Here is a 63,870-nt window from a genome sequence, read left to right as displayed (position 1 = left end):
TGGCCCCGTTTTTGTTCTAAACGTCTTGAAGTCATTCAAATTATCGCACAAACACTTCAACTTCACACCTCGCTCCGTAATTTTTGATGAACCGCGAACGACTCCAATTTCCCGGCGGGGCCTTTTTGCCCTAGCGACGGGTGAGTTGGTCGACCATCCACTGCGATTCGTACTTGCCACGAGGGTCGTAAGAAAAGATATAAAAAAGTGACTCATAAATCGGCAATGCGTCGATGAGTGAGTGATGGCTGCGAGCGCGGCGGTCAAAATTCCTATACCCTGCACAAGGGGGGGGGGGGGGGCAAAACGGTACAAAACACGATCCCCAGGAACAAGAACCGAACAATGAAATAAAAGAAAACGGAACAATAACATGTTGGTTTTTGCATAATTAGAGGATACTTTAACAAAAAGTTTGTTGCCATCTTACTTTCTAAGTATAGTACCACGAAAAAAAACCTAGTTGAAATAAAATGTCACCTTTTTTAACATCAAGGTGCACAATTTTTGCCACAGTTGAACTGAAATGCTCTCATATGCTGCCTCTTTTACATATTTAAGACACGCCCACAAAATGGAGAAATATCTGGTGTTTAAATTGTTGAATGTCTTATCTCATAAACGTTTATTTCAGAGCATTAAAAACATGAAAAATAAATGTCAATTATAGGTTTTCCAAGTTTTATTTTCTGCACCCCATTATTTGAAACGCCAAATTCCATGCTTTTACAACTACGTGCACAATTTGGCCAAAAATGAACCTATGCCGCTCCATGCATCACTTACTGCAGTTGTTGATCTTCGATGATCCAACTGAGCACGAAAGAGTAAAGCTCAATTTAAAAACAATTGTAACTTTGCGAATGATAACATGGTTGGGTTGTTCAGTTTATCCAAATTTGGTTTTCATATATTCGTATCACTTATTTTATTTAACTTAACTACTTTGACCCACAGTTGACAGGTCATATCCACTAAGGTCTTAGGTTTAATTAACTTTGTGAATGATAACATGGTTGGGTTTTTCCGTTTATCCAAACATGGATTTCATATTTGAATCACTTTATTTAACTTAACTACTTTGACCCAGTTGACACATGAAAACGGGTTAGAAAATATAGGTATAGCAACCTATAAACTGGTCAAAATATGGACAGTTTCCAGAGCTTGTAAGCCAGCTGTGTTTAAAAAGAAATAGATTTTCACTCGTGCGGCCGTAATCTTGACTTCAGGCGATATCTCACAAGGACAGGTGTTACGGACTAATCCATTGTTCCCTGCACTACCTGATGGTCCAACAATGCGATCGGCTTTTATTTGTAGTGATCGATACTACAAGTTAAGCTGGATTTGTAACAATGTAGATTACAAGCCTTACCGGAATACCTGCCTAAGTCATCGATTGTTGACCGCGTGTTGTTCGTTTTAAGTTTTCCAACATTTAAAACTTTTACTTTTCAACTCAGATAGAAAATTATGTAGGCACATGTAGTAGGGCAACTTGTCAAACTTGGAGATATTTAAGAAATGTGCAGTTTCTAACCAAACTTTATCGGGTAGAAACTTCGACTTTTAGGCCATGCAGTGCATGCATATTTCTCGATGTCGGGGACTTAAAAAAATTCCTCCGTTGACCGAAACCACTTCGCCTCATTTCGACTTCTCCCTGCTGCTTTCTTGAATGCCCACAGGAAGTTGACGTCATGTTTATAAAATCAGCTTAGTTTAAATATTTAGAAACCATCCCACTCATTTGGTGGAATTTGTATGCAATTTGTGTCTTGTAAATAGCATCATACATTTGTAAATGAAAGGAGAACTCTTTAAAACACTGTAACAGTGTCGATTTTTCAGCATGGAATTAACACTAGCGGAGTATTCAATCAATATATTGATGGGTTAGGCGAGATGACATGCGCCACGCTATAGTATCGGCGTGGTGAGTAATTTGAATAATCTATAATTTTGTAGGGATTACATGATGTTACAATGACAATGAAAATATCCCCAGGGTGCGTCATCATATGTCAGCGTTGTTTGGGGGTGGGGAACTGGTAGACTTACTCTTCAGCCCAAATCTCATGAATTCTGTACGAGCGTCTGGTTCAGTCTATATGTGTAGACTATTTTTGACAAATTTCATTGATGTACGTATGGAACTATATCATGGGATGCAGACCAGTAAGAAAAGTCCAGTAGGCATCAATGACAAAACCCCACTTAAAAAATTGGGGGAAATACTCAACTCTTAACAGGTGATCACCACATACATCAAATTAAATTTTGATTTTTCCTCTTACTTTCTGTTTAATTTTCTTGGGTAAACCGGTGATTTGTACTTGGGTGAGTTTTTGCCTCCAAAAGACGATCACCCATAGTCCTGACGTCCATCGCCATTTTGAAAAAAATGATCAGGCCGTTGCAAAACAGAGATAGTTTTTGGTCCAAATTCACTCGAAATTTCACAGAAATACAAGTGTAGAGGCCGGCTATAGACCCTTCGTTTCCACAAATTGCAAGCGCAGGGGCCACAAAACTCTCTATTTTAAATCGACAGTAAATCGTGATTTGTTCGGCGTATAGGCAGTTTTGAGCCTATTTAACTGTGTGCACGGCACCCTTACAGGGCAAATATAGACTCGATTCGAACTTAAAATTTGACCGTGGAGTTATAAACCGGATGCTTTGACCATTGACAATGACCACCGGCCGGGCATACAATTCTCGGATTATGCAAACTTCTCTAACAAAATGTATATGCTGAGGTACGAATTTATTGACTGAAATTCAGACTAATCCATTATTAAGTTGTTACATAATCAGTGGACGAGGAAATACTACACTATGACTAATTGGACGATAGTGTTTGGTATTTATGACTGCTGATCAATGACCATAATTATTTGAACAGTGCTGATGTGTTGGTTTAGTGAAACATTCCTTCAGTTGAACATTAGAATCTAAGAACACAGGGAAAAATCGGACAAAACACGCAATTCAATAGTAAACAGATGAACTTCCGTTCTTTTGACGCGTTAAGCTTCATTCCTTCAAGTAAAATTTAAAAATTGGTTTTGTTAAAATCCACTGACAACATCGAAAACACAATGTCATTGTCGACTTTCATTATGGACAAATAAATTCGAGATTTCAACTTTGGATTAAAAAAAAATGCAATTGAATTTTAGTCATATTGCAACTAGGCATGACAATAATGGACAGCATTAACTTGGCACAATGGAACTTAACGTATTTTTTAAATTTTCTTTTATGGAAAACAATTTCCCCTTTTCTAAACCTTTGTGAAACGAATTTTCCATTCAAAGCACTTCCTGGTCTTGCCTTGCACGTGCTATTTGCGCCAACAGAGATTACAGATGACTTTGAGAAAAAGGAATTTGTGTTTGGTCGTTGCTCACAAGCAAGCGAAAATGACAAAAGATTTCAGCCTTTACAATGCTTTTCGCACCTACAACAGAGAACCATATAAAACCACACTGTCCTCTATAACCACAGCCGAGCTTTTCAAGTTTTACTTTGAGTAGGAGGTGCGAAGTGAGTAAAATAACAAACACCGTTAAGTTACATCAACATGAAGCCTTTGTCACTAGCTGAATGGTCGGCGACTTTAATTAACCCACAAAGTGTCATAAATCACACAAACAAGAGGAGTATCGTACCGATTAGAGCGAAATGTCACAGACCCAAATTCTTTGCCCTCGTTCATGTAACCAGGTATGGTTTACTATCAAGTCACGACGTCATGAACTGTAGAAAAAAATTGGAGGGGTGCTGGTAAGTTCGATTTATAGAGGGGAGAATTAAACACTCTAAATTCTTAAAATATGAAATTGCTATAACTGCGATTGGAGAAGTATTAGAAGGGGCAGAAGGAGAAAAAATAAAACAGAGATTTGGGAATGGGATTTAGATCACCATGTGGCATGTGGCCGCGACAGCTTTAGGTCCACCCCGCCGCAATAATGGACGAGTCTAGCTGAGTTGCGTTCGGCATGTGTTTGATCAGTGAGGTGTTCATTCATTCGGTAAGCAGTTATCACTGATGAATACCGTGCTTTGCTCCAGCTCATTGCGTGCTCGGTCAACAGCTTTACTACTAATTTTCGCTGGTTGGAGCATGAACAGTTTCTGTTAAATGTGCAGTTTGATGTTTCAAAAGTGCTGGAGGATACTTTTGTTTTGACGCAAGAATTTAAGAAAAAGGTACGTGGTGTGTCTGTACAATTGATGAAAACCATTTTAAACTGACAGTTCTTGCTATATTCTGTGAATGTGATGATTTGTGTATGGTTTCATTTTCAGACTTTGAATAAGACTTTGTATTTTTTTAACTGAAGATTGGTGTATTTTGTTGATTGTTTGAGTATTCTGTAATTAACATTTTGTTTGTGTAAATTGTGATAGCCAGTATTGATGTCATTGTGCGTGAAAAAAATATCAACTTACGAAAAATACGACGACCATGCATGACGACCTTCAGTTCAAGTGCAAGTACTGTGCTTATGTCATTTCGTAAAGCACTCAATGATAAAACCCAAACCATCGTAAACTTGCAAGACAAAATCCGAAAGAAAAATTTGATCTTTTTAGAACAAAATGTATTAAAGTTTCCATTGGCATTCATGTTTGAAGTGCGTCACGGTCCTATTATATATCAAACAGAAGTTTGATTGTAAAGTATAGAAAGTACATGTACCAAAAATAAGTTACGTGAAAAAAATTGTCTACACGACCAAGACCAAACGCGATCCTACCTGTATCAAAGTAAACTTTGGGGGGCGGGGGGAATACGTCCTTTTTGGTACATAATGATTTATACATTAAAAAAGTCATGGAATCTAATATTACAAACGGGGTCAAAAACACGCCTGAAGCAACAGCAAACTCGCCAAAAAATGGTATCATGGGAAAACTTGCAACCCAAATTACCCCCTATTTGCGAAAAACAATGTTGGTAACTGGCCAATGTGTATCAACACCACCTCTCAGGCCCAAGATTAGTCAGATCATAGGCGTCTGGTTTTCATCTGTAAGCGCGGACTCCCTGCGCGCTTTTTTTTTTAATGCGCTGTGATTACTTTACAGTATTTTTTTTGGTTGGTGTGCAGTGCGTAAAAATCAGTGCACTCTTGTCAGTTTCAAGGAAATTAACCAGGATTTAGATAAGAAATGGTCCATGCATGGCGGGGCAATTTTGTGGGCGAATGACCTAAATCTAAATGTCTTTATTATTTTTATCATTTGTCCTCATCTAATTGTGAATGCTATTCATAGATGGATTGGAATTTCTGTGAAAATGTGAACAGTCATGAGTTTCCTTATTTTGAGAGCCCAGTTCAGTTCCCTCTTTCTGTTCGTGATATGTACCGTTGTTTTGAGATATACATGTTATAGCTTTGGAGCAAATTTCAACAAAAGGGTTCATCCAAACAGCATAATTTGAAAGAGACTTTAAACATTGAAGTGTTACGAGTAACGAATTTGAAATATGAAACACTATTGTAAGCTTTCGGTTGAAACCATGTTCCTTGCTTTATGATTGAACTTAGTTGAGAATTTCAGATCAGTATACATGACGAAACACTGCCGCTTTTTTACGATTTGAAATAATCGAATCTATTAATTAATTGTCATATTTAAAACGTTCAGTCGAAATTTTGTTGTTGGAAATCGTGAACTTCAAAAGTGTTGTAAACAAATCTATGCAGTTTTAGTTTTTGCCAGTTTTCGCAGTACAAAAGCAACCGTCGAAAATTGCAAGCTTACCGGCGGTGGGTCATTTGGTAAGCTATGGTCAACCCGAATAAACAGTACATGCTGATACATCATCCTTCGAGACTCGAGAGTTTATCATAGCTGGTCAATGCATTGATCGCATACTCGTGGCAGCGTGTTGTCCTGAGTTGTTGGATCGATGCATCGATTGTGTGTTGCCATGTCCAGTAATAATGCCACGACATGCCGCCATTAGATGACTTCGGTGTGGCGCTAATTGTTAGGGACTCATCAGACGCACCAGATGGCCGCATCTCATCTTAGAGGCCTCATCCTTTTATCCTTGTACCTTCTCTCTAGTTGAAAATGAACAGTCGAGGATGGGTTTCTCTTGAATGTATCAACAAATTTGACGTCTGACATCATACATGTGCACATCTTATTTCAGGTTATGTTAACCGGCCAGTCTTTACAAAAAATCAAGTTACATGTCAGGTAATTATATAATCGACAGAAGATATTGACTAGAACGGAGTTTGAAGTTTGAACCTGCGAACTCCCGATTGCAGTTCCGGTGTTTTAACAACGGAACTTTCCAGCCCTATGGCTATGTTGGCGATGCTCCAGTTTGACAATTTTGTTACAAGGGCTAGCAGAAGCCTTAAACCCGTATTGCAATGTAATTTAGCAAAAGATCGCGCCCAAAGGTTACTACGATGCTAGCAACAGAATGCTGCAAACCCGGGAAATAGCAAACGGGAATCGCACAGAGAGGATACGACTTTTTATACAGATCGTCAAGTACAAGTCATAATGTACATGTACAATGTTTGATTCGCTGAGAAGGGAATAACGACACTGACAGTCTCAAAGATATTATCAGAATCGTGAGGGACTAAAGATGCACGGACACATTATCAATTTTACTGAACTCTGTGTATAAATATATTTTTTTTTATAAATTAACTTCTTTTCAAGAACTTTTGATATCACCGCCTTGCCATGTCACGTCGGGTGTCGTGAAATAATCATCGCTCATGTTTTCTGTTGCTGAACTGCGTATCAAAAAGCGTCATCTACCGTTTATTCAAAACCTTTCCTCATTAAACATTTTGTCAATGTATACCATAAGCTATGATAATTGGCAACATGTTTTAAAACACAAATCTGTTTGGGCTGAAATTGGTTCCGGGTCGGACAAAGCATTAAGTGTTTAACCTTAGAAGTCATATCTTTAATATAATCCACGTTGCCAGGGGCTGAACATGCCTAATCGACATCGTCACTCAAAAACCACGGAATATTAAGCCTGGGATCAGCGGGTGGAGCCAGCCCCCTACCAGGCGGGGATTTTGCCTCCGGTGTACCCCCGTCCACGAGGAGAAAGCTGCGGTAGAGACTGGGGCGCTGCGGTGTTTTCTTGAAGGGCGGGGCTGGCTATACGTGTACATGTATATGAACAAACCACAATTTGTGCTCTATTTACGCAAGAATTGTAGGACCATTTGCTTTTTCTGCGTTTTTGTTTGTTGGAATCAAGGAAATTGCTCAAACTTTTAATTTATTTAGTAGGTTGCACAACAACTAACCTGTTGAAGTTTCAGCTCAGTGGACACTACTATACATTTTGTAAAAACAGAGAAAACCTATGCACAATATTGTGGGTCTTGTAATTGGAATCCGTTGGTAACACATGCACCGTCAAAACGTGTGCCCGCTGGCACTCTATAATTTTGAAACCACCTTCAATGTTTGTTTTCTAATTTCGTCTTAAAGTTACAATTTCAGACGGAATAATTTCACAGGGTATTTGGTACCAGTCCTATCTTCACTTTGAGCACGGTTTCTGTAATTAAATCAGTTAATTGCAAATGGCTAAACATCTCCATTCTTGTTGTGCCCAATTCTTGCTACGAATTGGTCCAGATGTGAACTTCGCAGCTTTTGAACAAAAAGTGCTCTCGTTGTTGAGAAGTACTACCAAATGTTTCACTAGAAACGACGAAAATTTGGGGCATCTAGGTTGAAGAGGTTCACTGAACTTCTATTGCCCGACGTTCTGCATGGTGTAACCATGCAGCTGAACTTGGTGGGTCCACGCTTTGTGCATCTTTGATTCTTCAAAAGACCTTTGCTCTTAAGACGATCCATCAAAATAAACTCACACTTTCTTCTCTCAGCGGGACTAACCCTTCTCACCCAAAAATGCAAAAATTGGCCGTAGCTTTTTGTTTTTATCCCACATTTTTTTAAACTTATCTGATCTTGGCATTATTTCTAAACTCATGGCATTTGTCAAAACTTTCTTTGCTGTAATTGATGGATTATGTTAGAGCATGATAAGGGTTGGAAAATGCTTTCAAAGGTTGGGCCTACGTTTGTTTTCAGACAATGGGGACTCTGTTTCGCCCAAGAAAAATATGACAGAAGAAAAAAACTGGTTTAATCATTAGGCCCGGAGTCATTAATACGTGTCAGTGAGACCCGACCGTGGAATGCAGAGAACGGTCTCCCGTGATATCGAGCCCAGTCTGCCCACGCCCGCCGGCTAGGCAAGTGTCATTCACACTCGTGCCGCGTACGCTTGAAATGACCCAAGTTTTAGGTAAAAACGGTGAAACTTTCCCCTTGAAAATTGGTTTGCCCTTGGGGGTGGTTCGGTCCCACAAGGGGTCCTAGCGATTACCTGGGTACGGCCTCAATTGGGTACGTGCTTTAATCGGTCGTTAATGCATTAGGCATACGCTGACTGAAATTTTTAAAGGTGTGCTTGTTCATAATAATAGCTTTGTTTTTTTTGATGGAAAGTCCTTGGCTTTTTGGTCTTGATTTCGACACGTGGCTTCAGGCAAAACTGTTTGGAATAGTTGGTTTTCAACACCTAGCCATTTTATAGAAAAGCATTTTCCTCCTAAAAAAAGTCCTAAGTCAGAAAAACAAATCTTGTTTGGAAAATGTGAACAGATGTCACGCAATTCTTCGTTTTGCTGGTCAGTCTTATAGCTAGATTGCCTCGGGGCCAGTTGGGGTCGAGGGTTTTGAAATACTTTCGTTCTAACCCAAACCCGATTTTAATGAAAAGCATTTGTCAATGTCATGTTCGAAAAAGTCCGTGAACTTGAGAGATATAGACAGATGCACATCGAACAATTTCACTTGGAAAAGCTCGTTGAAGGCCTGTCACATAATAGTCTATCATGTATTAAAAAACCCAATACATTTCGTGGACGGAAACATCAAGAATAAAATGAAATTTGATAAAATGATAAAAATTAAAAATACTAATGAATCAACTTTGATGGTACGTGGATGTAACATTGGGGAATAAAAAAAACCCCAGATTCAGATTTTTGTGAAAATCTTCTATGGATGTAAACACCTACAGATGTATCTAAAAACAACATGTCGATTTCTTTTGTTTTGGACGCGGAATCACAACACTATTTGGGTGCGCGTCTATCACTTTAAACAATAACCAGTTCTCACTTGTTAAACACATTTTCTATTGTCTGGCAAAAGGTACCGTGTGAAAAAATACCGCGGATTTATGTTATTCGATCAATTTATTTTCAATACGTCTGTTGTGTGTATGATTGAAGATGAATTGGATGGATGGATTTGGAATAATGAGGCTTGGATTTAGCGTAATCCGCGCGAGGTCAAGGGGGCTCTGTGGCACTTTTACTGGGGTCGGCGAGCACTTGTCCGCTTTATTAACCGGTACTTGCTGAGCACACAAAGAGAACTGTTTAGCAAAAGAGACATGGTGTGAGAGTGAGCCGTTCCCGAGATTTTAACAAGATTGTATCTGTTCTTTGTTTTTGCGAGAACCATAAACTGCTGCATCGCCATATCGCCGATATTGCGGGAAAAAATATCGACTCCAAAATAATCAGTATCGCCAGCGCTACTGCTGCTCTTCATTTTTTTTTGGGGGGGGGGGAGAATTAAAATAAAATGTTTTACTAAACCTCATGAATTTGTTTCATTCACATTCCAAGTCAGCAGATAGTGATAAAAGCAGTGCTAATAAAGTATTTTTTTTTTCCTAATTGTTTTTAATTGTTCATACTTCATATTCCCAAAATGGATCGTCAATCGCTTCCGTCATCGTTTTGAACCCTTTCTAGAAGGTTAAGTAAACTAAAAAATGCATTACTCATAATCCTAGCGCAGAGTGGTGCAAGCCGCAAAATCAGCCCCACTGAAACTTTTCCCGTTAACCATACCGTAACCGATACTGTAACGGATAGCGCTCCCAGTATGGGGTCCAGGCTAGGCCGACATACCAAGCCTTAATTAAAGAACTCAGAAAGACAAATAATCCATGTTCAAATGTCAATGGATTTGACAACCTATAGGGGTATGAGTTGCAGTTGAAACACTGTGGTTGTGATAATAATGGAGCCCTGTTCTGCACTACCTTAAAGGGAATATACATCATTTGCTTTTGCTGTAATTTTCAGAAATGGATGGAATTGGGGGGTTGGAAATATATAGCAAATATAGTTACACTGACTTTTTTGAGGTTTTGGGTTCGAAAATGCTATAAAAACCAAGAAAAACAATCATTTTCCTGTAGTCTGGTTCCCTGACTCCATATAAGAAGAAACAGAGCAGTTTACATACATTGGGGAATTGTAAGGTCAGGGAACCAGTCTAGCTGGCTTGTACCCGTTCATAGGTGTGTAATCGATTGCAAACAAGTGCGATGGTCAATTGGGGCCAGTATTTGAAAAAAAGGCCAGTTTTTTCCAACGCTGGTCGGCCGATCAGCGTTGGAAATTGATACAAAAATACCACTTTTCTTGAAAATGACAGTATACCAGGTGCCATGATTTTACAGGATGCTTTACACTGTCATTCACTAACAGTCCAGCAAGGTATTTTAAAATGATTTGGTAGTTTTATTTTTTGATGTTTGCAAATGTTGTATTTTCCCTTTAAAGGAAAACTATGTCACAATTCAAACACCAGTAGTTTAAATGGTCTGCTTTGTGCAATGTTTTTTGTAAAATGGGGTTTAGACATTGACCGTGGAAGTTACTATGGCAACAAACCCTTACCCTCCATGCACTGACTAGTAGCATATGGGTTTTCTTACTTAAATTTTTACCTAAATTTTCACTGGAAAATCATTTTCTAAAGGGAAAACTAGGCACTCCAATTCGACGCCTCATGCACAACAGTCGTCTTGAGTGTTTTGTTTCGCTACAAAATTTATGAGTTATTAGTGAATTAAAATTCAAAAATGAATATGGCCGCTGTGTTAATTGTCTATAGCTGGAGTCAGGAGTATGGCTGTACTAAAGGCTGTTATTACATGGCTAGTTCATTGATTACCTACAAGTTTTATTGATTAGTAACATTAGTCAGCTTGGTGAGTAATTAGCTCTTCTTGTGGTTAGCAAAGTAGGACCTGCATGATAGAACCATGCAATAAATAGATGTCAGATATTGAACTGCATATTTTATGAATCATATGCATATTCATGCAATACATTATTAAGAAATCAATGATGGATTCAATAGAGTATGTTTTTTTTTTATCTTAATTCAATTTGTGAATAAAATCCAAATCTGCAACATTAATGGCATTAAATTTTCTCTTGACTTCAAAATCCTTTCAACCTAAAATAGGCTTTTGATTCAGAAGTCTATACACCAAACCTTTCTCAAAACTGACAAGGAACGCAAAGAAATTGTACATTTAGTTTGCACACTTTGTAATGCAATTTCTGCATTTTGTTTATTCATTTACAGACAGGTTTGAGCAACAAGAGGGCAACTTTCCCGGCACAGAACGACCAACTCCATCATAGTCTGCAGTACATAACTGAGCATCCTTGAACAATGGCACTTTCGGCATCCGTACTGTGCATCAGTTTAATATGCAATCTCCTAACTGTAGCCTGGACGCAGGAGATAACCTACACCATACTAGAGGAACAGGAAGCTTATACTGTGGGTAACTTGGCAGCAGATCTCAACATCGAGACAACTCCGGTCACACGGTTTCAGTTTCTTACTGCGACTTGGGAGAATCAAACATATTTCCGTCTGAATGGATTAACTGGAGATATTTCAACCACAGGGAAGATTGACAGAGAAAGTGTTTGTGCCCTGAATGAGCTGACATGTCAGTACGAGCTGGAGGTTTTGGTTATGCCACAATCTGAGTATCGTTTTATCCGTATCCATGTGGTAATTGAGGACGTGAATGATCATCCACCAAGATTCAGCGAAGCCATCTTGCCTCTGGAAATTTCTGAGACTGTTGCGCTCGGGACTAAAATCCCATTGGAGACTGCTGAAGACCCAGATGTGCGCGAAAACTCTGTTCAAGAGTATTCCCTCTTGAATGATTATGATGGTACATTTGGGCTCTTTGTCCAGCGCTTTGTAGACAACACCATCTCGTTGCAACTTGAAGTGACTGCGGAGTTGGATCGCGAGACCCGCAGTAGGTACTTGCTGACCCTTTTGGCACATGACGGAGGGGACCCTCCCAAGACAGGCTCCGTCATTCTCAATGTGACAGTCCAGGACTCTAATGACAATGCGCCACAATTCCAACGTTCAAGCTACACGGTCAGCATTGAGGAGAATGCCGCCATCAGCACTGAGATCCTTCAGGTGGTGGCCATGGATCCTGACTGGGGAACTAATGGACAGATTGAGTACTCGTTCAGTAGCAGCGTGACCCAAGCTGCCAGGCAGGCACTTCAGATTGATGAAGTCACTGGGATGATAAGCATCAAAGGACTCCTGGATTATGAACAACAACAGAGCTTCCAACTTGTCATAAGAGCTGCAAACAGAGTGGCAAATCCAGTGCCTGATTACACAACCGTGACAATCAACATCATTGACATCAATGATAACTACCCATCACTGACAGTAACCCCTTTGGAAGCTGGGCCCAATGGTTGGGTGCATCTCTCAGAAGACACCTCAACTGGTACACTTGTTGCATTCGTCAAGGCATCTGATCCAGATGGTGGCAGCAGCGGGATGGTCCGTATCTCTTTATCAGACACCCTCTCTGATTTTGGTCTTCAAGAGGTCAGTGATGGACAGTACTTCCTGAGCACCCTCCGGACCTTAGACAGGGAAGCAGTGGACGTCTACAACATATCCATCCAGGCAATGGATCAAGGATCACCGCCAAAGACCACCATTCGTCATCTTGTGATAATTGTAGAAGACATCAATGACAATCCTCCTTTTTTCGCAACACCAATATACTACGCTAATATTGATGAGAACAATCGTCTCTCTTCACCTGTTGTGACTCTCTCAGCCAGTGATCCCGATGAAGGAATGAACAGTGAAATAACTTATCAACTGTGGACACAAAGAGATATGTTTGCCGTTGACGCTTCTACTGGAGTCATAACTGCTGAGGTTGTCCTGGATCGTGAGGCCCAGGCCTCGATCAGTCTCTTCGTCAGTGCTTGTGATCAAGGAGTCCCCACTCTTTGTAGCAATGCTACTGTCATCGTTGACGTACAAGACCAAAATGATCACCAACCTGTCTTCAAACAACCAGGCTATCAGTTCACCATCCCTGAGAATCAATTTGTGAACTCAGTTGTCGGCTTCACGAAAGCCACGGATGATGATGCCGGACTTAACGCCCAACTGACGTATGCCATCAGAGAAGCTGACTCAAATGGGGCAAGTGAATTCTTCCATATTGTTGCACAAACTGGGAAGATCCTTACCACTCAAGTCATCGATTTTGAGGAACACAAAGAGTTCCAGTTTACGGTGACTGTAACAGATCACGGCATAGCACCGCAGACATCAGAGGTGCTGGTTAGCATCACGGTAAGAGATGAGAATGACAATGCTCCAGAAGTCATCTCCCCAAACTCAGCCAATGATACTTTTTTCATCCCTCAGTCGGCAGGAGCTGGCTTCCTGGTGGTCCCCATTGAAGCTTCCGATCAAGACCAGGGTGTGAACTCCCAGCTCTCCTACAGCATCAGCTCCGGTGACAAACGTGGCATCTTTGGCATCAATACTGCTGGCCAGCTGCTTACAGCCCAAAAAATAGCTAGCTCCTGGGAAGGCGTTCATGCGGTGACCGTTCAGATCTCAGACGGCGGGACACCAATGCAGACCACTCCTTTAGAGCTCATCATAGTCATCACAGATTTGGATTTCAATACCTCCCTCCCAGCTAAGGTGTTCTTCGAACGATTCAACCTCACTGCTGCTGATTTTGGTCTTGCAGACCAGGATGACAGTGATCAGCAAGACAGTGATCCTCTGTCCTCCTGGCCCGTCATCACTGCCATTGTTCTTGGCTCAGTGTTCATCCTTCTTGTCCTTGTCTTCCTCCTTGTATACTTGAAGTGTCGCTCCAAGGCCAAACCCCAGCAGGTCTACACTGTTCCGCCTGACTTGCCTAGCAGTGAAAGCCACACCAGTGCTGACTACTTCTCCGAGGTTCACAGCATGACTCCCCAGCGAAAGCTGTCAACGGATACATGTTTGTCAGTCACAACATCCCTTGGCTCCGTCCAATCCAAGAACATCATGAAATGGCGGGCCCAAGCAGTTCAGGCCAATGGGACGTTGGATTCCAGACTAGGCAACCTTCAGATGACAACCTTTGGCAGTAACTCCGATGTCATGTCCGACACTTCGGCTAGAAGGACACCAGAAACAGATGCTGAGGTAACCTTTTATAGATTTTTTTTTTAAATGTCATTTGTGAGTAACCTTCTCTGTATGCAAGATTAAATTATATCATTCGGTAAAAGAATTTTTTCCCACAAGCTATTGCGAAGTTATGTAAGAGATGATTTTATAAAAAACAAAAAAACAAAAACACACACCCTATGTGCATCATCAACTCATGAACACACGCACACATGTGCACCCTTTGTGCTTTACAGTATAGCGGCGACAGCACAAAAACAACAGACTATTTGCAATGTATGAGCTGGAGATTGCTGGTGTAAGACATGCTAAAGATACTCAAATTTTAACCAGGTAATTACTTGTAACGCCAACTGCAGTGTTGATTGCGGCTTTGGATTATGATGTCTATGTCAAATGAAGCCTTAGTGTAAACAGCTAAATCCCGCTCACATCCAAAAGGTCAGGCACCTGCAACTATCATCTATGTGATGATAACCTTGCACAAAGGGACCTAGACTAAACACATTCACCCTTCTTGATTTTGGTTTCTCAGGTTCAGAGACTCCTGAACATTCTGCGGATGGAGACGGATGCGGTCAGCGATAATTCCCGGAGCAGCTACGACAGTGGACAGGGAGACCATGAAGAGCACGACTCCGCACAGAACGTCTTCCCGATTCAGCATTACGTCCGAGGAACACCGCGATCAGCATCCTGCCCAAAACTCTCTGGACTCAGCGGACAAGGTATACCGACATTATTTTTATTCAAATAACCCACATAAATCTTCTTCTTTTTTGCTGGACCCAAAGGTAAAGCTCCGAGAATGACTGAAGTCAGAGACTCACTGAGTATTTCATAAACTGAGACTTTTGTGACCAACTCGACGAGGCAAGCCAAGTCTTGTTTATTAATAAAAGTATATGATTTTTTTTTTTTATGTGGGCAATGTAAACATTGACTGCATGCGCAAGTCTTGGAACGTAAGTTGCAATGGCTATTAACCTATCGCGATAGAATCGCATCAACGCAGCTTGTGAAATTTTGTCAGATGACATGATATACAAATGGACGCGGAGCGCGCAAAATCTGAGACAACAAAACTTAACATTTAAAATTCCATAGGGTTGTCTATTTAGGGTGTGGCTAACTCGCAAATGGCAATAGGTCAATTGCTCATATCATATGGGCCCAATTGTACGGTGCTGCACGTCACTGAATTGTGTGCTATTAATTCCCTTTTTTATGCTGTCAGTGTTTGCATAGAAATGTCTGTGTGAGCCATTTCATAGCTGAATCCTCGGTTAAAAGGACTACTGCGTGTGTGTGAACGTGTTCAATACATTAATCATTTTCTGTTACTTGTACTCATTACTTTGAATCCAATATACATGTACTTGTCACATTATTGTACAGTATAGGGCCACATTTTCCATGGTCTAACGTTACTGTATGATCTTGTTTTAATCTACCCAGGACAAGCGTCATCCAGGGATCACTACATGGCCAGCCCCCACTGCACCCAAGAATGCGCCACACTCGGCCACTCGGATCAGTGTTGGAATCGCCATGAACGGCCCCATGAACGGCCCCATCGACCGCGCTCTGCCTCCGCAAGCATCATCCCCCAACAACCCATTCATAGGCCAATCGGCTTATACGCTGACAGATCGGGAGGTTACAACATTGACGCCCACTCACCTGGTGGTAATACATTGACCAAGTCTCACAACGACAAGACATCCCTTAGCGATTCCAGGAGAGGATCTAATGACAACTACACCAATGCAGCTGCTAGAAACCATTCCAGAAATGACTATTCCCCGGCTACCGATGGTCATCACAGCGGAAACTATGGGACAGTATCACGAGGGGCAACGGGAAAGCAACGAGCAAATGCCAACAGCTCGCATGGCTCCACGCTTCCCCAGGACCATGCGAGCAATAAGCATTACCGGAACAGCAACACGCCGTTGATTCTCTCGCCCATAACTGAAGACCCCATGGAAATCACCGACCCGAGAAGTGCTGCTCACAATGTCAATTCCTACGAAGATTTCAAGAATCGCTGTGGCATTAGCGACCAAGTCTACCCAATCAGTAATGTGGTGCGGCATAAGAACGGCGCAGTCTATGATCACTATGGACTCGGTGAACTTCAGTCAGATGCTGCAGATGTTGATTTTGGGTACCAGACCGATGTGACTTCAGGTTACTTTCCTCAACAGAGCATACAGACATGTCTATGAGATGTAAAAGCCTGCTCCCATTCTAAAAGTCTGGTGCCAAGATCTGCAGTAGTCTGGCGCCAAGATTGACAGTAGTCTGGTGCTGAGATAAAAACCAGCCAACACACTGTGAACATCACAAAGGTAGCGACTATAGCGTATGGCTTGCTTTGTGTAAAATGTTACCCTGTCCGTCCGCTGGGAGCGTGACCATAGCACCTAGTCTGATGTCCTGACTTGTGTAGCATGCTGGTGCTAATTAGTGCAAAACCAAGGATCGCCTTTTAGAAACTTTCTAAAACAATGGGAGTTACTTGTCAATTTCTGAAATACCCAAAGTGCCTGATAAAAAAAATGGCCCGTTAAACAATTAAAAACCCTAGGTAAAGACTTGCCAGGACAAATATTCATAAGTGTGTAAATATATATATATCCAACTGTTATTATATTTATGTTATGTAACAGCTTTTTATATTCATTGTAATTTTTTCCATATGTAAATGAAAGCTACAAAAATACAAGTGTACTTATTTAGGACTTGCATGTTAAAAGCTTTGCTGTTGTGAATGTTGCTTAACGAGAGTATTAAACTGTTTCAACGATATTTTCATGATCTCGAATTGAAAAATAATAGGTTCAAAATTTATGACAAATTTGTTGTGAACGGTATGTTGATAAATGATAACCAAATACGTTTTACAGATTGGCAAATTACTAAAAAAGGAAATTCCTTGACATGTTCTGTTTCTCATTACATGTATATGCAACATTGACTAGGTGTAATTAACATACATGGGTGTCATACATGGTTTTCCAGAAGTTTGTTTGTTTCTTGGAGATACCACATGTAAAATGTACACTGTTAGTGAACATAAACTTACGAGTGTAAGGATTATTCAGAATGATGCAATACATGTACAATGCATGTACGTGTCACACATTAGTAACAAACTACAATTTCAACAAAACTTGATGCCTTAGAAATTATTTGAAATTCACAAAAATCTATCAGCCTTGTCATTTATTTCTCCACAGATATGCACCCAAATAGTAGAATTAGTAGAACTGATTTCCTATATTGATTTTCACAGCATCCAATTAAATTTTCTCTGTACAATTTAATTAATTTAATACATGTTTCGCATATGCAGAGATATTTTAATTGATGCTTCGCTTGTCTGATACGCATATACTTAAAAATGTCTAAAAAGAATGGATGTTAATCTTAATACATTGTATCTCATCTGCACTAACAGAGCTGTCCATTTTCAAATAATTGCGTTTCACCGAATATTTGAATATTCGTAACTTGCCGATCAAGTTTACACATGCCAGCTGCAAATAAATTATACGCAAAGTGCATTGGATAAATTTAGATAACATCACAGATGTGTATGTGTATGGTTTTTTTTCTTACAAATTATGAATATTCGAACCGTTCAAAAGCTTTTCAAGTATTCCGTTGTTGATCAAATATTCGGTTTATTTGGGACAGCCCTATAGATCTTTATCATGCTGCCACCATTTCTGTCATGTTCCCTGTATCCAATTACAGTACTGAATGATAATGTTTTTGTGCAGAAAGGAACCAGACTATTTTTTCTTCCAGCCTCGCTTTGGTTACATTGATTTGAATGAGGAAAATCCAAATGGCTGCAACATGATAAATGGTCTATACCCTTACAAGTCTGAATCCATCAAAATCTCCTCCGCAGCTTTTGCTTGATTTTTCATAGATTCAGGAGTGCAGAGTACAATCATATTGGCTACGTTCTTGTGGGTCACTCTTGATACTCTCAAAAGCAGGAAAATGTTGCAATGGGTAACATCGGGTCACATCGCTCGAACGGTTGATGTTGTTATTAGGCATGCACAAAATGGCTACTACAATAGCAGAGGGTATTTCTTCGTAAACGAACAAAGTTTCAATGTGGAAATAAGTAAATACAGTTCCAGATTTTTGTTACTTTTCAAAAATTTTTAAAAATTGGCAATTTTTACTCTTCCATCATCTTGAAATCACATGATTTCGCCAGGTGCCAAGTATCTCTGATCGAGAGTACACTTTCCTTACCTGAGAGTCATACTCTTGCCATTCGTTCACTAGTAAGTGTACTCGTGTCAACACCAGTGACTCACTCGAACACAGCCTCTGGCCTTACCAATGGTTTGACATCCCCATCACTGTACATGAGCTTTATACTCCATGTTTTTCTTGATATCAGTACTTGTTTCAAGAATAAATTTAAATGGTATTATTAATCAAATCTCTCCAATGGTTGTCGTTATTAATCAGTGTAAATTACGAAAGCTCAGGAAAAGTCAAATTCCCCACAAATGTTTGACAAACATAACCAAGTAAATAACTTTGAAGACAGGGAGCCTAAACACTAGCAGTGGGATTAATTTCCGGACTGTTTAATATTTGATTTGAATTTCGCTATTCAGTTTTGATTTTGGAAGCCGAAATTCGAAACGGACCGTAACAAAAATAAGCATTCCATTTTTTGTGACAATGGATAAAGAAAACAACTGGAACATCGCCTAATTTGCTTCATGGTCTACGATTGTAACTGCATATATTCACTTGCTAGCAGCCTTCTTGGTTCACGAATAGCCTGCCTATTTGACTTATCAGAGAGTTGCTACCAATTCTTTTTACTATTACGGCTCGGGAGGGCATAGCATGCAGCATCTCACTTTTTCGTTTGCATGACTCCTATGTTCTACTCCTACCTACTGATGTATGACGTTGCTACGATTTGGACGACGTTCTCTTAGTATCGTCCTCTGTGTCGTCGATATCGTTGGCTACTTTGCGGGCGGGGATATCAGTGATGTCGGGGGTCGTGTGCAGGCAGTTGCGGATCTGGCTGATCAGACCGTCGGGATCAGACGTGGCAATCTTGGCGCCTGGGTAAAGCAAGGAATCCAAATTTAACAAAAATGCAAGAATAATTTATTGATATTACAAAGTGGGTCGTGTTGCTACTAGGCCAGATAAAATTACTCTTGTATTTCTTAGTTCACAATCATAAAACAAATATAGCCATAATTGGCCCTTTGTTTAATTCTTTGCAGTTAAAAAATTACAGGTGACACAGGTGTTAAGGTTGGGTGGACAAATAAAAAACACAGGTGAAATCTTATATGGCCTAATGCTGAGAAATACACAGTGTTGGTCGATAGGCAAATGACTTGTGCAATATTTGCAATGCCAAACCAAAATAATAAAAAACAAACAAAAACAATTCACAAAAACTTCAAATTCTTCACTGATGGTTGATGACAAAAAATTTAATGAAAAATTGCAGGCATATTTTGGGTTCAATAAAGTTTGGTATTTCAAACATGTAACAGGTTCCATTTTAATCGTTCCTATAGATCAATTCTTCTGCCATTAGGAAATTTAGCAGGTGTACTAAGCAAGTCATTTGCCTACCTGACGGGGACTTGTATGCATTCTAGTTATCGGCCGCCTATTTGCTAAAACCCCCGCACACGCTCAATAAGCTTGCGGAAGAACCCCGGCTCTTTTCCTTTTTCTTCATCGGACAGAGACTCATCAGATTGCGATTCTATGACAAAGACGAAAACAACAGAGTGGTGCTAATTCTTTTTATTTTTGAATTTTTTTCCTTCAAAAAGTGATTTTCAAGTAATCAACGGCTAAAAAAGAATCTTGATTGTTTGTGCAGTTAAACTGTTCATGTGCTTTAGATGTGACGTGCACCTACCGTCGCTAGTCTTGGTAGTTCCGTCAACCGTTCCTGACACTCCTGTTTCCTCCTCGGTGAATGCGACTAACAACGCCCGCTGTTTGTTCGTTAAATTCCTGTAATAAAAAATAAGACGCATCTACCTTAGTCAAATCTGGGCTCTTTATAAATGACGCAGTTTACAAAGTATTGTAATAACTGATTTTAAAGGTATAGTCCATCATTTGTAATTTGTGCATTTTGTCGTTTGAAGCAACAAAAGAGTTCAAAATCTAATGAAGGATACTGAGCAACTAACCTGATGAAGTTTCAGCTCAGCTTCAGCTGTGTATTTCGAGAAAAACAGCATTCTAGGATCTCGATTTCAAATCAAAAGTTGCTGAATCATGTTTTGAATTGGGCCTGAATTCAGCGTCCGAGACACGTTCTTACTGAGCCGAATGCAGCTACGCGATGTTGTGCACTGATCCGACGAATTATAGAGGGCGTGCGCGCGTGTGCGTCGTGTCAACGCTTGCGCGCGCTTCGCTGAATAAAAAACGAACTGCTAATGGAAATTTCCAACGGTGCGTCTTAAGAAGCACCGTTGGAAAGGTCTTCTTTCGTTGATTTCTTCAAAATGACAGCATGCCAGAAAGAATAATTTCACAGGGAGTTTAGTCCCCATGCTATCTTTCAACTAAGTATGTTTTTCAACAATAATTATGTCAGTCACTTTTTGGATAGCTGCAAATGATGGACTACAGCTTTAATGTTAGTGAACAGTTGGAAAATTATTTAATTTATCATACAATTATTATTTACTCACTTTCAGCGCTATAAGATGAAGCAAATTGAGTGGCTTTTAACTTATCATCTACAGTTTTGAACAATAACTGGATATATATTTTTTTATTTGTTCACTGGTTGAATTTTTACTGTATCGGTTGTGTTTAAATATACATGTAGTTACTGTTTGGAGATATATGCAACATAAACTGGAGATTGCTGTTGTTTAAACTGAAACCTATTTTAAAGATGGCATAAAGGAAAGCAGGCAATATTATTTTGTTGTAAATGAAAACAGATTTTCCAGTTATGGTTGTGAAAACACACCCTTGTTGCATTAATATTTTGAAACCATTCTGAACACTAGGGTAGTTTCATAACTCCACCCATTAAATATATACCGAGTGGTGTTCATTTTTTGAGAAGCCGTTTACTCACGTTGGTACTTGGATCTTGATGTGGACATAGTGGTCTCCATAGCCATAGCCGTTCACCCTACTGATGCCTTTACCTGGTAGCCGTATCCGTGTATGTGACTGAGTTCCCCCTGGAATCTGTACAAACACATTCAACACATTTTATGACTGTCGTTCGAGTTGTACTAAACCAAAATGTGTTACTCAAGTTGACCAACACACAATTTGGTTACAGACGGGCAAATGTTATGTACTACCTTTCCATTGAAGGGACGCTAAAGTCATTTCAAATGATTGCAACTGACGATCTTCTGCAACTTTAACAATATTCTGTTTAACAAACCTGTTTAATTGTTTAACCCCTACTATACTTTTAACACACCAATGGTCACTTGACCAATTTTGACCCAAGTAACATGTTTGCATAGGAGGGTTAATTAACTGATAACACACAAACAACTCACATAGGGAAGACTTCTGTATTTTCAAAATAAACTCATTTAAATTTCTTGGCCAAATGTGGCAATAAAAAGTTTGAGGTTGCAATTTAGCCGCAAAAAAATCCAGGTGGGATACTGTAAACACCCATTTTTTTGGGTGTGGCCTTAGTAGCGGACTCTAAGGACGTGAAATCTGCGATTTGCCGATATTATACTTACACTTAGGTGTATACTGTCGTAGATGCCTTTAATCTTGAGACTGCCGCCTAGCGCAGCTTGGGTGAAACTGATCGTCACGTCAGAGTGAACATCAGCGCCGTCCCTCCGGAAGGTCTGGCTGCGGGCCACACGGAAGGTAATGAAGAGCTCCCTGTTGCCGACCGGCATCCGGACTGTTTGCCCATCCTCAACACCTTACACAGATATACAAGACAAACAATTAAGCTATGTTGGCAATGCACTCATTAAATAAATTGGGGAGGAGGGGGGGGGGGGGGTTTCTTCCTCACCTCCTGGCATGCTGTGTACAAACCAATGTTTAACGGGTCAAAATCCAATGGGGGTCTTGACCAATATTGACCCAAGTATTAAGAAGGCTGACAATGGATGTTTTCATAGGAGGGTTAAAAAAATGGGGGGGGGGGGGGGGGTTTACTGGCGGTAAAAATTCTCATGATTAAATTTCAGCTCCGTCTGCACTTGGACTTTCGACTTGGATTTGCTTGACCATTCAAATTTGGCCTAGTTGACCCATATTATTAAAAGTACTTGACCTTCCTTCTACACAGATCGCGTTGTCATCAACATATGCAACATGAACATAACACAGACGTATTTGATTCCAACTGCTGTATTTACGGAGTTCTTCCTACCTGCTGGTACTGGGACAGTGACTTTCTTGCGTTGCATGGTCGTTCCCGCGCCCCTACACGTCATACACGGGACGGTGATAATGACGCGTGCGCCCCTGCACTGCCGGCACGTGGTCCGCATGACAAAGGGACCGGTGTTGATGGTTTCCTAGGCAAGAGAAATTCTGACAATTTAGTAAAGTAACGTTTTCTGCCATGCCCACTCTGAGTAAAAAAAATGATTTAACATATGGAAGTGTGAAATTGTTGTAGTGTGAAAGCGGTCTGAAAATGTAACTAACATATTGTCAAAACAATAATTCATTATATTAGAGCAACCCAATCAACATTGTGGGCCTACAATCGGACTTGTTGAGGTAATGCTGATATTTGCTCCTACCTGCCCTGTGCCGTTACACCGATGACACTTGGTTGTCTTGGTACCCGGCTCTGCCCGGTTCCCTTTACACCTCTCGCATGTATCCTCCATGCTGACCGTCACATCCTTGTTGACCCCCCGGGCTGCCTCGCTAAACGTTAAGTCCATCATCACCTGAAACATCACCAATCAATGCAACCGTTAGATTTCAGGGAACTGAAAACCTCGCACATCTTTCCAGATCCTCTCCAAGTCAACTGCACATTTAAACCTCACAAGCCTCATGAAAAGTCCTCAAACCTCTCCATCACCACAAGCATCAACATATTTCAATTCTACTACACAATCAAAACCTCACAAACTTCTTGAAACCTCCAAAAACCACTGCACAAATAACCAAACCTCTTCTCGTATACATCCCTACAACACAAAGAGGTTCATCAATAAAACATGAGACATATTTGAGGGTTGCCTCATTTCTGATTCTTGCCTCACTGTCATGTTTTATGAATTATCCCTGAGGGAACCACTGAGGTTCCGGAGGTTCATTGCAAAACCTCACACATCTTTCAGTTTTCTTCACTTCTTCACTTCTGATCAAAGGAGCTTCACCAAAGTAAACCACAAAGAAACCTGAGGATCCACAATAAATCCTCTCAAGCCCAAGAGGTTCCCTTAACTTCTGACGGTAACACAACTATTCTCACCTCATGACCCCTGTCGTAACCTCCAAAGATTGAATCCCCAAAAGGTGAATCCCCACCGACTCCCCCGCCACCGAAGCCAGCACTGCCAAAGATCTTCCTGAAGAGCTCCTCTGGATCCACATGTTGCCCATGCCATTGACCCTGCTGGAAGCCGCCGCTGCCACCGCCGAATCCTGCCGCGCCCATGGTGTCATACTCACGCCTCCTTGTCTGATCCCCTACGATCTACAAGCACACAGGAAAAAATCAGGAATTTATAAGCAAAAGCGAGTACTTGAGTACTTGCTTGAGGTTTATACTACTCACTGTTCTACTCATGGTTCAGGCATGCAACTGAAAATTTAGAAAAAAAAACGAGGAAACTTCAAACCACGCAAGACTTTTTTCAATTTCAAAGTATTTTTCAATTTGTAAGGGCATTCATGAGAAGTAAAAAAAAAGAGGAAATCAGCGGATCCGAGGAAAAGCTGAATGCCTGATGGTTATTCAACTATTCTGTTACTTGTGAGTAGCGGTTATTTGCAAATAGTGATTGAGTTAAGTAATTTCCTGTCATTTTCTGACACATCTGCTGTCTTTTGTCGTCAATCTCAACCAATGATTGTATTGTGTCCTTGAGCAAACCACTTTACTCTCATATTTGCTCCGTTCATCCAGGAGATGGCTACAGACGTTTTGACATGGACTGCTTCAACTTTTAAATTTGAAAAAATATGTGGGATAGTCAACAGTTTTAATTTTTGATTTTGCTCTTCGCCGACCTTCATATCAAAATGTGAAGTGCAAAACCAATATAACTCATTTCCCAATGCAAAATTTAAATTTACCAGATATTGTCACCCAGTACTTGTATATGTGGGTTTATTCCAGAAACATTGTCGAGAGTTGCACCACAATGAATTCAGTTCTAAAAAGTGTAAGATGTTGAAGAATTGAAATATTAATTCCAACTTGTTGCTGTTTACAAAAATGCTACACAACTCTAATTGCACTACCAGAACCAAAAAGAACCATGCACTGAATATTACAACAAATGCTGAATGATGCAATTTAAAGTAAAACAAACCTCATATGCTTCGGCAATATCTGCAAACTTCTTGGCTGCATCTTTGTTGTCCTTATTCCTGTCTGGATGATACTTTTTGGCCAGCTAAAAAGAAGATAAAACAAAACAATTGTCATATATTTTCCCAAGTACACAAGGTTGATGACTTAAGGGAACATTTTGGTTATTTTTAACCAAATATGCTAATAGTAACGTAAACTCATCATGGTAAAATACTTGGAGATGCTAAGCACTCTGAAGCAGATTTATGTTGTTTGACAGGGCTTCTAGCCAAAAAGTCTCAGAGAATTGGGGTCATATTCATGTCTATTGGCTTACCTCATAGTAGGCCTTCTTGATGTCTTTCTGGGAGGCATTTTTGGGGACTCCTAGTGTCTTATAAGGATCTGAGATGGCCAGGGCTGCTGGGCTGGTGTGGATCAATCTGCTGTAAGATACACCCAAATGGACTCCTGCCAAATAAAATATCAAATACACAATAAATAGTATGGTTGTTCATCAACTGGCAGGCGGCCCTATACTTTATAGTTGCCACATCGTTTAACCATTGCTCTGCAAATACCTCCAAAACACTTCACTGTTTGATTTTAAAACAGCCTATACTTAATGCATGAATCAACATGATCAGCCTCCATTGACCGTTGACATCGCCATCTTTGTCATATATTCTGTGCCAGTGTATCCTGTGCATGATGGGACCTATTTTCAATGAAATGCCCCAAAGATTACCACATGATCACAAAGATCGCAGTATCTCTGAAATAGTCTATGCACTCCAAGGAATTTACTCATTTTGTTGTTCAGCTTTGCATCCTCAAGCATGGATGCCTCAAGGGTATAAAAGAGTGAATCTTTTGCTGCGTAAGCTGGTAAGAGTCTAAGCAATCATTGAGAAACAATTGATAGGCGCATAACCAACATGACAAAATTTACGGATATCATTTATCTACGGGCCCAGTTGCTATATAAGGGAACAAAATCCACTTGTAAATAATTTGACCTACATGTACCAAACTAGTTGGCGACATTAAGAACATACAGGACTACAGGTATGTCATAGATAAAGGGCAGGGTTTTGAATTTTAGAGCGAAATTTGGGGGGAAAATGACGATGACAACAAAACGCAACGCAAAAATAAAGCTGGCGATCACCGCGTGATGTACTGTCAGCACACAAGTCATGCTGCATGGCACCAACCGGCCCGCAACCCGCATAGGAAAATCGTAATTTCTACCCCAAGAAACTGTTCAAAAAATACCAAAAAGGTGTCATTGAGACTGAGAGAAGTCTGCTTTAGGTTGACAATGTCATTTGAAGTAATAAAAAAAATTCTTGATTCTTATTTGATCGAAACAAAACAGGGGCTCTACACTACACGAACGCAAAATTTACACAACAAACAAATCAACTGAATTGAATTTTTGATTGAAATAATAATCAAATAATCGTCTGTGGCCTACTCTAATCTTAGTCTGTTAGTCTTATTACAATCGTTGACATGCACCCATACTACTCCTAGAACTATGAGGCTCCGCATGAGCGGAGCCTCATAGATCAAGAAGCCCGCAAAATTGCCTGCAGCACAAAACACTAATAAAGTACAAAAACGTCCATCAAAATGCAGCCATTTCACACAGAACCGCTGCACAGTTTGCCCCTATACTCCGTACTTTATCTCTTGACATACTCACGTATCTTGTGCGGAACTAACATGGGTGGATTCTGTCGGTTTTTAGGCCAAAATGATGAAAAATATGCCCTTTCCGCACTGAGCCAACCTGACACTTGAAACGTGCACGCATATGATCGAGCGATGATTTTCGGTTCGCTCGGAGCGCGCCGCGGGGGGTACGGTACATGCACTTGTACGCATGCACATACTATCATTTCGCTTGTACCGTACCCCCCGCGGCGCGCTCCGAGCGAACCGAAAATCATCGCTCGATCATATGCGTGCACGTTTTAAGTGTCAGGTTGGCTCAGTGCGGAAAGGGCATATTTTTCATAATTTTGGCCTAAAAACCGACAGAATCCACCCATGTTAGTTCTGCACAAGATACGTGAGTATGTCAAGAGATAAAGTACGGAGTATAGGGGCAAACTGTGCAGCGGTTCTGTGTGAAATGGCTGCATTTTGATGGACGTTTTTGTACTTTATTAGTGTTTTGTGCTGCAGGCAATTTTGCGGGCTTCTTGATCTATGAGGCTCCGCTCACGCGGAGCCTCATAGTTCTAGGAGTACACCCATACTATAAATAAAAAGGTATGATGTGTGAAGTGTCATTGTACCATAGAGCAAGGAACACTATGAGTTTAAAAATGTACGCAAACACACACAGCCCGGCCTGAGCACGGACTGACAACCCATGCCCTGTGCCGCGCCGCCGGCGGGCGGTCACCCTGCACTACGCCGCGCCATCGGCATAATTTGTTTTGGACTTTACCATCAATCGTTTTCCCAGTGTTCTTTCCCATCAAAAATGACGCTTTCCAGTCATCATTTCCAAGCGACCGGAAGCCCCTCTTGGACACCACGGTGCACCTCATGCATGGGAAGAATTGCTGGATTTTGCGTGAATTCTGTGGCAAAATTCGCAGTAACTTCGTCATGCTTGTCGCAGCCATGTTGCCTAGTAGTAGTCAGGTTGCCTTGCTAATTTAGTACACAATTTTATATAAAGGTCGTCTGGGAACAATCTGCTGTTAAACTTGTTCCAGTCAATCGCACTAATTTGTGAATTGTGTGTTCCGTGGTTTTTAAAGGTCGCCCCCTATTGACGAGACCCCGGCCTCCAGCTCCGCCCCCGAAAAAAAAAAAAATCAGTCGTTATAAACATTATTTACCAACCAGTTCCAAGTTCTTCCAAGTTCGAATAAAAATTAGGTTTTTTTATTAAGTTTTATCCCAACCCACATAACAAAAAAACTAGATGTCAATCTTCCTGTCCAGAACATCAATTTTGTATTTAAAACAAAAATATAATTTCAAAAGGGATTTAACTGGACTACTGCTAAATCCATATTTAACTAAAAGCCTCCCCTAATGTGAAAATAACAACAAAAGCAAAGAAAAGCACACCATGAAACTATTCCAAGATAATTAAAAATGCCTTTTAATAATAAAGTCTCTATGAGATATTTTATGTATGTCTACTTTGTCTAGTCTCAAATTAATCAACAAACATATTTAATAACTCCCCAAACCGGTAGACAATAAATAATAACCAAATTCAAATACATCCCCACTAATTTAAGTTTAAAAGAATAAAAAGCTTAGATCACATTTCTCAACCTCCAAAATATCATTCCCCCCCCCAGAAAAATTTGTTGTCATGCAGCAGTTGGTCTAACATTTATGAACAATTCACGCTGTGTAATGAATGATCACTATTTCAGAATGGCACCTGTCTACATAATTTTAAGAGCAATTTATTAAAAATGTTTCATAAACACAGTTTATATAATTACTGTATTTCCACATTGGTCCTTTTTTCCATTTTCATAATAAACTCTTTTGCACTTTTAGTTAAAATATAAAGACAACACAACTCATGTACCATTTTACTGTAATATATCATGATTTAGTTACTGTAATATATATCTCTATAGTGTTGAAATGAAATAAAATGGAAGACCGGTCCATTGGGTCCTGCCCTATGATGTTTTGATCAATCATGGCCCTGATTAAAATATACAACATACATGCACAAATTTGCAACATGCTGCGTAACATGCACAGTAGCATTTGAGTGGTGCACATGTTGTTGCCAAAATGCGCAGTGGGAGGGGCTTAATAGACCACAGGGGCAGATCTAAAAGGAAACAGGAGGGGGGGGGGGAAATATGGGGTGGGGATATGGGGTGGGGATATGGGGGGGGGGGTTTAGTGAAAGGCACACTCTATTGTGTCTACTTTGCAACATTGCATGCAGAGAGTTATCATGCAATGCAAATCTGTTGTAATCATGTGATCAACATCAAGCAACTTAAAGAAAGCATCCTGAAATGGGCAAATAGCTCCCTCTGTAGTTTACGCAAAGGAAAATAAAGGACAGTAGTGTGTCACTCAAACACTGAATTGGAAAATTATATGGGAGACTTAAAGCTGCAAAATTCAATATTGTTTTTAACTCTAATCAAAGTAATTGTATGGCAATTGTAGTTTAAGGAAAGACAGCATAAACATTTCATATAAGTATACAAAATAAAAACATGTTTCTCTGGAACTCATCTGGCAATAAAGTCACAAATTACAAATTTCATGAAACTATGTCTCAGCAAGTTGAATCAAGTAATACATTGGTTATTATAGGCATACAGGATCATTTGGGCAATTCCACGGTTACTCACGTTACATTTTCGTAATGTGAGTAACTGATTTTGTGCGTCTTGTTTATCATCTTGTTTATCATACATAACACATTTTTCTGGTTGTCATCTTTGGTGCTTAGGTAGGTCTAGGTCTACTCTATCTACCATGGGGATAACAGTTATTAAACCTTTTCAGTAAGGTAATTACAGCCCAAGGAAACTCAAAAGTACATCAAAAATGTAACTTGAGTAACCGTGGAATTGCACATTTGCTTTATCTCAAAAGTACACTACCAAATTATTATCAAAAAACTTACTCAGATTAAAGGTTGCACTGGTACTACACACCCCAAGAAATTATTCCATCTGGCTTGCTGTCATTTAGAAGAAATCAAGAAATGTAGGCGATTTCCAATGATCAGTCACTTGACTGGTTTTTGGAATACGGAGCGCTGGTGACAAAATTGTGTTTTGTGATTAAAAGGTTGTGCATGGTTTTTCACTGTTTCTCCGTACGTGTAATATCCACTGAGCTGAAACTATTTGAGGTTAGGTTTTGAACATTCTTCTTTGGACTTTGAGTGGTGTTATTATTGGAAATGTACAAAATGCATACTAAGCAAATGATCCTAAATGCGTTAAAAATTCAGGCACTCTTTGGAATAAGCGTCCACTGGGATAGAAAATCCCCATTACAGCATGCTACCTTTTACAGAGCATTTTCTTGAACAAGGGTATGGACATTGTTTAAGAAAGACAATATATGCCAATGCAATTAAAGATTGTGCCCTAAATCAAAAACAATTGTTCTTCATCATGCAATTGTCTCTAGTACTCTATATCTCTGTAGACTTCGCCTGGGGCCACAAAAATTAAAATTTAAAATTGGATAAAAGAAATCATGAAAATCAATGTAAAAATTTACAACCATTTCATTTTGTTATTTTGAGTCCTTATAGGTGTGCTTAGTCAGTTTCCCTTTGTGGTTGAAGAGCAAAAAAAATTCTAACATTTTTTTTTCTTTTTATACTTTTCATAAAAGTACTTCTTATCATTTCTTTTCAAACTTTTCATAGAAGGGTCTCAAGCACGGCTCGATCCCATCTCTGAACTTTGTGTTCTGACCAATCCCTAGGCTTGTTAGAGAAGAGCAGTCCAGGCGGCAATCGTACGGCCTAGGGGTTCCAGATGGAGGGTTGTGATTGGCTACCACATGGTCACCTTTAAGACTGAAGACGTCCACCATGACTTTGGCCATGTCGTTCTTGGTCATCTGCTCGTTGTGACACCAATGGAAGATGCCCTTTGCGGCGGACGGATTCTGGAGAAAAAAAATTAAACAAACATCACAATTTTTTTTTACGTCAGCTACATAAGAAAATTATTCTGCCTTGCCTGAAATATGTGAATGTAGGATAAGTAAAATCTTACATTAAATATACATGGACAATGCGTGCGTTCATTGGTGTATCTCGCTAGCATGGCGATTGCCACAGAATAGCGCATGCACAACGACCCTAGACTCGCAAACCAAGACATTTAGCTTTTCAACAGATTGTTCCCTGTACACATGTGAATGCGATGCGTCCTTGCAGAAAACTTAAGTTGATTGCGCGCACTGGAAGCACGGAGCAGGCAACCACTGTTTTATTGACTCATGAGCAACAGTAAATTTTATTATTACGATTTTACTATTAGCTGAGCGATGATATGCAGCCATTTTGTACCCCAGTATGCGCAAAAAGAGGATATATTTTTCCGGCCTAAGAAGGGATGGAATGCCGGAGTTTTTCCACCAAAACTGAAAACCCAAATCCAACTATAGTCCGAAGAGTGCCATCCTTTTTTTTTCACAACAAAAGAAATTGCCAAGTTGCCTAGACACACACCTTGAGATACAGATCTCCCATCTGTCGACAGACCAAGGCAATGTCCTGTACGTGGGTCGGGTAGCGGAGCTGGTAAGCGCACATGGGCGCCGGCTTGCTGGTATCCAGCAGAGCTTTGAAGAGGATGGTCACCGCACTCTCCTCAAGATACTCCACCTCACCGTACAGGACTGGAACTCGCAAGATGGCCGACGGGCACGCAGCTGAAAAAACAATTCATTCAAGTTGTAATCAGCAAAATGCTACTAACCAAAAGGCCTGAAATTGGAATGTGGGCATTTAAGCTGTAGTCCATCATTTGCAGCTATCCAAAAAGTAACTTACGTAATAATTGTTGAAAAACACACTTGGTAAAAATATAAAAGATAGTAAGGGAACTAAACTCCCTGTGAAATTATTCTTTATGGCATGCTGTCATTTTGAAGAAATCAACACAAAAAAGCCTTTCCAACGGTGCTTCTTAAGATGCACCGTTGGAAATTTCTGTTAGTAGTTCGTTTTTTTTTATTCAGCGAAGCGCGTGCAAGCGTTGACACGACGCACATGCGCGCACAGTTGCTATAATTCGTCGGTAGCTGCAATCGGCTCAGTGAGAACATGTTTCCGACGTTAAATTCAGGCCCAATTCAAAACATAATTCAGCAACTTGAAGATCCTAGAATGTTGTTTTTCTTGAAATATACAGCTGAAGCTGAGCTAAAACTTCATCAGGTTAGTTGTTCAGTACCCTTCTTTAGATTTTGAGCACTTTCGTTGTTTCAAACGAACAAAATGCACAAATTACAAATGATGGACTATATCTTTAAGTTTAAAAGCAACGTAGGATCATTTGCAACTACCCGGAAAAGTACCACGCTATGCAAAACAACATAATTTTGTGCATTCATAGTATGACTCGGTGATCGTCATCTTTATCTTATAGTCATGTTACCCCAAAGTTCTTCCTCAAAACATCAAAACCCTGTTGGTTTTTGAACATTGTTAACTGCTTTAGTGAGTCAAATAACCTAAAAAAGAGTGGATTTTTGTTCTCTTATAGGAATGGGGTCCTTGAATACACAATCAGCACATCATTACTGCTTACAGGTTACATCAATATCTTACTATTGGCTTGCACAGCGACTTCCCCATCCAGCTTAGACTGGCCGTATTTGTTGAGTGGGTTGGGCTTGTCGTGGACTTTATAAGGTGCGTCTTTGCCGTCAAAAATATAATCTGTGCTCAGGTAGATCATGTAGGCTCCAATCTCACCTGCAAAAAAAATGGACAAATATCAATGGACAAATACTTCTTGCAATAACAGTTCAGTATTCCAACGTTTCCTTGTGGTTTCTGTGCTCTAGTTATGCTTCAACTTTATTCTAAGAAATTCTGAAACAATTGAATGGAATTGTGTGAGATGCCCTGAAAAATGGGATTTAGAACTCTGTTCTGTATGGTGCCCTTCCCCCTATCTCCACCACCATCAGACAGCGTCGCCTTCGGCTAGCCGGTCACGTTTATCGACATAATGAGCCAGCTAGTCAAGTTCTCCTCTGGAATCCTGAAGCCCCTCGACAAAAAGGTCGTCCCAACATGACCCTGAAAACATCCATCGAGCTAGAAACTGGTCTGATTGGTCCATCTCTTTCCAACACTATGCTCGACTGGGACAGTTGGGCCCAACTCATCAAGTCATCATGAAAATGAATGAATGGAGAAGAAGAAGAGGGTTTGGTATTTTATTCTCACCACAGATGGAGGTGATCGTTGACGTTGCCCCAACGTTCAAGTTCTTGGTCTCCTCTGCCTGTTTTTCGACAACATCCGGCCTCCGCTCGGCTGCTGAATGCACCACTACATCTGGCTGCATGGGAGTTAAGATTGGGGAGAAATATGCATGAGCAATGCAGATTCAAGCCCAAGCTTTTAAAGCAGTTTATCCATTTTGTATCAGTAAAATTTGGAGGTAGCATACATTTTTGAATATAGTCATGACTTGTTTTCGTCCATGTGAAAGTATGCTGCCGAAATGGGGGTGGGGGATGGGGGGAGGGGGCATATCCCATAATCCCTCTTCAATCCGAGCATGCTATCAATTCTGTCACGAAGGCCCCCTTCAATGGCAAAAGCATTGTGCTAGCTATTGCTCAGGTAATCTATCACGGGCTGTTGCTTTGTACAACTGTAGCATACACAATGGTTTCTCCATTGAAGGGGGGCAATTAGTGAGTATACAGTGATCACGTGCTCGGCTTTGTCTATACCCATGATTATGTTTTTACCTGGCTCCTTTATATAATTCACTGGTCTGCCCAAATTTTTGTTGGGCAGCCATATCTTGATTTGCCAGCTCTATAGGCTCTGTGCGCCAACGAAAGAGGGCGCCCTTTTACCTAGCAACGACGTCCCATGGGCAGGACATTTAGCTGGTTGACGCGCACCGTTCCTTGTGTGTGACGCACGTACATCGGGGGATTTGTACTATGTACGTACACGCAGTGGTACGGCCGCGCATCGCGGCAAAATTGCAGTCAGGCAAGATGGCGTCGGTCGGTCACCCCCAACTGTACTTTCTGGTGAGGGGGTACTTGTGAACGGAGTGGATAGATTTATGGCTGTTTAACCATGTATCATGAGTCATTTCTGAATCAGGTAACATCCACCACTAGGCAAAAATAAGCAGACACATAGGTGTGAGTTTATGTATCTGAAGTCTATATATTTCCGATATCCTGCAGAGTTTGATACAAACATTTCATGGGGGAAAACATTTAGTAAGCGTTCTGAACTTTAAATTTCAAATTAAAATAGCCAAACGCTTCCCTTAATTTTTGATTGAATTAATCAAACACCTTTAAAACTGTTCAGAATCGATGGAAGAGGTGTAACACAAGAAATATTAACTGTATAGCATAAAGAATATTACAGAGTTTTCCTGTGTGATCTCTGGATCCATGACTAGCAAAAGTATTTTTTTCATAGACTACATCAAATATTTGATTATAAAATATTTGATTATACTACATAAAATATGTTATTATACTACATAAAACATTTGTGTACTCTTTGGCCTGCCTGTACTTTGTGAAATGATATTCAGAATAGGTCTTGGTCTATTGATTTTCTCCAACATGTTCCAGTCAACATTTATTATTTGTCATTCACACGAGGGCAAGGACATAATACCAGTACAATTGTGACCGGCTCCACAAAAAAAGGGTATTAGGCCAAAAAAAAAAAAAAAAAAAAGGGTCTCTGGTCAGCGCGCGCGTCGATTTTAATCATGCGCGTCAACCTTCTTTTTTTTCTTCAAATTAACACGGAAGCTACAACAGCGCCCTCTATTGCCGCGCCTCCTCAAATTTTTGTACCAAGGAGCACCAAGGAATGGGGAAATTGCACCAAGGCATATGATAAAGGGCACCAAGGCAAATGATGGAGGACACCAATGTATAATGAGGACACAAAAAAGCAAAATAGTACCCACCTCGTCTGTACAATACAAGCTTGAAAAAAAAAAGCCACCTAAAAACCGGTGTCGCCGCATCAATTCCGAAACTTCGGTCTGACCAGAGACCGACTATTTTTTCTTTTTGGCCTTATGTTGCAAAAAAGTGAAATGGAGTTATATACATAGTTAGAAAGCCCACAACGTAAGCTTTTATTTGGTATACTAGAGCTCCATAGTCCCTACCAATCTGGAGATATGATGTATTTGCATATTAATTACTTCCTTGGAGTTCAAATTGCATAACTGAGAAAACAGGCTTTGAAATGGCTGGTTTTGTTGTAGAACATTAGAATGATGCACACAAAATGGTTGTTTTTTCCACTTTGTTCATCAAAATCAACATTTCTGTGAAAGTAACCTGAAACTGTAGGTACTAAAGATGCCATTCATGACATAAAATGAAAATCACATTTTGACAAAATTTTCACCCTCTCAATGTTGAGCAGGCCATTACACAATAATGCTAAGGGCAACTTAATACCCTTTTTTGTAGAGCCGGTCACAATTTTTGTCTGTCTCTTCTCAACACAGTTAGATGCAGCCTAAAACTTGCAAATAAGATGCTGCACACCCATTTTACAGTAGGATATTATATTTTGAAAAGAACTGTACTGAAGCCGTTCATACATGTGCTTCACAAATGTTTAAGTGTGAAGAGTATAAATCATAACCTCATAATCAAACTTCAATTGTTGAAGTCATGAAAGTCACTTTGCTTTCACTTTTGAAATATAAAACCCACCGATTTCAAATGGCATGAGATGCGCTTGTCCCAAAACCAAAGTGGTTAGTTTTACCTTGAAATCTGTGATGATGTTTCTGACGGCAGTGCTGTCCCTCAAATCCACCTTCTTCAGCAGGCCCCCGGCTCGGCTGTAGGCCAACCCCACAACGTCCCACGATGCCTTGGTGAACTCCTTCACCAACGCTCGTCCCAGCAATCCCGAAGCACCGGTTATCAACACTTTCGGCATCGTCTAAGTATTAACGGACTTGAAAGTACAGAGGATCATTTGCATGTGTCTTAATTTCACGAAATGGACCAATTGAAGGGCTATATTAAGTTAAGGGCTGTTCACTGCTTTGTGCCCATTGGTGCTGGAAAAACACACAAAAAACCACGCTGTTCAAAAGTCAATGCAGCTTGCAGAATTTGTCTTGAATAGAATCCATAGGTCACAGGGTTGGTGACCTATGGGGCTATGGGGCCATTCACAAGGCTGGTATGATGGTCGATTAATTTTTATTATTTTTATTTATTTAAAAAAATTTTTGCAGGTATTAGTGACAGTTAAAGGGAATATACATCATTTGCTTTTGCTGTCATTTTCAGAAATGGATGGAATTGGGGGGTTGGAAATATATAGCAAATATAGTTACACTGACTTTTTTGAGGTTTTGGGTTCGAAAATGCTATAAAAACCAAGAAAAACAATCATTTTCCTGTAGTCTGGTTCCCTGACTCCATTTAAGAAGAAACAGAGCAGTTTACATATATTGGGGAATTGTAAGGTCAGGAAACCAGTCTAGCTGGCTTGTACCCGTTCATAGGTGTGTAATCGATTGCAAACAAGTGCGATGGTCAACTGGGGCCAGTATTTGAAAAAAAGCCAGTTTTTTCCAACGCTGATCGGCCGATCAGCGTTGGAAATTGATACAAAAATACCACTTTTCTTGAAAATGACAGTATACCAGGTGCCATGATTTTACAGGATGCTTTACACTGTCATTCACTAACAGTCCAGCAAGGTATTTCAAAATGATTTGGTAGTATTATTTTTTGATGTTTGCAAATGTTGTATTTTCCCTTTAACATGTGAATCATCCTGCCTTTACTGCGCTGTTTATAGACTTCATTGTCTGGCGAGACAAGACTGCACTGCGGCCCAACTAACAAACATTGAAATAAATATGAAAAAAAAAAATTAAAAACAGGACAATGTCCACATGAAATATGGTGGGGCGACACCATACAAGTAAGATTAAAAATGCTAAATGACTAAAAATGCTATATGAGAAAACAAAGTGGTGCGTGAAAAATCCGCACAACAACCAGTATATTTTTTGAGTGCCTAAGAACTGAAGTGTGTCATAACACTAAGGCCGATGCAGTTATGTACACTTGAACGGACATAATTTACTTTAACAGCACAGATTACATTGCTTTGGCCATGAGATATTGCCTCCGTTTCTTTACATTTTCTCAACCTTTTACTAAATGTTAGACATAATCTAGACATAATCTAAATGCTTCAAATTGAAATCACCGGACTTTAGGCGGAGTAAAAAATTAAAATGGTTTCTTGTCCGAGCTTTGTGAAAAATGGAGGAGGCGGACACTTTTTTCTCTTTTTTTTTCCTCCCAAGATGGCCAATTTTTCAAGATGGCAGATTGTTTCTTCCATTTTCTTGAATCTTTTGTTGATCAAAATTGTGTTCAACGGAGCCATGACCCATTCTACATATAGAGCTACAATTTTGTTGGAAACAAGTAAAAAGACAGTAGATTGACAGTATTTACAACATTTATTATGTAGGAATATAAAAAAAGGGGAAAAAACAAGCATGTGGGGACAAGAAACTGATTTGTTTACTTAAATGAACACAAAACAAAACTTTGAAATGTGACCTTAATAAGAAGGCTTAAATTTGGCCGAGAAAATTCTTCTGGAACTTAACATACTATTACTGTACTGTAGGGAATAACATTGAGTTATTCTGCATAAATCCTGCAGTCGATGCATGGAAAGAATGTTACATCCTGATTCCTGATGCCACTTTTTTTCATCATGTTATCTCAATGAAGGTCAGTCATTGCAATTTTTTTTAAAAGACATGAATCTGGGACTGAGTGAGAAACATTTCCAATTTCGTTAGAAAATGCTTTGAAAATGCACTTGACTCTCCATAAACTTTGTTCACAACCACAGAAGTGGTGTCAGGATTCTATATATATTCTTTCCCTAGATGTTACTTCTAAAATTAGAAGGCACCCCGCACACCCTCCTCCCCCCCCCCCCCCCAATTAGTCGTTTCCCTAGATGTTACTTCTAGAATTAGAAGTAGCTTGAGTAACTCCAGCTGACATGCTCCATATTCATTCACATGTAAATGAATATGGAGCATGTCAGCTGGAGTTACTCAAGCTAAATTAGAAGGCACCCCGCACACCCTTTGGAGATGTTAAAAAAGGCGATTTGTAGAGTCCTAGTTACTCGGACTAACTGAGCTGTGTGTGTGGGTTCATTCTCTGTGATTCACCAACTCAGTCATGTTGCACATAATGATTTCACAAGTCACTCATTAAAAAAAATAAAAATTAACACGAAAATTCAACTTACCTGATTGGAAAAAAAATAACCTTTCTAAGTTTCTGTCCGTTTGTCGCAACTCGTATCGGCTAGTTTAGGCTGTTTGACGAACGGAGTAACACTGACCTTTTTAATCAAAAGCCTGGATGGATGTTCCACGTACGTCTACCCAAAAGAAAACAAACTGAAGCGCCCTCAATATGCAGCTTATGAACAATGACCGATGTCGTCATTATTTGAAAATCTTACAGTAAGAATGACTAGGCCTAAGTGCATGTGCGTGCCTACGGCGCTTTATGATCTTTGATGCATACCTAGGCCTAGTGAATTAAATATAACGGATTTTAACGTCTTCCGTTGTTTCATTTGCATTTGTCATTATGATTTTTACGGGTACCATCCAAAATGAGGGCAATCTTCAAAGTGCATTTCGGATACGCGAAGCATGCAATCAGTCATGCTTGCAGTTGCAATGGAGACGTCATCCACTAGACATTCATAAGACATTTTAGAGAGAGGGCGGGGGGTATCTAGTCTATGTAATAGACGCTCGTCTTCAACAGGTAAGTTGAATTTTCGTGTTAATTTTTTTTTTTTTAATGATGTATCGCTCCCCCCCAAAAAAAATGGACAATAAGCTTGCTAGTGGTACTCAAAAAATCCTTAGGAATAAACTAGTCAACTGGGCTGTAAGAAAAGCAATGCTATCATTGTAATTAACTGGATAGAATCAATGGAACTATAAATATCAGGATTGATGACGGAAGGATTTGGAGCAAGTCTAGTAAATTTGATCGCAATATTAATAACTGAGGGCAGCAGACAGAATTAACGGTCCTCATTTATTTTAGGCTGCATCCGAATCAGCTGTCTAGAGCTAGGTCTAGGTCTGCGCCCATTGAAAATACGCGGGGATGCGCTGACAATAGACGTAGCCGTAGCTCTGGAAGCCCGTTTCGGACACGGCCTTACTTACCGTTATCATCCAGTAAGCACCGCCCCATGGTGTTCTGACCAATCACAGCCGTGATTTATGTCCGACGTGCGTGCACTAAAGTCCGACATGCCTTCACGCGCGTATGATGCGCGCGGAAGGAAAATGCAGCGTGGCATTGGTGGAGAGGAGCACGTGTTAATTTGCCCACGTGCGCACTGGGCGGAGCTTACTGGATCGGTCCATTGAGGGCGGTAGACATAATCAATGATACATTTTTAACCAAAGATCCTTGGTTTGCTGATTTGCTATCCAATCATCGCGGGTAAGGAGGTGAAAATAAAAATGTAACTGTGCATTAGTATTCTTTATTCCAGGCTCTCGTAAAGCATGGTGAAGACATTCTTTAGCCCAAGGCAAGCTACTAATTTTTCTAAGCCCATGCTAAGCAGGCAAGCCTAGGCTAAGCCGCCCTTAGGCTTAAGTTATCGATAACGTTAGCCCTACTTGCCCTAGAATTTAGCCGAAAAGAAGAGCTAAGCCTAAGGCTTAGCTAAGCCTCAGCTGGCTAGCCTAAGCACAATGGGCTAAGGAAGGATATTTTTTTATGTCGTATTGCTGTATGTTAAACAAAATTGTGGCTGGCAATAGGCCTCTCCTTGAATGTCAAGATAGTCGAAACTGCCGTCTATTTTATTATTGTATTGTTTAAATCATAGAGCAAGGAACAAATCTTGACATCGAATTAAGGAAAAGACTGTTACCGGTAATAATGTATCAATTGGTAATTAAAGCTTGGCAAATTAGGACCGTTATAGTTCTAGTCTGGTTCCCAGACCAAAAGATTCTTACTATTTCTGATGAATCTTCTGTCAGGTCTGGGAAGCAGACTTCGTTAGTTCTGTCTGCCGCCCTCAGTTGTTTAAAAATGTGGATCACACCCATTGATCTCCATTAGGAGATCAATGATCACACCATTGATTTTCATTAGTAAGATTTAGTCTTACTAATGGAGATCAATGGATCACACCCACTGATCTCCGGTGAGCCCTCTCTTTTGTAAGAAATTGTTGCATGTCGATAAAATACGGAGTGTCCTTCATACTGCAATTTCCTTAAATTATATTACATTCATTCTTGGGCGGTTCCTGTCAATTTTCTAGAGTTTCGTGTCAAATACCATGGCAAAATATTACAGGAAATTTCATTGCAATACAATGTGTTTATCTTGAGTTCCCGTTTTCACAATAACTGTGTTTACATCTCGAATGGCCAGACATCGGAGCGCGGTGAGCAGTGTTTGTGTAGCGCGCCCGCTTTTTGAAAAAAAAGGTTCATTGCCATATTTTTTTTAATTCCCCAATTTTATGGCTCTCAGAACTCTCTAATATAGAATTTTGAGGGTATAACTTTTATTCATGATCTCGGCGGATGGGTTTAGGCCTATTCACAGGTGTGTACCCTTACACGTCAATTTCCTTAAATATATTACATTCATTCTTTGGCGATTCCTGTCAATTTTCAATAACTGTGTTTACATCTCGAACGGCCAGACACGTCGGATCGGAGCGCGGTGAGCATCTACACCGTCGATTCTATCTGCCGCCCTCTATTGATCTAGTTGGATGCTATTATTTTTTTTTTAGTTACCTGTTGCATTTTCTGGCGATTCATCGGATGGGCACCTTTTAAAAATAGTGTTCCACTGGAAGGATTCGCCAGCAGGGGTGTGAAATCTCAGCTGTAAAGCTGATTTCAGCATTTTTTTGTTTTGGATTTCAGCTCTTTTCCCTAAAAATTGTGTGTACAAAAGTATAGGAGATTTCCAAAGTTCAGCTTTTTTACACCTTTTTCAGCTGTTTTCAAATTTCAGCTATTTTATCAGTGGTAACTCACATCCCTGGCCAGGATAAATAAGAAATAAATAGAATAAATAATGGTACTCGAGTTTTCTTGAACACAACTTTCCTTCTTTTTAGCCGGTTACTTTTGTCAAATAGCGGCCCTAAACTCGTGGACGGTAAATCTGTCCCCAGGTGAAACTGTCCGGGAAGGGGGGGGGGGGGACAGAATAACCTAGGTAAAAATGTCCCCCATCACGTTAATTCTGTCCCCCTCCAGGTTACTCTGTCCATGCATATGGCCCGTTCCTTGTGGTGTCTTGACAAATTCACTCCACAGGGTATACATTTTCGAGTTTTCTGTCCTTGATGAAGATATCCAAATGAAAATATTAAACTTGGTCTCTTTATTAGATGTGAGTCAATCGAGCTAGGTTTCTGGCACAGAAATCAATACGTATTCTGCCGACTTCTTTTACGGGTTGATGCAGCACCAGGTGAGTTTCTGTTTATTTGGTTTAACTTGGCGTGATGGGCAGCCTGAGCGAGTCTGCATTGGCTTTAAATAGTGATATGCATTTTGTCTGGACAGGTGTTGATTTTTGCCAATAATTATGCGAGTTTCGATTTCATGCTGACTAAACAATTTCCAGATCGACAACATGACGGGCATTTTGTTGTTTACCTTACAAGCATTTTACTCCGGAAATGAGAAACGAACGTTAACGATAAAATCCGAATGTCAATGGCATATTTACGGAAAAGTTCGGACGCTTTCGGAAACGGGAGGAATTCCTCCTGTTTTGGTCACGTGACATTGACGGTTACCTGACCGTCGTTTCGTCAGAGTTGTCAGGTCAGGGAACCAGACTATAGTCCCCACGCACGTACGTACCACTGTAACTGAAACAGAGCGCCCTCTATTGACAAATTACTTCATTATTGAAGCCTCACCCAGGCCCAGTAAGCATATTAAGAGGTTGGACATTATCACGAGAAGAGGTAATTATTGAAATGACAAAACTGTATCAATTAATGTTTAAACTAAGTCAAAACTAATTGTAATTATTAAAAGTACATGTAGGCCTACTCGTACCCCGTCCCAGTTCGCGTACATGTTGATCATGACAAAACTGATAGGATGTTTGCGCATTGAGACGACCCAATTTTTCGCTCACAGTTTTTAATTTCATTGCGTTAAGATACTGTCATTGGTGATTCAGTGCAGCCAACAAGGTTGATTGATGGGAGCTATAGTGGCAGAAACCCCGCCAGCGTGTAGCGCGCCGCTCTCGGCGCGGTGCGTGGGGCTGCGGCGGCTTACCGACGGCATGCTTATTTGATAACAACACACCACCAGAAAACGCCACATGATCTCATTGAAAAAATTAACCGGGCACAAGACTTTTCATATTGGGAACCAGCTTTGTATACACTCTGGTTAGATTTGTTTAATTGTTGAGCAAGAGTAGGTTTTTGGTTCTAGGCCTATACCCAGCCGAATGCAGTACTAGTTATAAGAAACATATGGAAAGTGTGGCCATTCATCTTAATTTGAAAATACCAAGAAGAAAATCCCAAGATTTTCCAAGATTTCAGAATGATTGTATAAGACCCAACTTTTACGTGTGCAGTAACATTTTGTGCGTACTAAACACGCACAAAATCCCTGCAAGATGTGTTGAAACTTTCCCAAGGCCTGGCACATAGTCCCAAGATCTTGGGTAAAAAAAAATCCCATGGAGTGGCCACGATAAAGGCTGATACTTTTTAACCGACTCTGATGGTAAACTTATCAAGTCCCACTACGCCTCAAGTTATTATTACATTGCGAATTTCGCCCGATTCTAATTCCCAGGCTTCATAAATCAATGCATTTTTCATCATCGTCATCCCAAGCAGAACAACACAAAGGTGACATCCACCGCGAGTATTTGCCAAGTTTTTTGTCCCCGAGTTGCCGTGAAATAACATTTTTTTCATAGTTCCCCTTGACTAGTGATTGTAATTTGAGGACGATATATTACACTCATCAATCAAGCAATATGTTTTGAATAAATAGCCGGACATGGTTTTCGACCAGGGCATACAGCGCGCGTCGGCGTTAATTCGCTAGACAATGTGTTTCGTACTCACAATCGGACCCATAGCTTAACGGGCAAAGACCTCAATTTTCCCCACCGATCTTGATGCCCTGTCGCCCGCTGGTTCACCGTTTCGTATTTGGTGAATTCTAAGCTCCCGAGTTCTGTGATTTTTTTTTCCTTCATGAGTTTTAAACTCTCCGTTCAGGCGGCAGTCGAATGATTGAGTCCAATTGTGAGCTTATATGCCTACATTCAATTTACTTTATACTGTTTCCCTAATTAAGATTTGATTATAGTAAAGAATTTGGAGCCTTATTTCATAAATTCAAAATCTTATGCCCCAATTTTTAAAGCAAAAGTTTCTAAATGATTTAGTATGAGATATATCAGTCCGTGCATGATTTCAGCAATCCATTACCTAAACTGCGAAGAAAACAATGAACTGTATAAATATTTTTTGTACAATGTACACACGTGCGTGCACACTATGTAGTATAGGCCCACAGCATAATTTCATCACAATGGGAGTTAAATTCCTATATTTCATTTAAAACTAGATATCAATGCTTTAATCTGCACAGAACACTGTTAAAATATACTAAAGAAGTGCATGGAAATAATGTAATGACAATTAACCTTACATGTTTGAATCTGAAGTAAAGTATATGGCAATTCATAAAGACTAGCAAGCAAGCTACCCAATGTAGTGCAACGATTGGAATTGGAAAACAACAGCTTAATTTAATAATTAAAAAAGAACGACAATGTTCATCGCTTTGCTGTTTATTGCACATTTACAACCCTTATACACGACGCCACTATAAAGTTTGGTCACGTGACTGACTCCCCTTTCTCAGTCACCCTAGATCTTGAAGTTGTGATTACCGAAGTACGGCTGCAGTTCAAAACGAAAAATGTGATTCATCGTCACATTAAACGCGATCAAGCTGCGTGCGTGAAACGTGGCATCCGAACTTGCTTTAATTGACTGGGCGTAGCCAAATAAAAAGGAATGCGAAAGGTCAAGCTAATTTACACTCCGTTCCACATTGTCAGAAACCATTGCCTCCCAAAACCTACAACATGAGCAACTGGCAAGTTGGACAGTGACTCGGCAACATTTTTGTCAATTCCCTGTAACATTCATAACAATGTTTGGCAATGGAAGAATTTTACGGATTAGTGATGTTCAAACCCTGGGTAAAAAATATCACTGAAAACCCTGCCGGCTCATGTGTTTTGATCATTGGCAATTTTAAAATGGCTATTATGTTGAATTTTACATTTTTTATTTCAGGTGAAATTCTGTGACAGTTGGAGCACATGGCGATTTTTATCCGATGCGCGTTGTTAATGCTCTACGTAGACCAATTCTGTCGCTCCGTGTGTTGGTCAGATCGTCAGTTTCGGTCTGTCCGTTGGTCTTTTTTGTTATTTTCAACAATCGGTTGGTTGACTGCTTTGCGTTTGTAAATACAAAGTTTCGTTGCACATTCGTTCCTGTTCTTTTCCTCTTTAGTTTAAGTTCGCACATATATGCAGTTTCTCAATTTCTAACATATTTATAAATTGATTGTAATAATTATAACTTTATTTTCTAAATTGGATGTGTATGATATAATATTGTTATAATAGTTCTGGAATCAAATGTTTTGAAATTTTGTAAATAAATTTATAACTCTGAACATTGTTCATCAGAATCATCTAGTACTTGATGCTATTTTTGTAAAATCTTTATTTTGTGTGTGATAGTGCAGATGGATATTAACTTAATAATTTATGTAATCCTTTTGTATTTGCCCCCAAAGGCCTTTGTGATCAACTATCTGGAGACCGCGGTATTAAATGACCAAGTTCAAATGATCATTAAACGTATTACGTTAAACCCGGGGAAACAATGATTGATTCCTGACGGCGCTCCGTGAGCGCACGCGAAGCCCCAGCCACCAAGATTGAAAGGCTATGCAAATTAATGGCTATATTGATTTCAATAATTGGAAAATATTGTGGGAAGTACGATGGCCTCGATAAAAAGCGAGAGCCATTAAGATTGTCTCGTTCGTCTGCGGATCCTTGGAGGGCGAGTCGAGTTGAGAAATCACGGTGGGATATAATCAGTCGCTATCGCATGAGTGGACGCGCTGTCATCCGTCTTACGGGGGCTGATGAGACGCGGGCCCCGGCCATCGGCTGGGGACTGGCTCGGTACTCGATTATTCCCGTAAAAAAAAGAAAGAAATACCCCAGATTAAACCAGAAATGTACTTTTCTTCATTAAGGGATAATAAATGACACAGTAATGTCATGTGAGATTGCTGTTTGCGTCTGCCCATCGTTCGTTTATGGAATGCGATTCAGAGCTTCGTTTCTCTCTTGTATATTGTAGGCTGTTTTTCGCTCGAAGGTATAGCTGCAATTAAATCTAAATGTGATGTATGACTTTGGCTTTATTGTGTAGTGGTGTGTTCAAATACATTTTGACATTTCGTGTAATTTCTCCCATAAATTATTTACAACGGGCAGAGCACTTTGAAATTGAATGATTTCTATTGTGTTTGTATCTCGTGTTTGAATCTCACCATTAAAATTCCTCCGCGTGTATAAGCAACCTAAGTGGAAAGCTATAGCACAAAATTACGACTTGAATCAGAAGATTTCAGTTTTTTTATTAAATGATGTTATTTTATTAAAAGATATTTTATTAAATGTAAAGACTAGTACATTGCTAGTATACATTTTTAATAAATGTGTAATTTTCAATAAATAGGTAGGAATTTGTTAAATGCAAACAGGATAATTTGCTTTTCATGCGTTTTGTTCGTTTCCAATAATAACTCGAAATCCAAAGAGAAATTTTCAAAAGTTAACCTGTATCAACTCAGGGGAACTTACTTTTCGATAAAACAGTGAAAAAAAAACATGCACAATCTTTTGATCACGAAACACGATTTCATCAAGGGAACTCTTTATACCAAAAATCAGTCAATTGACTGATTGTTGGAAATCACCTACATTTCTTGATTTCTTCTAAATGACAGCAAGCCAGATGGAATAATTTCACGGGGTGTGATACCAGTATGATCAAGTAAGCATATTAATAATAATTTGGCAAATTACTATTGGGATAAATGTAAATGATCGTATTATGGCTTTAACGCTGGTAATGATTAAACCATTGGTGTTTGAAGTTAGAATGTTTGACAATGTGATAGAATGTCTTGAAAAACAAACTCTAAAAGACCAGGAACGGTCGGGTAAGGAGCTAAATTCATATTTTCGTACTTTTGCAGCGTGATCGTGTGCAGATGGTTACACGAGCGTTTAAGTGATTTTGTTAATGAGTAGTGCAGTGTCCCAGGAGTACTAAGCAACTTGAAGGGGTATTAATTATGTTGTGTACTGCATGTATATGCTGAATTTTAAAAAGATCATTGTTACGGCGCTTTCAGAGCCAAAAATGACCATTCAATGACACTGTTTTGTACACATTGCAGTGTCAGATTTAACTAGTTACACATTGCATAGCTTTTATAGTGTATAAGGAAATTAAGTGGTTTTGTATACTTGAATTCGAGTCAGGTTGGAAAATACCCCGATATCTTCCCCGGGTTTCAAGGGAGACACCTCCCGATGATAGATCGATAAGTTACGCTGTGTTATTATTTCAGTTCATCAGCACGTCACCCGTTCGCGCCAAATATATTCGGCGCCAACTGGTATGGACACAATTTGCACTATTCGTCTGCGCAGGAGACTCCGATAAATACAACTGTGTACATACCGGTACGGGTAATAAACTTGGATTTCTCTCTTTTCCTTTTTTTTTGGGTGGCCCACTGCACTTTGCTCTTTGTACAAGAATTAATGGCAATTAAAATTGTGCCCATTCGTGACGGTCGTGTTGCCTTTGTTTATCTACCAGCGTTTCCCGCGCTGGGACTGGCGGAATAAATGACTTATTTCGCCTGTACACGAGCACTGTCAAATACGAACTAAATGGGTTGACAGAACTAGTAATCTCAGCTTATTCCGAGCGGTCTATTATTTTTCTTCTTCTGTTCCCAGTCGTGTGGATATTAAACCCGAGCAAACAATATTAACCAACACAGGTTTTTTCTTTATCCAAACAAACGGTATCAGATATAAACTATTGTTGACAGCCATGTTTCTCTTTTATTGCCCGATAGTTCATTACCATTTTACTGGCAGATGAGGCATTTTGGTCTTTTTAGCGTTTCTCTATTCATTTATTGAGATTGCCTTATTGCACATTTCATTATCAGATGTCATTATCTTCAGCAATTAACGAGGCACTGGGGAGACAGTTCAGCTGCTCAAACAAAATACCTGATCTTAGTTTGTTCCGTTCATAACTGCAAGTATTATGACTGCAGTCCAATCATACGAGTAAGTTGTCCGTTTTGGTGGTCATTTTTTTATCAAATTAGGTTTTGCCCTTCAACGACGTTTGAACACTGTATACTCAGTGTGTTACTCAGTGTGTTACTCAGTTAGTTTGTGCGGTTTAGCTCGGTGGTTGAGTGGTAAGACATCTGCACTAGAAAGCAGGAGGTCGTGGGTTCGAGTCCCACCCGAGTGATTTTTTCCAACTTTCACTCGGGAGGTAACACACTGAGTATACTGTTCAAACGTCGGTGAAGGGCAAAACCTAATTTGATTTATAATCACCCCGACGCAAAACTCCATCTTATAATGGTCATTTTTTACTTCACCTTCATTATGGGTTCTTCTCTTTGTAGGATTGTTTAAAATATACAAGTTCATGTAGTCTTTGACCCCTCGTTCCCATGGTGTCGAGCAGTACGCTCCCCCACTACCTGCTCTCTCACCCTTTACAAATGTTCAAAAATCTTGCACATGTTTGCCAATTAAGAAAGGTCTGGTGCCTCATGGCTGTGCTTTAAATCAGTATTTGTTTTTGTGTGCGGTGTCTGGTGTAAAAACAGAATCACTTCGCACCGTCGCGTCGCGGCAAGAGATCCGAAAACAAAATTTTCTTGAACAATCTTATCCAGCCAACATGCAGTATCACATTACATATTATTTATACGTGAAACGAAAAAGGGGGGATGTTGTTTGAGGTGGTGGAGTGGACATAATCATTCTTATTGAACGTTAAAATGCCTACCATACACGTTGGAAATAAGAACGAGTGAACGATATAAATCCATTACTTTCTATCGCTGTATCGAATAATATTGCTGTACTGGAAATAAAGTAACCCCTGGCTCTGGGGGTAAGGGTGATTATGGGTATGCAGCTCAGACCTGCACTTAACGACCCTGTAGAGGGCGTACTTTGAAACTCCCGTAATGAGCATCGTGCATGCAACTGCGCAACACACAACACTTGTGCACGAAGAGCTAGCTCCGTTCCAACAACAGTTAGGTCCGGCCTCTCAAATGGTCTAAGGTTGCGGCAGGACACACTTTTGTTTGCCATCGCACCTATTTTCTTGATAAGTACTTACATTTCCAACGAATGCCAAGACGATGTACCGATGCCCCCCCCCCCTCCCCTTGCCCACTACGATAAGTTGTACCTGGCTCAACCCTGGGAACGAGGTTGGACCATGCAGGCTCTCTTATATTGCCCCTGGTATCTACTACTTCACCCACAATGTTGAAATTCCATGCAGTGACATATGAATGGTAATCAGCGTTCAAAATCAATGGCCCATAAATTATATCACATTTCCCCAATAAAAAAAAATAAAATAATAATAATAATAATAATTACTATTATATTACTAATTATAATAATAATAATTTACAGTAATTTAATTATCACCAGGAAAACAAAAAGGTATAGTGTGCAGATTGTGTTAGGCAATTTAGTAACGAAATCAAAGCCTGTTATGGCAATAATACACAAGCTTTTTAATTCCAGACTAAGTTCGGCTTTCATGAAATTTGATATAGCACGAGGTCACTCTTTGACAATTAATTTCTGAAGCACTGTAGCTGTGTTTGACTGTTGGATTTTTGAAGCATGATATTTCAATTAAGCCCCGACTATAGTCTACCCGGGAAAGTGGTAACACATTTCAAACCGCGAAGTATCAACCGTGAAATAGTATTTGCGAATAAATGTTTAAACAGTGACTAAATTGGATATATTTTTGTTAAATATTAAGCATGGCAACATGGTGTCCACACGTTTTGTTTTAGACTTGTAGCATGCCTCCAGTTGGAACAATCAGTTGTTTTGACGTGGCCAGAAAGTCAATTGTTTGTTGTTGAGATTTTAAAACAGCAATATCTCTGCTCTAATTGAAATAACGACAGGTGTAGGTCTACGAAATATTGGCCGTAATGTGCACATAACACCAAGAACTATTGGATTTTAAACGGCAGTTATGTTAACACAGCAAACATTGTTTGAAAAAAAATGGGGAAAGTTTGCTGAAATGTTACTGAGTTTCGCCATCGCCATCGTTTTCAAGTGCCACCCTTTGCAGAAATCCATAAACCAAATTCGGGCTGATCTATAGCCAAGATTCCCGCCTGGTAGACATAATAACCAAAAAACAAAACCTCCCAGTTTATGAATAACGATAGTTGATGTGGTTGCCTGTTGGCCTTTTAGCTCGATATTACCGTGATTCGCGCAGGCAGCTCGGCCGACAATACATCACCTGCTACCCCGCAGATAGTCGGCTCATTATACGCTCACTTCAATCTCATGCGGACGGACTCCCCCTCTGGGTCCGTTTTACTCAATCAACTCGAGGAAGTGGAGGGAAAAAACCTTTGTTCGCTTTTCCTAAGTCATTTCGACCGGCAACAGATATGGGTGAACGTGGATTGAAAACCTTGACTATTTGCTTTTGTGTTTGAGAGGGCGGGGCGAGGGGGGCGTTGGCTTTTCAGCTTGGTCGCAATCTGTATTACTAAAGCCAACTGTAAAATCACTTTTTTCATTTCTTATACAAAGGACTAAGTGAAAAATGGACCCAAAAACAAAATCAAAGGTTTACGTTCTTTTTGTTTCCCCAATTTTGGTTGTCATGTTCATTCGTTTTTACAACTGAGCTTTTTTTCCTTGACAAGTGTATGCCACAATGTGACTGACCGATTAACATAAAAAGCATAATCAAGGCCACAAATGAAGATTATTTAAAATGTGATGTCACAAAATTAACTCTTTTTATACACGGGACTTCTCAGTTTACAACAATGCCACCTGAAGTGTCCACGAAACAAAACTCGGTATCATGTACTTCAAGTTGCTCTTCAACCATCAGAAGAAAAAAAGAAGTTGTGACTCAGTCACTCAAAAATAAAAAGGATAGTAGGCGATCGATTTCTGGCGTCGGGAATACTAACTCACCGCGAGCTGAATTTGCTGGCGATATATTACCGCCACAATGGCAAAATGGAAACCGCTTAGGGTATTATTGTAATTATAAAATAAACGCAGCTGTCCACTATACGGTTACACTGCTTCATGATGGCCTAAGGGTGACGCGCTGTGTAATATATGTCTGATTTCTGCTTTGGTAATTCTCTGAGTCACTCCCAGTCCAAGCATCAGAAATACAGTTAGATTAAGAGAAATCATAACAAAGTCATTGGTATTATGTCGTGTGAACGTCGAGGCTACCAGGCTGCATTTCCTTAACTCCTGCCCGGAAATGGAGCCAGTCACATTACACATTTCCGGTAGAATGTGGAATGATTAATCCCTGTGTATACATGATACACGATGCCGTGTGTAAATTAATGAAGATATGTGTCGTATCATTGTGCAGGAAGACATCATTTTGTTTTTAAGGTCAGCACCAACTGTAATTCTACTTCAGGCTTTATCCTGACACGAAAATATAAATTAATTTGGACAGATTCTGGCTAGATTTCTTGGGTGTTCTAGGGTATTCTAGGTAGCATCCCATCCCACCCATATACGGCCATGCACCGAGCTTTCCCTGTCCCACTACTGCAAGCACGCTCATATTCAACTACTGGTTTACCCATTTAATAAGTGCTTGAAAAATAGTTCACTGATACATTATGCGTACAATTGGTCACTTACTTAATTTTCTAAATAACAAAAGCATCCCGAACTTTACGATAGATTTGATTAGGAACGCTGCTGAGCTTTCGACTTACTGATGCCTATATAGAGACCACTTTAAGTTGTCTTGTGATGTAATGACCTACGCTAAAGGACAGATTCAGAGGTACATTTTGATTGGTCGTCATACTGGTGTGAAGTCATTGGGTTAGCTCTTCCGCCCACAATCCCGTTGCTGTCTTAGGCAACATTCTCTGTACAGAATGTGATGTAGGGCATTGTCTTAGCCTCTTAGGTGGGACGAATAAAGCTCATTTTTTTGTTGTAAACATTTTTGAAGTTCAAAGATACTTCAGCTTGTCATGAATGTAACTAATGTATGAAAAGCTGAATTGGAATTGGAGTATTTTTACAAAATACACACTAACCTAACTTTTGAACACACTGTAAACGCTTTGTTTTGCAACGGTTTAGAAACGTTGTAACGCGTTTCTGAGTCGGATTCATTATGCAGGTATTTTTTGTACCAAACAAAGCCTTAACCAGCCGGTTGAAGTTCTGCAGCTGCTTGTAACTTGTAACTCTTTAAGAAAAACAAATTACAACCATTCCGATTACAGTGTAAACGCCTGTGTTGGTTAACTTGTAAACGCTTCATGAACGGTTCCGTTTATGAACGCTAAACATCGTGTTTAACTTAAAAACGCTTATGTTTTTACAGTGTTTAAAAGTTTATATCAGTCAAACTTTAAACACTTAAAAACATATTCTCTATGTATTAAAAGTATAGCCACAACCAAAAAGTTGCTAACCTCGTAAGTGCTGTATACGCCACAGTGGTTGAATGTTTGTAAATGAAGCGCTTGTCAAATTGAAGTTCTTAAATCGTATGACCCAATAACTTTGTATTTTTACATAATCAGCTGGGTTTTCTCACCCCAGCCCCCATTTTGTGATATGCATTATGAGTAATATACTCCAGCAATAATTGTGATGACATTCTCAAGTCGGTACGGGATTACTGCAATGCTGAGCGAGTGTTGCAGCAGGGGGCTTACCGGGGCGACACCCCGAGGTCTTTGGCTGGCGTGTGTGGTCCAGATATACTGACACCGATTAAGGAACGTCTTAAGACCGACATTCCTGCCTAGGTGTGATTGCTTAATACCCAGCCGAAACCTGACAAAACCATCGGAAACCGAGTTGCTGCAGATACACAGACTTTATGCACACTGGGCTAAGCACGGAAAATCCCAGTTCTAAAATTAATGCAGTATATACCCAGAGTTTTTGTTTGAGAAGGGGAAAAAAACAGGTGCAAATACCCAGATTTTTTTCGAAGAAAAAAACGGGAACAGGTGCATAGGCGGGTCCGTTAGAAACAACTTCAGGAATGACTCTCATATTTTCATAACACCGTCATTTTTTTTTTGCAATGTCTTGCTGTCCCAGAAGGCCAGCATGGTGTCGTCTTTGTTTCCGTCTCACTGATTTACTGAATGAATTTACTGATTAACTGACTGAATGTGATTCGGGCAGTGCTATCGTATATGATTACCCATAAGGCCATCGAATGGGCTCAATCCATTCCAGTGTGTAGTCCAACTTTTTAAATTGAGTAAAGTAATTACCTGTTCTTTAGTATTTCGTGCATGATTTTTTTTTTACACAGAACGCATTTTGTGTGCAGTGCTGTTTTATTTAACCTTATTTTGACGACTTGAAATCAATCAAATTGGTCTCATGCTTGATTACGATAGTTTAACCCAATTTTGCTGAAAACCTGCGCCTCTAGATTTCTTTTCAACTTTGATGGATACGTTTGATGGGAGGAAGTTAATTTCCCCTGACTTCGACCCTTCATAGAGCAGTCGTGAATTCCGTCTATCTTCGAATATTCAATAGTTCTGACAGATCGGAGGATTGTACCTATAACATTGATGATACCAATGACAGTACATTGTAGTTAAAAGTGCATATGAAGTTGACATGTTAATATCACTGGCGTTGTGCAACGCAGTGGCTGAGCAATATTGAGGCCAATGAAGTGGTATTACATTATGTAACCGTAATATAGCGGCAGACATACCTCATCAAATTCCGGAAATGAACGGCGATCAGTCAAAGTTGTTACACTGAATGGCGCTTGGTAACAGAAAAGTCCTTTTTTGAATTGGCTTTGACAGTCACACAAAAAGGAGGCTGTGTGATTTTAAAGGGGTCACGCGTGTTCCCCTGTACTACTGGCGTCATTGGCGTGTACAGCAGCTTGTTAACTTACTGACGAGATTTTTTGCGAGAATGAAAGACTCCTGTGCACATAGATTCCTACATGTACATTATATCGAGGCTGACATTACAAGGCTGCAGCCGTACAAATATACCCGAAGTTGCCTAATATCTGAGCAATGTAATTAGTCACCATGCAATTTCATTTTATTTTGGTCGACATTGGAAACAGCCGTTGTTAACAAGGAAGTAGCTAGCTCTTCCTGGCGCCAACTTTTAGAACTTTGATACCGCTAACTTTAAGCCCACAACTTTGCCAGTTTGTTAATTTGAAACTTTTCATTCATACATACCTCAAACAGTTTTAGAATGTTGTGCGAGTAATACTGGCACAGAATGTTGACTTTTGAGATCAGCAACATTATTGCCTTCTGCTGATAAAAGGCACATCTCGCATTTGATTACTTAAACAGCCCAGTCCTAATCAGATTCGCCTTACTTAGTATCCCAACCTCAAACCTCAGCTTGCGTCATCAAGTTCAACCATTGTATAAAGTCACCTTTTGCCTCGTCTTATGCCTCTCAAATTGCTTCCACCCTCACATGGCATCTCATTTCACATAGCAACTCTCCTCACATAGCAACTCTCCCTCCCCTAAAACCTCACACATCCCCTTCCGCTGCCTCCCAAACCTCGCATCCCACTTCATACCTCCCCTAAAACCTCACAACCTGTTGTACCCCTCATAATCCCTCCCTGCTTCTCAAATCACTGCTGTAGCTGTCCATACCACAAGTGAAAGACCGTGCCAATCAGCACTCTATCGTGATTACCCCTCAATCACTAGACACTTTACGATGAGCCCATCCACCCACCTCACCTCCCTTTTGTCTTTCCTGCCTCACGTCTTGAAGACTCCCTATCTCGCCCCACAGTCTGCCCCCAATGATTCATTGGACGATTTTGAAATTTCTCTTCAAGCCCTACTGCATCCCACATCAACCACCTTTCCTTTCCGTATCATCCCATCTGTTATATTGCATCCCAAAATCATCTTCCATCGTGCTCCATCCCTTCTTGCCTCCCCTCTCCACCTCGCTTTATCCCTGTCCCACTTCCAGCCTCCTTTGTCTCGTTCTTTCCTGTACCCCCCTCCCCTGGTTCTTGTTTTGCCATCAGAACGATATAATGACGGATCAGCACATACACACAAAAAATGGAGCATCGGAATAATTGATGTGGATCTGGCTGTCAGTTTTGGGCATGAGGGATGAAAAGACGATGGCGGGTACTAGGTGAGACTCAAGAGTGTAATAAACGCTGCTTGATGTAACCGGATGTATGCGACTCGCTCCTTGGCGTAGTCAACCAGTCCAATTGCGTCCGACGACTGTTTCATGTCTGTTTGTTAGTTTTAATGACCAACTGAGGAATATTTTAAAATTCTAGAATTAATTATGCATGCCCATCCATTTTAATTGTCTCAATCTTGGCACAATTTCATAAATGTTGTGAAAAAAAACCTTCCAACTCGTGCAGGCCCTATGAAAAATCCAAATACTACATCACTTTTCCTTTCAGGATAAAGAAGTGCCCCTAGTGTCAAATGAGGTCCAGCCCCCCCCCCCCTCCTTCCCCTTCCCCGTTTTCAAAGTAGTAGAAGCCGGCTGGCCAGCTCTTCCTGGCTCCCTAGGTTCTGGATCCACCCTTGGTGCCCCCATCACCGCATCCCCCTCCCCCTCCCCCAGCCCCACTGCAAAATGCAGATGTTATTGTTATCCACACGTTTCTTTGAAGAATCAGAGCATATTGACTGAAACATTGAGTCAACATCTGAGTCAAATTTTCTTTCAGAAACACTTCTCTTTCTTGACTAGAGACAGTCACTCTGCATGTTGCCTGCGAAATACAACTTATACATACATGGAACGGTCGTCAATCAAACTCGTTGCTCCTTCTCGGCTGATAATCCTCTCATCCAAAAAGACTTGTACGACTGTATACAATCACATGCAATGTATGATTGTATGATGGCCAACAAGATGTCAAAATAACGTAATTCTTCACCGGTGTATATAACACAGTATTGGTTTGCTGGGACCGGGGGAAGGCGGGAGGCCCGGGGGCTAGTAAGAGAGTTTTTCATTAGATGGTTTGTTAATATACCGTTTCATCTCTGTCGTGAGGATGCGGTGAAGTACAGCGCACTGTGCAGTCAGAGCGCATCAACCCCGAGATAAAGCGGGTTGTAGTAGGGTGATCAGGCCTGCTTATCACGGTGACTGGACGGGTGTGATCAAAACGGGCTATCTGCATAGTCGGGTCGCGGTGGGGGGGGGGGGGGGGGGGGGTCCATGCCCCTCCCCCTAACTATAGATCGTAGTTTCTAAGACTACTTTGTATGCAATATTAATATCAAGGGGAATTATCCTCATCAATAAGCTTCGTTAATCGTAGCAGCACGGAGTATCGTAATCATTGTACTCGGCGCCGTTGTATTTATTCAGTCCGACTTCTGTTTTATGTTTCGGGTTTTTAAGAAAGAGACTTAGATCAGGACAAACATCAGAGGTGTCGGTTGCATGTTGCATGTTGCATAGCAATATTACTCGCTCGTTTCCCCACGGCGTTCGTCCTTCGGGCAAGGGTAACAGCTAATTTTGTTTGAGCTCTCAAGATTTATGTCTTGAACACCTTGGAATAGTATTTCCCCATTTTTTGTTTTACTGAGAGTATTTATCACTGGTGCTAATGGAAATTTACTTACTGCCTGCGTGCCCAAAACTACATGCTTTACATGCGTACGCTAAGATTACGCCCTCTGTTGACTGGAGGGCAACTGGCTTCCTATAATGTCTCATTTCCACAGAAACTTTCCACAGAAACGCGTTACTTTCATTATTATTTGATCCTCAACATGGTAATGATAGAAACTAGTCCCCTAGAGGTATATGTAAAGAACGTATGAAAGATAGGGGTATAACACCCCCACCACCACCCTACCCCAACCCCATCCCCACCCCACCCCAAAGTATCAAGGTATTCGAAATTGAGCGAGCAGAACCGGTGGAATGGGGTCAACAACCAAGGGGGAGGGGGAGGGGAGAGACGGTGGCGCACACAAACTTGTCGTCAGAAGGGGCTGACCGTTGTAAAATTGGAAAGGGGGAGGGGGATCTGGCGGGACCCCATTTGACGCTTAGGGGCGCTCTTTCTCAACATTTTGCTATAATCTGGATTCCCAAATAAGTGAAATGACTCTCTTTTCATAACAACAACGGCCCAAGTTTCGCAGACGAAAATGACGACTAATACAGTGCAAAATTCTATTTTTAGGAAAATGCTATAGTCGGTTTAATCCGTCTGACGTCCCCGTGTGACAGTATACTATATGGGATGAAAGACGTTTCCGCCACTTCGGTGACCGAGTTTTCCGTGAACCTTTTTCCAGGCCTGACTTTTCCCCCACAAAAGAGTTAATGCTCTCTCTAGCTGGTCCGCATCATAAGAAAAGCATGAAGATAAAACAACAAAATCCCATATAAAAGGCGGGGCAGGTTGAGGGGGCGGGGGGGGGGGGGTCACGGGGGTCACGGTCACGGCTTCCAAACAATTGCCTTTTTAAAATAGTTAAGAGAAGCCGGTAACTGACAGCTCAACGCTACTCAATCCTCTTTCCTACCGTGTTTATGTATTTGTGAAATTTCAAAAGAAAGAAAGAAAAAGGGAAAAGGGCGCCCCTTGCGTCAAAAGAGATTCGTTCACCCATCCGCAGCCCAATTCTTCCCCCGCCCCCCCCCAAAAAAAATGGGTTCTGGATCCGCCCTTACACAGATTTAATTTGAAAAATCCCCTCTTACTGAAATTTAAATCTAATATATATCGGCCAAAACATACCTCTACGAAGTTGCATCACAAAGAATACTGAAATAAATACTGTTCGATAAAATAAAATCTGATGCCGTTAGACCTTTTTTTTTGTTTTCATGGAACAGCCGTCGGAGACTTCCTTCGCTGAAGTTCGCTCCTCGAGCTCAGCACACACGCAGCCACTCCGTCCAAGTCCGAAGAGATCCGCTAGATTTCCGGTCACTTTAACGCTACGAAGGTCATACACCGAACAGTCGAGATGATTATTATCCCTTAATTACAAGGGCAGGCCCCACGACCTTCAACTGCTATTTATGCGCACACCTCCAAGGCGGCGCTGATGAGCTGTTAGTTATCTAATCATGGTTTTTTTGTTAACCCTCCCAACACTTGAACACGTATAAAGTGTTGGTTGATGATATTCTGTTGTTTCATTCTGCGCGAGAAACTGAAGAGGCCATTGTTAATAAATTGGTTCGTAATGGGCATGCGCTGATGTAATGATTTAATAATCTAAGGTGATTTTAAATTATTGCATTTTTTTGTTGGCTTCCTTAGGTTGAAGTGGGTTTGGTTTTGTGCGAGGAGAATGTTTGTTTGTCCTCTGGACCCCACTGTCCATCTGTCTGTCTGTTCTGCGCGGACACATAGCAAACAAACAGACGTGAAATAACGAACTATCACCCAGCCGCCAGTCTGACAACCAACAAACGGACTGACCTAAACAAACTGCTTAACTTACGATACTAATTATCAAAAAGAAAGGAAAATAGACAGAAGAGTGATGCTTAAAGGCATATTTTTTATTTATCCCGAAAGTAACTTACCGAGTTGTTATCAAAAAGCTTACTCGGATTAAAGATCGTACTGGTGCTAAACAACCTGTGAAATTGCTATGTCTGACTTGCTGTCATTTATAAGGAGAGAAAATGTCTTTCCAACAATCAGTCAATTGATGTGCGTGTTTTTCACTGTTTTCTTGAAAACTGTAATATCGACAGAGCTGAAGGTAAGGTTTTGAACGTTCTTCTATGCTTTTTGAGTGGTGTTATTATTGGAAACGAACCAAAAAACATGAAAAGCAAATGATCCTATATGCTTTAAATTTGAGTGAAAAAGCAAAATATCAGTATAACATGATACTTTATTTAATACACGAAACAGGCATAGGTTTAATGACAGTGTGCGTGAGAATTTGGGCAGTATAGAAAGGAGGCATCGCCAAATGATAACCAATTCATTAAACCCAAAGTGCCCAGGGCATGAATTTTAATGAATCATTATCATTTTCCCACTTAACGCCCATTAATCTGCATGATATAAGCCCGGAGTCTACTCCACAAATAAAACTGCCAGCCTGGGGAATAGTCCCCACAGAAAGCAGAAATCTTTTTAGCAAACAAGCCATTCGAAACGCGAAACGGCGGCAGTACAAATCCCCGGCAATTGTTGGGCGAGCATCAAGTGCAACGCGCGCAGCATCATAGCAAACTGATAGATGACACTGCAAAGCTTCACGTCAAACACTAATTGTGCCCGACTGAGAACACGCAGGCACTCCGATCGGATCTTCAATTTCAATTCTTTAAATTGTTAATTACTGTATATTTTTTGGTCCATGCGGGCTTGATGGAATGAAATGTTCAGGCCGGGCGGATTAATTGCGGGTTTTATTGGTTTGTTCAGTCAAGTGAGGCCTGGGCCCCCGTGCTCCCTGCGCGCAACACCCCTACACCAAGCCAGCCCCTTTGTTGCGCATTCGTCAGGGCCACGGAAAATTACTCCGTTTGTTTAGTTTCGTTAGGCCCTGTTGATAGCGTTTTATTAAAAAGTATCGAACCGTTGGTGCCGGTAATAAAAACCATCTCCGTGCCCCAATGTCAATGGTATCATTTATTATTTGTCAAATGGCGAGCGGAATTGGACTGTCCATGAAGTCGTTGGAAATGAAGGGGGCAATAAGCGAAGGGCCTTGCAGCGGTCGTGATGTCAATAAATGGACGGCGCACGAACGGTGCCAGGCCCCGCTCCGTTCCAAGTGAGAAATTGTTGATTTGCTAGTTGACTTGACCTTAAGATCCAACAGACAATCGCGACAAGAGACTTCAAAACACTGTAGTTTGGCTGTGTAGCATCTTATTATCCTTTCGATTTGGCATTGATCTGAAATCCTCCAAGTCATATTCAAAATTACTTCCCCACTGTACAGATAAGTGCAAGCATAACTTAAAGTTTTATTTTCAATTTCAAATTTGCTGTCTTCTTTTAAAATGTATACGCGTCATTCTGTTCGCCTGACGGTGTTCTAACTTTCACTCGTTCTGTGATATTATGTTGTTTCACAAAACAATTCAACCCCTTCATCAAGATGTTGCCAACTGTTTGTTTGTATTTGGTAAAAGTAAAACCTCTCTTGTATCGAAGTCAGTATTCAAGAGTTACGGCAAAAAGCAATCAACCTGGTAGAAAAAAACCATCGTTTTTGTTTCCTCAACTTTAATGCAGCCAAGGATCTGACACGAAATCGTCAACGGTTTTCTGTCTCCTTGAAAGCCGCTCAATAATCGAAGGGAGGAGAAAATGAAATACAAAATGCATGCGATTGACTGCCTTGATATCAGGAAAAAAAGGAAGTACGGGCGACCAGACACGAATCGCTAATTCTTCACGGCAATTATACCGAGGACTTTGGCCAATATTCCCGGCAAGGTGGAGCTGCGGTGCGCGGTCCGTATACACTCTACACGGAGGGAAAAACCATTGATGCCAATATCACGATGATTAGTGGTGTTTGCCAGCGCAAAACCACGGACCCACCACCCGCAATAAACCGCTTGCAATGTTTTCTTTGGCTTCATCGGATCGATGTCTGAGTTTGGTACTGGATAATTTAGAAAGAAACAGGGAATGATCGATAATGGTACTAAAGTGGATATATTTATATTTTAAAACAATTCACCTCCCGAGTAGGTTTAACAATACCAAAAAGACTATACAATTTATTTATGATATTCAAATCTGAATATTTGTATAGTTACAAAATGGATTTTAATTTCTGTAAATGTTTCTGCCCATTAATTTTAACTGTTTGCCTCTAAGTTTCTTGCTTATTCTATTGTAGAAGCATGTCAGGTTTTGAACCAAACTTCAGCAAAGACATTCACAAAATGGGGCAAGCGCCAACATAGGGTAGCTCGGTTGGTAGAGCACGGGAACGGCAATCCGGAGGTTGCAGGTTCAAATCCCGCTCCAGTCAATTTCTTTATTTAACTTTAAAATTAGAAGAAAACAATGAGTTTGATATGAAACTTTGCTTGAGAGGATGTACCGATGGAAAAGCGATGAGGGTTTAAACTCCAACATGGTGGCGCTTTTGTCAATAACATGCCAATTTGAACAAACTTATGTCTTACGTAATTCGGCAAGGAAAACAAATGGGCAAAATGTATGCTTGCAGGGAATTTCCCCAATCTTAATGACACACTAACGGTGTAGATAGATTCTTCTGCAAATTTCAGGTAGGGTCTTATAGTTGGACATTGATGCCTTTCAAGCGGGGCACTGACTATGTTGTCCAAATAAGGTCAATCATTCAATCACATCCAAACATTGATACAGCAACGCCCATTATTATTTTAGTCTCTCATCACACGAGAGAACCCTTTCTTCAGATGCCCAACTCGGCACTCAATCATCCGTTTCACCACGGCGAAACGCAACGACAACAGAACACCGAAAACTGCCAAACAAAGAATTATTCTTGACATTTCACGGTGAAGGGTTGACCTAGATATGACTGAGATGCCCACTTGTCAAATTAGTGATGCTCTTCAAATTTTGAATGGCTACTGTTCACAAAAGACTGAAGACCAGCAGGTGAAATTAATAATTTCTGACCGAATCTTGTCATTTCTGTGCAGCATTTCACGGGGGTTGCGTTTGTAAGTGGGCACGGCAATTGGCCCAACGCTAATATTGCCTTCTGCGTATCTTGAGTCTTCAAAACAGCTTGAAATTGACTTCACGCTCTCGCTGCAAAGGCTATAGTTCTGTTATTGACGTTTTTAAGGCTATATAATAATTCACCTGAACTGTGCGATAACAGGTATATAGAAGCCAAGGCTCAATATAGTTCATGCGAGAATACCTTTTGTATCATGGCGAATTCTTAGGTCGAGAAGGCGAGGTGGTGCCTCGACGATTGAGGATATTTTATTTTTGTCCGCTAACGAATGCTTCACTCAGCCTTACGTCCAAAATGTCTGATGATTGCTAAAGAAACATCTCAAACCTTATTTTTGGAGGAGAAAGGCCAATTGTTGTGCGTACTGCCATCATGAGTATAAATAGTGGGGGCAGAACGTTTTTAAAATCGAAGACAGTTTAATGTCCGCCTCCACCAGTTTCGGGGATTAGTTTCAGCTAATCATCCCAAAGTTGTTTGGATGTTTGTTTGTTAGGTTGTTTGCGTGTCTGTTTGTTTGTTAAGGATGTATACATGTACGATGAACTTGTTTTCCTCGTGCTATTGTATTATCATATCATTTTCTTGTGCGTTCTAATAATTTAGTCATTAAAAGATCACATGGTTAGACATTAAAACAGTTTTAACTATTTGGGTGTCCAATGGGTAAAGAATTATACCCCCAAAAAAGAGTTACAAAATTGGCCAGAGTAAATCCCAAATCACTTGATGGGAATACGTGACGATGTCAACCGGCTATAACGTACTACATGTACTTGTCAAGTAAGGAAACACCTTCAATGAAATTTCTTTATTCTACCTTCTTCAATTGAGTGGTTTTAAATTATCAGAACAATCAACACTGATATATAGGGGCAATTACTTATTGATTCTAGAAATACGCCAATATTATCTGATGTTCCTTACAATAAAAGTCTGTTCATGAAGATAAAATTGCCGAATAGATGAGAATTGAATTTGACAGATGGTACTGAAGCGTGAATGCGCTCGAGCCATGGTGTCAGGAGGTCACGCCCTCTAGTGACCACAAGTGGTTATGGCACTAGGACCACCCAACCCAAAAAACCGCACGAGCCAAAGGTCCGGCGTTTTACACACGCGTACACACCCAGAGCGCTGTCCACAGAATTTTCCCTCGAAGAAAGTGCAACTGTTATTCTGCCACGGAGGGGGTAAAGACACCTTGGAGAAAAATAACGAAAATCTGGTATGGGCATATTACTAGGAAATGTACCCATTCACCGTGCCCGCGAATAAAAAAAAATATTATTTGGAAAATTTGGCCGAAATACCATAGCACGCGCCCTCAAACTCAAAGTTAAAAAAAGAAGTTGCAAAGTGACTTGACTTAAATTTTCGCATGAATATGGTCAAAATGTTCAAAATATTAAAAAGAGGAAAAATTGTTTTGGCACCAAAATTACATTTAAAAACCCAATATTTTTCTAGCATGAGTTTCAAGTTAGTTTTGATCACTGCAATGAGAAAGCGAAAGGAAACGAAAACTGAAAGATTTAAATAACTAACCTTGAAAATTCCAAAAGACAATGCCTCGAGTGCGGAGTGAGAACTTTTTGAAGTGGAGACCGGTTCTTCTGAAGAATGATAGCTGTGAGTTTGAACATTAAAAAAAATATGACATTACTAATACTACGCGAAAATTCGAGAAAAGGTACAAGCTAGTTGAAACAGGTGCCCAATTAATTACCGCCGAGTCTCCGTTACGCATCCCTATTCTAAAGTGGAGTGACCCTCTGACCCCACGTGCGTGAAAGTGCGTCGCACGTCCAATAATAATGTGTTCATTTCATTCATTGACAAAACACAAACCACGAGGAGAAATATGTGCACATTACGCGCACTGATCGCGGTCTGTACACACACTTGCATAGGCGATCACTGTACACACAAGGAGGGATTGATTTGCAAATGAAATTCGGCAAAATCGTGCACAGGACATTATCAATCAAACCACTCTTGTTGCTGCGTGTGTTTCGTTGGTGGTAGTGGTGGTAAGAAGACGGTGGAAACATTAACAATAGAAGCGGCCCGGGAACTTGGGCATAGTTGCATCGGCGATTGCAGCGTGGTGGTACTGTTATTACCTCTGCTTGATTCTTCGTGAAGTAAAAAAACTCCAGCTCCGAACTTCTTTGGACATCTCGTTTGAGTGGACGGTACAAGAATGATGAACTCACCACCTACTCAGGTCCCGCCGACCAGCGTGTTGTACAAGCTGGACAAGGTGGCGTACAGCACCCCTCCGCCGGTCAGCTCGGACCCGGCCAACAACGAGTGCAAGCTGATCGAGTACCGGGGAGCCAAAGTAGCCAGCTTCACCATCGCCGGCGATCTCATGATCTGCCTGCCCCAGGCTTTCGATCTGTTCCTCCGGCACCTAGTCGGCGGCCTGCACACGGTCTACACCAAGCTGAAGCGGCTCAACATCATCCCCGTGGTTTGTAACGTGGAGCAGGTCCGAATCTTGCGGGGCTTGGGGGCCATCCAGCCCGGAGTCAATCGTTGTAAACTGCTTACCAGGAAAGAGTTCGACATCCTGTACGAAGATTGTACCACGGCAAGGTAAGGAACTTGTCTTTTTGACACAATGGGCTGCATATGCGTACAGAAAGATTGCGGAAAGATTTTAACAAAACAGGTGTGCATCAAATGAGTCGGAAATTTCCCCGTAAATTACGACTACAAGAAACTGGTTTTGCTTAGTGAATTAGCATTTCTGAATAAATTGTGAGGATTTTTTTCTTCTTCAGAGTCTTTGGTAGATGTATCGATGTTCAATCTGTTGTAATTGAAGTCAAGCGCTTGTTTTAATGTTCAAAAGCCAAAAACTGCTTATGCTGGCAGGATTTACAAATTAACAATTACAAAGTAGCCTAATTGTAAAAATCAATCCCC

General features: G+C 40.5%; 4 protein-coding genes and 1 long non-coding RNA gene across 7 annotated transcripts; 2 read left to right on the top strand and 3 right to left on the bottom strand.

Moving 5' to 3' along the window:
• The first annotated feature begins 3,949 nt into the window (after positions 1–3,949).
• On the top strand, positions 3,950–17,991 carry LOC119727385 (protocadherin-7-like). Its single transcript, XM_038199254.1, has 4 exons — positions 3,950–4,224; positions 11,500–14,424; positions 14,945–15,137; positions 15,868–17,991. Exons 2-4 carry the CDS (start codon positions 11,590–11,592, stop codon positions 16,638–16,640), a joined length of 3,801 nt encoding a protein of 1,266 aa, XP_038055182.1. The 5' UTR covers positions 3,950–4,224; positions 11,500–11,589; the 3' UTR covers positions 16,641–17,991.
• A 1,283-nt stretch (positions 17,992–19,274) lies between these two features.
• On the bottom strand, positions 19,275–27,630 carry LOC119727386 (dnaJ homolog subfamily A member 3, mitochondrial-like). 2 transcript variants are annotated; one of them, XM_038199256.1, is made up of 11 exons: positions 27,411–27,630; positions 25,284–25,417; positions 24,966–25,049; positions 23,900–24,124; positions 23,214–23,366; positions 22,835–22,982; positions 22,182–22,375; positions 21,545–21,660; positions 20,357–20,454; positions 20,062–20,197; positions 19,397–19,532 (listed from the first exon to the last, which is right to left on the bottom strand). In XM_038199256.1, exons 1-10 carry the CDS (start codon positions 27,589–27,591, stop codon positions 20,106–20,108), a joined length of 1,425 nt encoding a protein of 474 aa, XP_038055184.1. In that variant the 5' UTR covers positions 27,592–27,630; the 3' UTR covers positions 19,397–19,532; positions 20,062–20,105. The 2 variants fall into 2 exon arrangements, with proteins under 2 accessions (XP_038055183.1, XP_038055184.1); XM_038199255.1 differs by lacking the exon at positions 20,062–20,197 and having other exon boundaries at positions 19,275–19,532.
• A 423-nt stretch (positions 27,631–28,053) lies between these two features.
• On the bottom strand, positions 28,054–28,827 carry LOC119728524. The gene is made up of 2 exons (XR_005271073.1): positions 28,669–28,827; positions 28,054–28,567 (listed from the first exon to the last, which is right to left on the bottom strand). It is a non-coding gene; the product is annotated as an uncharacterized LOC119728524 (long non-coding RNA).
• A 1,398-nt stretch (positions 28,828–30,225) lies between these two features.
• Positions 30,226–38,139, bottom strand: LOC119728523 (methionine adenosyltransferase 2 subunit beta-like). Of its 2 annotated transcripts, XM_038200796.1 has the most exons (7): positions 38,001–38,139; positions 35,855–35,859; positions 35,457–35,647; positions 32,898–33,012; positions 32,271–32,417; positions 31,167–31,369; positions 30,226–30,598 (listed from the first exon to the last, which is right to left on the bottom strand). In XM_038200796.1, the coding sequence occupies exons 3-7, from the start codon at positions 35,631–35,633 to the stop codon at positions 30,329–30,331; spliced, it is 912 nt and encodes a 303-aa protein (XP_038056724.1). In that variant the 5' UTR covers positions 35,634–35,647; positions 35,855–35,859; positions 38,001–38,139; the 3' UTR covers positions 30,226–30,328. The 2 variants fall into 2 exon arrangements, with proteins under 2 accessions (XP_038056724.1, XP_038056725.1); XM_038200797.1 differs by lacking the exon at positions 35,855–35,859 and having other exon boundaries at positions 35,457–35,651; positions 38,001–38,136.
• Positions 38,140–62,740: 24,601 nt separating this feature from the next.
• Positions 62,741–63,556, top strand: LOC119728766 (dachshund homolog 1-like). Its single transcript, XM_038201145.1, has one exon. It carries the CDS (start codon positions 63,140–63,142, stop codon positions 63,539–63,541), a length of 402 nt encoding a protein of 133 aa, XP_038057073.1. The 5' UTR covers positions 62,741–63,139; the 3' UTR covers positions 63,542–63,556.
• Positions 63,557–63,870: the final 314 nt, after the last annotated feature.

The sequence above is a fragment of the Patiria miniata genome, unplaced genomic scaffold (genome assembly GCF_015706575.1).
Source record: "Patiria miniata isolate m_02_andy unplaced genomic scaffold, ASM1570657v1 HiC_scaffold_20, whole genome shotgun sequence".
NCBI classification, from domain to species: Eukaryota; Metazoa; Echinodermata; class Asteroidea; order Valvatida; family Asterinidae; genus Patiria; species Patiria miniata.
Note: the sequence above shows the minus strand (reverse complement) of the source record. Positions and strands in the feature narration are given on the sequence as shown.

Excerpts from the sequence above, each read along its gene's own strand:
- LOC119727385 (XM_038199254.1), top strand. The coding sequence starts at position 11,590 with ATGGCACTTTCGGCATCCGTACTGTGCATCAGTTTAATATGCAATCTC. Across the intron at positions 14,425-14,944 it reads CACCAGAAACAGATGCTGAG|GTTCAGAGACTCCTGAACAT; the intron begins GTAACCTTTTAT and ends TTGGTTTCTCAG. Across the intron at positions 15,138-15,867 it reads CTCTGGACTCAGCGGACAAG|GACAAGCGTCATCCAGGGAT; the intron begins GTATACCGACAT and ends TAATCTACCCAG.
- LOC119727386 (XM_038199255.1), bottom strand. The coding sequence starts at position 27,591 with ATGGCTGCGACAAGCATGACGAAGTTACTGCGAATTTTGCCACAGAAT. Across the intron at positions 25,050-25,283 it reads TCAAGAAGGCCTACTATGAG|CTGGCCAAAAAGTATCATCC; the intron begins GTAAGCCAATAG and ends TCTTCTTTTTAG. Across the intron at positions 20,455-21,544 it reads ATCAAGATCCAAGTACCAAC|GAATTTAACGAACAAACAGC; the intron begins GTGAGTAAACGG and ends TTTTTATTACAG.
- LOC119728523 (XM_038200796.1), bottom strand. The coding sequence starts at position 35,633 with ATGCCGAAAGTGTTGATAACCGGTGCTTCGGGATTGCTGGGACGAGCG. Across the intron at positions 31,370-32,270 it reads AGTCGCTGTGCAAGCCAATA|CTGCGTGCCCGTCGGCCATC; the intron begins GTAAGATATTGA and ends TTGTTTTTTCAG. Across the intron at positions 30,599-31,166 it reads TGGGAGATCTGTATCTCAAG|AATCCGTCCGCCGCAAAGGG; the intron begins GTGTGTGTCTAG and ends TTTTTTCTCCAG.
- LOC119728766 (XM_038201145.1), top strand. The coding sequence starts at position 63,140 with ATGATGAACTCACCACCTACTCAGGTCCCGCCGACCAGCGTGTTGTAC.